Source organism: Pelecanus crispus, chromosome 3 (genome assembly GCF_030463565.1).
Source record: "Pelecanus crispus isolate bPelCri1 chromosome 3, bPelCri1.pri, whole genome shotgun sequence".
NCBI classification, from domain to species: Eukaryota; Metazoa; Chordata; class Aves; order Pelecaniformes; family Pelecanidae; genus Pelecanus; species Pelecanus crispus.
Window position 1 is genome coordinate 90,025,053 of NC_134645.1, and position 72,089 is coordinate 90,097,141.

General features: G+C 39.1%; 1 protein-coding gene across 7 annotated transcripts; it reads left to right on the forward strand.

Moving 5' to 3' along the window:
* The first annotated feature begins 5,630 nt into the window (after positions 1-5,630).
* MAP3K7 (mitogen-activated protein kinase kinase kinase 7) lies at positions 5,631-55,043 on the forward strand. 7 transcript variants are annotated; one of them, XM_075707329.1, is made up of 19 exons: positions 5,631-5,720; positions 18,081-18,191; positions 19,815-19,880; positions 20,800-20,845; positions 21,507-21,645; positions 22,792-22,916; positions 26,803-26,931; positions 28,654-28,784; positions 29,193-29,274; positions 30,469-30,620; positions 31,263-31,422; positions 34,013-34,093; positions 40,475-40,542; positions 46,161-46,269; positions 46,651-46,695; positions 48,209-48,295; positions 49,118-49,179; positions 49,727-49,842; positions 51,922-55,043. In XM_075707329.1, the coding sequence occupies exons 1-19, from the start codon at positions 5,631-5,633 to the stop codon at positions 52,100-52,102; spliced, it is 1,980 nt and encodes a 659-aa protein (XP_075563444.1). In that variant the 3' UTR covers positions 52,103-55,043. The 7 variants fall into 7 exon arrangements, with proteins under 7 accessions (XP_075563444.1, XP_075563445.1, XP_075563446.1 ...); XM_075707330.1 differs by lacking the exon at positions 46,651-46,695; XM_075707331.1 differs by lacking the exons at positions 46,651-46,695; positions 48,209-48,295.
* Positions 55,044-72,089: the final 17,046 nt, after the last annotated feature.

Here is a 72,089-nt window from a genome sequence, read left to right on the forward strand (position 1 = left end):
TGTCTAAGCTTGTGTCACCAGAATCACTGTCACTCTCCTAATTCTCTTAGCAGCGTCATTAAAGCAATTATTAACAAGGTTGCTCTCAAAATTCAATCTTAAAAAAAAAAAAAAATCTATTAGTAACTTCATTCCAATACTTCCCTTTTGATAGTCCCCATTGTCTTCTGACTACTCCCCTACTCCCCTTACCCACTTTCAGTTCTTTTAATGATTCTTATCATGTCCAGCTTAATTAATAATTTCCCACAAGGCAATATATCAAATACAATCAAGATAGAACAGTTCTATCTATTCCCTTTGCCTAAAAATATCACAGAATTTATCAAAAATGATCTTTTGTTAATCTGAGATAATCTACCTTTGATTAAAAAGATGTGACATTTCATTCCATTTACCTCCATGCTCTTTATTATTCTCTCCTTCACATTTTATTTTAAAGCCTACTGAGAGCAGACCAACACATGCTTAGATGCCTGGCTCAGTTTTCGCACCTCTCTAAAATACCTATGCTACTTTATAGTTACCTGGTAACATTTTTGCCTTTCTCTAACACATCTTCTACAAGAAATTTCATGTACCATGTCTTTCAGACATCTCAGTTGAAGATTGGCCAGTCTATTGCCATCTGTCTCTCCTTCTTCTGCGTGCCAAATTTTTTAGTATCTTTTTCCCACTACCCACTTAGTCAGCCAACCTCAGCTGCTGATAGCTGCAACACGGGAAACGCATTAGTTTGGTTTCAGGACTGCATCTAGATAATCTCTCACCTTTACTTTGCCCTTACTGCACGGTTGCTGCATTACACCTCTTTCCTAGCTCTCTTGGTCGTTTAGGCTGCTGGAAAAATTTGAGAGATCTAACACGCCTCAGATCAGGAGGCAAAATAAGGTTCAGAAACAACTGTGCCCATTGAGTTCCTGTAACATTCATACAAAAGAACTTCTTAGCAAAGCAGCTCATGCATTTATTTTGCAAGAGTTTTTTTTTTTTTTAATACAGGCATTTCATTACAAATGATAAGGCACAACACAACTGAAGGAATTCATAGCTTTTTAGAAGACTTTACATAGTGTGGGGAAGTCTTCCCAGAAAGGGAAAGAAGTAATAAGAAGACATGAAGCATGCTGGGGCTGCTATCTCAGTGTATTTGGCAGAAGACACCCTTGTGCTGCTTTGCAAGAGTTTGCTAACCACTAATGCAAGACAGAATTGGTGAAATCATTGAGATTCATAGTGAAATCTGACACAAAAAATGTTGCAACCTGCTCTTGGGAAATCTTAACACAAAAGCTGAAGTGCTACACGAGAAGAATGGAATCGGCAACAACTCTGCCATGCTGAGCAACAGAAATCTCTCGGTATCATCATGGTGATTTGTCCTCATGAGATATTTTCACTGTACCTGCACTGGAACAAGAAATGGGCTCCTCCATGGTCCCTCCCGGCTGGGACCTGAAGTTGTACAGCACATCTGTTTCATAGTGTGCTCCATACTACTGGTCACCAGGGACCTGCGCTGACCTCACACTTGCAAGGCAATGCGCAAGACAGTTCATCCACCAGTGCTTGTCACCCAGTCATCCCTCTCCTTTTAATTCCTGCAGGTTTCCTATGAATAGTGTGCATCCAGACACCTTCCAACACACAGGTGGGATGAGGCTGATGACTCGCAATCAGTTCTACTGCTGGTGTCAAGGTCTTTAATCACACAGGGTTCCCATGAACTGAAATGGCAGAACTTCATATTTGCAAGACAATATTTAACAAGAAATTGTCAGAATTTAACAAGAAACCTGAGCTATTCCTGTGCTTAAAGCTAGAAGGGAACCTTTCTTGTTGTATGCCACTTGTTGAGACCATCCAACACCCTCCACTACTGCCTTCTAGTATCATTCTTCCATTGCTTAAAATGAGGTATTTTAACCAACTGAAAATGGAGTAATTTTAAGGGAGCTGGACAGAGGGTAACCAGGAAAATGTATCTGTGCCTTTGTCTGTATTCATGAAAATGTGCCCAAATTCTAAGCTGTAAGATTCTGTATATGTTGGATAAATTTTAGCTAAGATATGCAGATATTAGGGCTAAGTCTCGGGTCTGTTAAGCTGGCCATGTAGACTTACTTTATATTTTGCATAAGACCTACTGCCTCATCTTCTGAAAAAATACAGCTCTTAAACCTGCTCTACGACAGGAGCTACAAACAGCTCCACAGCAGTTATCTCAGGTTTGAGCATTTGTGCGCGCACTGACCATGGTATCCTGGGACTTCGAACAATCTTTAAGTGCTCACCTTCCCAGCAGTGTAACCTCTTTCCGATGTCAGAGACAAGCAACTGAGACCCAGAATGTGGGCTTCCCAGGTTCTAGGTTTTTCTTCTAAACACAAAAGCAGCTTTTCTCTGAGACAAACACAGCCTGTGGAGAATGCAGCTTTTCTTTTCCTTCACCCTTCAAATGTGTTTGTTGAATAAATATTTAAAATATTCTATTTTGAGGGTGTAAAAGTTACACCCAGTCCCTAACACAGCTAATTAAGACTGTGTCAGTCAGAAAACAAAAAGAAGTAACATCAAAATTACCGCATCCTTAAAACCCCACCTGATCTTAACAGTGACATTTTGATAACGATGATGACTTTGCCTTCACAAAGAGAGAGCTCATTATTTTTGAGATACATATTTCTACATCAATTTCTGAAAGGAAATGAACCTTACAAGCAACTATAATTGGAATGCTCTCCTCTGCACTCCTAATTCTCATCAACAAAAAAAATTAAGGTAACAGAAAAATCTCACCACTAAAACATAAAAGACTGCAACTGTCACTTGCCTGATATATATATCCTCAAGAGAGGTCTGTGAAACATAACAAAAAGCCAAATATTCAGTTACTTTTACTAGAGATCACCAATTGCCACCTAAAGTACCACCTCCCATCTGGCCATCTTTCCAAAAAGCACTGATGTAGTTCACCTTCCCCAATGCATAATATACGTGTCCAAAAAAATAAAAGTTTTAAGTTCAGAATTCTGCCTGAAACCTCACTCAAGATTGCAGCTAGGTATCAAGACCAGCAGTGATAAATTTTCACACATCCTTTTTTTTCATTCACTCCTGTTCCTTGGCTTCAGTTGACTTTCTGTGTTGGCTGCCTTGAATCCCAGTCTTAAAAGTGTTTAGAGAACTGAAGCAATTCATCAAGCACTATGAATTCATCTGAGGAGTCTAGTTTTGATCTGATCTGCGGTTTCTCAATACCTCAGAAATCCATATTCTTCATCTTCCAAAAAACAATTTATTGCACACTCAGCAGCTGAGACAGTAGCAGCTGCTTATACAAAAGTGATACGCTTTCCTTCAAGAAGTCGTCAGGTCCACGTACAAATGTGGTACTTTGTTGACTCCATGTCATGGTATGATCAAGATGTGTACTAACAGTGGCTTTCGTGAAAACAAAACTCAAATACACCTCTGAGTATAAGCAGGTGCTAGATCCCAATCATCCAGAGACTACGCATCTGGAAAGCACCAGGGTCAGTATGAACATCCAAACCTATATACAAGCTCTGAGAAACTAGGGGCTCTGAATAATCCCATTGCTGGATGAGGCAGGTATTAGCCAGATTTTGTGGTACCAGGAAATTGCCCGTGTCTAACAGAAGCTTCTTTAGATCCTTCTAGACCAGATCACATCAGAAAATCAAAACCCAACAGGAATTCAATGCATTCAGGATATGAGTCGGCTCCCCACGCACACACAGATTGCTTGTGCGATGTAATTGCGCCAACCCAACCTGTTCCGGAGACCAGTTTCATCTTGCACGCAACACAGTCTACCGGTATACACGCTATGACTGCTCATCTGGGATTTGTGGATTGCTAGGCATGTGGAAATCCTCGACAAATTACTAAAGCTGACAGAAAAGGGCAAGAGGGGAGCAAACAACCCAAAATGACAGTCTGTCCTTGATCTTCTCTTTCCTAGCTAATTGCTTAAGCACTTTTCTCAGGCTAGCTCTGTAAACCAGCTCTATCTCCCATTTACAAGACTTCACTGTAAGGTACAGACATTGACTAGCATTTTAGTGGAGGAAGATCTAGGAAAGCTTACTAGATCTACTAAAATTACATACTATCAGTAGTATTGTACAATAAGAGAACTTTTTAGATATAGCCCTGAGGCTAAACATATTGAAACGAAGCACAGCTGTTTCAGTGAAACACAGCAGCTGTATCCACTCATCCTGGCACTGATTTCACACCGTGGGTCATCCTGGCCTCAGCCTGGGAGGTTTACCACCAAAACCCTGATGCATCGCTCCAGCCGAAAGTCGAAGCCGGTGCTGTCGGAAGAGCGGGCCGAGATTCTCGTTAGCTGGGGACTGGAGAGGGAGCGGTTAAGGTATACATTAATTCCCCAGCCCTATTCCCTTATCGCTATGTGTTTACATCATTCACTTAATTACCCTCCGCTCCCCAGCGACCCTCCTACACACGCTTCCCCCTGAGAAATTGCTGCTCAAGAGCGCAGGCCACCCAACGCTGCGCTGCGCTGCGCTTCTGCCTTCAGAGACGAGGCGTCCCAAGACACCCACAGGGCCACCTCTTCCCCCGGGGAGACACACGCGTTATGCAGCAGGAAAAGGCACATTCGGCGCCCGAGGCGCGCTGCCCCGCACTCGCACGGCGCGAACGCGCGGCTGCCTGGGCCCCGCCGCGGCCCTCGGGCCCCGCCCGCCTCCCGCAGAGCAGCGGCGCCGGGCGGCCGCGGGGCGCCGGGGTGCGCCGCGCCTGGCAGCTGCCTGCAGCCCGGGAAGGCCCGGCGGCCCCTTCAGCCCCGGCCGAGGCCCGCCGCGGCCCCGCTCCTGCGGCGGCTCCCACCCCACCCCAGCCGGCGCCAGCGGGGGCGGCAGGAAGAGGAAGCGGGGCCGGGGCTGCTCCCCCTGGCGGAGGCGGGCGGCGGGGCGGGGCGCGGCGGGGGCGGGGTCGCCGCTGCCGCCGCCAGGCCGTGGCCCCGCCGCCGCCGCCGCCGCCTGAGTAGCAGCCGCTGCCGGCGCGTTTCCCCTGCCCGCCCCCTCCCTCGGCGCTCTCTCCCCCGCCTCCGCGGCCGGGGCAGCAGGAAGCGGCTCTGATGTCAGCGGCGGCGGCCGCGGCGCGGCTCTGAGCGGCTCCCCCACCCCCGCCGCGGCCCCCTCGCCCCGCTGCTGCTGCCGCCGCCGGGGCTGGCGGAGGCGGCCAGCTTCGGCCTCGGGGCCGCCCCCTTCTCTCCGCCGGGGACGCGCGGCCGAGGCGGCTCCCAGGCTCCTCAGAGGCCGCGGCCTAGGGCAGCCGGCGCGGCGCTCCGCGGGGGTGCGGGAGGGCGCGGGATGCGGAGCGGCGCCGCCGCCGCCGCCGGCGGGGCCTCCGCCCGCCGCCACTGAGGCCCGCGGCCGCCGCGGATGCGGCCTCGCCCCGCGCGGCGGCCCAGGCGGCGCCTCGGCCAGGCCCTCCCCGAGCTGCGCCCGCGCGGAGGGCGGGAGCCGCCGCCGCGCCCCGCGTAGCCCCGGCCCAGGCCCGCGGCTGCCCGGCGCCGAGCCCTCCGCCCCCGGCCTGCCCCGGCCTCTCCGCCCCCAGGTGAACGAGGAGGGATGTCCGCTGCCGCCTCCGCTGAAATGATTGAAACCCCCCCGGTCCTCAACTTCGAAGAAATCGACTACAAAGAGATCGAGGTGGAAGAGGTGAGCGAGGGCCCCGCCGCCGGGCGGCCTCCCCACACGCCCCCCCACCCCCCCGCTCCCCCGGGCGCGGCCAGCTGGCGGCCGGAGGGGCCAGCCCGGCCCCCGCCGCGGCGCCGGGCCCCGGGAGTGCCTTCCCCGGCGCCGTCCCCCGCTGGCGGAAAAGGCCGCGGAGGCTTCCTGGGTGCGGGGCTGCCGGGGCGCGCACACACCCCCCCACACACCCCCACCCCCACCCCCGCCCCGGTGCCGATTCCTTCTCTGGATGCTGCAGGGGTTGGCACCAGGGGACAAAGGCGCTGTGGCTGGGAGCAGAGGTGCCACTTTGCTTGTAGCAAGCCCTGCTGCTGGGTGCTGTGCTGTGGGGCTTTGTTGAAGCGGGACAGATTTATTCAGGACTTCAATTTTAAAGTTTCGCCGCCCATTTTGCCGCCCGCTTTAGTACGGGTGGCAAACACAGTTGTCAAACGCTGTCACAAGAGGGGACTGTTAATTTTGATATTTCTTTCGGATCTCTATTTCTGTGTGCTCCTGCTTTCTCCTTCTGCCACCTAACTGAACCGTTGTGTATATAATCATCATACCAGTGTTAATTGTTTGCTAAATTTACAGCTCTCTCAGCTGTAAGGACATACAGATTTTTCTTGTTATTTTTTCTTAACATAGGCTAGTGATTCACACTCATGGATCTGTAACATTTCATTTGTGACCTGTGCATGTTACCCAGGAAGTGACATTCAGTTATCGTGTAACAGTTGGAAGCAAGTACTTCTTCTTCTTCTGTAGAAAGTTTCATAGTAAAACTATTGCCTTAAATTCTTTGAGGCTGGAATGGGATGGATGAGGTACAGAATTCCGTCTGTACCTTTCATCTGTCTGGATTTCCTGTGAAAGTAGGACGGGTGTGATCTAGGATAGCTTACATGCTTTACTAAAGGGCTCAGTAGTATGTATATACCACAACGTTGTTTAACTCTCACAATCACACGAAAATATTGCTGCTGTTGGATTTTTTCTTCCTCCTCTGCTAACATCTCTACGGGAATGAAGTTGCTTCCTGCAGATCCGTACTGAACTTGATGAGACCAGCTTGGACCTAACAGACACCCAAGACTGCTGAAACAGTCTTTGTGCTTTTATTCATAGATTAACATCTTTCTCTTTCAGTAATAATTACCCTCTTTTTCTTAAAAAAATTCTGTGGAAGTTAATTTAGTTTTGTGTAGTAGCTTTTATAGATAAGACAACCAGCATCTCACATTTTTAAAGTGGTTTGCTGGATACTGGTTCGTTTATAATTATTTTGCCAGGTTCGCGTGGCCTGGGAGAGTTCACAGAACAGAAAATACGGAATATTTTCACAGAACACCAAGGCACGTTCTGCTGTAATCAAGTAGTGTTGTGGTAACTTTGGCTTTCACCATAGCAGACACTGGAAATTTATCAGAAGATATCTTCTGAAACATTGCCTTTTCCCCTTTGTATGAATGTGGCAATCATGAAGATTTTTGATTCTGTAAGTCTAATCGTTCCTCTGCCCTTTATGTATTTAACTGTTCTAAAGTGAGAAAATTTTATTGTGTTTGGGAACTGGAAGTATTTTTGTACTTGATAATATGTTGACGTTTTTGCAATACTTACTAATGGACAGGGAGCAAATCACATGCTTTGGGAGAAATGGCTTTTCTCACCCAAAGAAGAAAATAAAGTTGATAGGAATTTATCCATCATAAAAAGGTGTCCTGTGATGGCTCACAGAAGTGAGTAGCACATCTAACATGTTACACACAGCACTTTGAATGAATAAAAAGCTATAAAAATCTTTAATCCTCATTACACCCTTGGGAAAGCTGTTAGCAAGGATTATATTGCTGTTTTACGTGTAGGAAATGTGGAGCTGAGTAGTGTGTAATTGGTGTAACTAGAATTTATCATCCTAAGGTTTAGTGTTCGGAGCTTGTTTGTATCCTACATACCTGTCTAGCACCTGCTGAGACAGGACTATATGCATGTAAATGTATGTAGAGACGATGCCTAAGGAGTAATTTGTTCTTTATTTAATGTGATTGTTGCATTATCCTCAAAGTATTATCTCTGTTGTAGATGACAAAACTCATGTGATGTAAGCAGGGGAGCTCTGATAAAGCGTTCTCTCAGTGAGAAAATCTGATGACAGCTGGTGTAGCATTTTGAGTTATGCTCGGTGTACCTGTCCTACCAGAAATTCTTATAGGCAATGGGGTTACCATAGTGCTGAACACAGTCTAAACATAGAGGAAGAAATAAGATCTACTTTACAATAAAACAGGTGGATTAGAGACTATGCTTAGAGCTTGCTTTTCTTAACTGTGGGTGTTGACCTCTTACTCATGATGCAGTTTCAGCGCAAATAGTGAACTTCGCAGTCATAACAAAACATACATCCTTATTGAGGGCTATCTGTGCTCTCACTTCAGGCTCAGAAGTTTTCAAGGATGTTTAAATGGCTGTAAGGACTCAAAATGGTCAGATTTCAATATGCTTGGGAAACTTCACATGTTTCAGAATGGAGTGTCAACAGATCTACACTGGGAACTCAAATGAATGCTTGTATAATCATAGCTTTGCTGTTGTATTACCAAGGCTGTCTTGTCAGCAGATAGCAGTCCCACTCTGCCACTGGTTTATTAATAGATATTGAAGTTCTGGAATACTTGCAGGCCCTGAGTCCTTGCTAATAAATATGAGATCTATAAGTGCATTTTCATTAAGTTTTGGCTGAACTCTACTGGATAATACCAAGAATATACCATATTTTGGTTTAGCTACCATGCACATGACTAACTGTACTATAGTGTTACTTCCCACCAGTCAAATGTGTCTCCAACTTCAAGCTGCTTTTTCATTATTTAAAGTGCTTAGATTGAAGTAAAATATAGAGATAATTATTATGAATGCGTTGGAGTCAAATCGAAATTGATGTGACACAGTTGGGAGCATCTTCAAAACTAGAAGGGGAAAAAACAATGTAAAATTTGGGTTCAACAGAAATGTTCCCTACTTCACCATGCAAATTTTTGACTGTGAGGATGTCATCTCTTTTCAGGTATTAGATAGACAAATCATTAGAAACTGAATAAATAAAACTACAGAATTTATCTGAAAACGTACTATAACTGAAATCAAGTTAACAGTAAAAAGCCTAATAGCCCTATTTCAAAATTGCATATTTAAATCTAGCCTAAATACTGCTGTCCTTTCTTCCCAGAGGAGCTTTCAACATCTAAGCAATGAAGAGACTTTGGGTTTGAATTGTTTTGGCAACCTGCTCCCTGCCACTCTTTCCTGAAAATCCCACAGCCCTTCCTCTGTCATGTAACTCGATAACAGTCCCATACATGACCAAAACGCAGACCTCTTCATCACATGATGTGTGTATGCCTTGGATTGCGCAGCCAAAAGATGCGTGTCTGGTCATGTATGCTGTGGCCCTGCCCAGTCACTGTCTGATGTAGCCAGATTGAAAACCTTTGCCATATTTGCGTAGTTGCAAGTTACTTTTGAACAGTCTGAAAGTGTAAATAATTTGAAAACTGTTGTTTAGTGCTCTGCTGGTATACTGTAGTATACACTGACGTGTATTTTCAACAATTTATTTCAGCAACAGTAGTTAATTCTAAGGGGGTTTAGGGTAATGTTTTCTTTAGGATGAACAGGTAAGCTTTCTAAATATTTATTTTAGAAGACCTACTTAAGGTGCCAGCAACTAAGGAGATGCAATTTATGGCATGTTCACCTACCTTAGACATTTTTGAAGCAGTTGAATAATTTCACTGCCTGAGAAGTGTGCTGGGAACTGATGGAGCAGAGCAGTTCAGAGATGAGAGAATGAGGAATACAGTGAGACAACTGGTTTTTGCTCCCCTTTATAGTAGTTAACTTTTAAAAAGTTAATGAGATGCAGTGACCGATTATGGCCGTTACACTACAAGGTAAAGCGGATTTGTGTAAGCTGCTGCTTATCATGGAGTTGTTACTACCTCCATTATTTTTACATCCTGGGGGGACTGTGTCCAGTTGTAGAATACCAATCTGCAAAATTGGAAGAAGTTTGGATGAGAATGACAGGTGTGACTTGAGATCTGAACAATATTCTTGGATATCTGACATGAGTACGAAAGGATGAGTCTTCTCAAGAGTCAAGGGTGGTAGTTAGGAATCTGTCTGAAGTCAGTTGCATCTACAATTTCTCAGCCTTTTTCAGAAAGTAAGTCTTCAAGGTGCAAAGTTGGGCATCCAGAAGCAAAGGCAAAAAAATCAGTACGTGGTGAAAATGTACACCAGAATTTTCTGCAATTTTACTCTAAATACATTTCTGATTTAATTCAAATCACTATCTAAATTTTCTTTAGTTATACCAGTGGAAGATTCTCTTCATTCATCTGCATAAGAAAATAGCTGAAGTGTCAGCTGGAGTGTGAATTTATAGCAGAAGTTACGCAACACTAATTTCATGCGGATGAAATTTACTGTGCAGTGTTAGAAGATGGCCAATAAGCTGGTTAAACTGTTAATGTAAGACTTTACAGTTATTTGTATACATGCAGATTTATTCAATGAATCACTTCGCGTCCTGTAAAATAAACTTGTATTTTACTCTCATAAAGAATGTGTGGGAAAGAAACCTCACAGGCTCTTCTATTCCAGTAATGAAAGCAAGATGCATATTTATGAGATAATAATAAAGTGCCATGTCTAATGCAGCAGCTAAGGTCACAACTGAGTGACAGTGTAACTGCTATCAGAAATTGGGGGGGCAGGGGAGGAGGCCTTTCCCTAACAAAAAAACTAAAACAACAGAACAAGCTTCACATGTCCCTTATTTATCCCACCCAGTAGATTCTAGCAGTATTTTACTGACTGCAGAATGCCTATTTGTTTTTCAAAGACCAGTAACTTCAGACCGTGCCAGCCCTGCAAGCCCATGTTGGAGTCCTTCACCCTGAGTGCCTCATTACCCAGCATTTTGTGTCTAAAACTAGAATCTCCTGTCTGGGCTGCTGTAACAACAAATTGGTTCATACTAGAACATCGGACAATTGTTTTGTTAATGTTTTTAAATTACTGGTAATTAAAATGAGTTCAGTTCTTGAGACAGATGTGCAAAAGGATATCAGTGTGTAAAAAGCTATCAGTATGTAAAAAGCTGGGAAGTATAACCTGATAAACTGCTATCTTTGCTTGAGATGCACGTATTTCTTAGAATGAATGAGCTATCGAAATGCAGAGAGGGTTGGTTGTGTTTTAGAGCAAAGGAAGAATTTCTGGAAACACTCATAATTTTAGAAACACATGTGATGGTACTTTGATTCTCCATAAACATGTTCTGAAGAAGTTGAAAAGAGAATGATTTCTTAAAACAGGACTAAATTGGGATAGCCGAGTCACTAAATAATAACTGTAGAGTGTTGTGGAGCTCTAACAGATGATGCCCTAAATATGGACCAACTGTATTAGTTTGTGGCAAGCAGAAGTTACGTATATTTATTAAGAATGTAAGTTGATTTTTAATAACTGATTTTTTTTTTAATTAAGAAATTTTTTTTTTGTAAGGTGTTTTGCATAACTTTAAAGTTGAAACTTGGAAACTAAATCTAAACTAAATTACTTAGTTCACCTAAAATTGGTGGGATTGCTTATGGATTTTTTTTTCAGGGAGGGAAGCGGTTTGGGGGTTTGGGTTTATTTCATTGCTGTAGGAATCCCAGAAGGGGAGAGCAGCATTTAGAATTGGGTTGAGCACTAGTACAAATAAACTTAACAAGTCAAAGAATGTAGCTGTAAGAATTGGCAGTTCTGAACTCCTTCCTAAAAGTGCTGCCAGGGTATTGGCCACAGTCATTTGTGGCATGGGGCCGATTTGCTTCAACCTGCTTAATAAAGCGTAGAGCACACACAGGAACCAAAGTTGGAATTTGAGGCTGGTTGAATGAATGCTAGAAAATGTAGGCATATATTTTTAGGGGCTGTAGACTGTTCATGGCTTCTTTTGGCACTTCTTTTTTTTTTTTTTTTTTTTTTTAATCTGTATGCTTTCTATGTGTCATACGGACAGATGTGTGAAAAACTGAAAATATTAGTATGCTTTATTGGTACTGCTGGAACTCTGGTAGATAGAAAGAATAGAAGCAACTAAGTTTAAAAATGTGTTTCTGTTTTTACAACGCACTGTAGAACATCTTCCCCCCCACCACCCCCATTTCACATTGTGTCTGAAGCTTGAAAGATCCAAACATTCAGTTTACATAAACCTTTCATTTACAAATATACCAGTAACCAAAGGGACATAGATATTAGGAAGAAATACTTCACTATGAGAGTGGTGAGGCACTGGCATAGGCTGCCCAGAGAAGCTGTGGATGTTCCCTGGAAGTGTTCAAGGCCAGGTTGGATGGGGCTTTGAGCAACCTGGTCTAGTGGAAGGTGTCCCTGCCCATGGCAGGGGGGTTGGAACTAGGTGACCTTTAAGGTCCCTTCCAACCCAAACCATTCTGTGATTAAAGATAATTCAGAGACTGCTGTCTGTTTGGAAGCATGGGTTTTGTTGGTTTTTTTTAACTGTTTGTCTTGCTTCCCAAAATTGTAAACAAACATGTCATGTAGATACTGCAAATTATGAAGACAATTCTCCAAAGAACACTACATCGGCTAACCAGGGAGCTATTATATTTTATTGCTGTCTTATACATCCAGCAAGGTTTTTTTTGAAAGAAAAGCGCTAGGTATCCAGCATGCAGAGCTAACTAACATGGAAACTTCCTGGGTAGAGCTGAAAACTTTGTAGCTTTATATTTTTTAGTGGCTAGGAAACGTGTGCAGATAATGCAAAGTTGAAATTAATTCTTCCAAAGTTTTGACATTTGATAGGGGAACAGGGTGCATCTGAATAAACAGAGATTCTTTTTTCCGTGTTTTACTTCGGGGGGTGGGGGGAAGGAATTATTGGTCACATCCCTTAGGACAAAATACATCCTTGGGGGCTTGACATATCTGTAATCTCTATTTCCTACATGATTTCTAGTCTACATACTTACCAGTCAATATAGTCTACATACTTACAAGTCAGTATCATGTATCTTTGTTTATGTACAGCATTTGATACTGTTTGTACACAGAGGCAGAGGTAATGTTTGTTCCAGGGATCTTGTATGGTTCATATTCTTTAAATAAGACTCCAAATACATTATCTGGAAAACATGCAAACGGCACTCTCTTTCGCCGTGTCACTTTGTCGCACAGTAAACCATAACTTTTTACTGGTATGAATTTTATAGGGAGAGGAATAAATTTGTATAAACTTTTCAATCTTTAGAGCTCTTTAAGCATTTCTGCCAATTCAAAATGTCTGTGTCATGTACTAGCCAAGTGTTTCTTAACAAACTTAATTCTATTCTGTGGAAAAGTAGAAGCACTGGTGTTCTATTTCTAAACATGTCATCTGCCCTATATTTTCCTTTTTTCTCATAGAAGATATTTAGAGGGATAAAATCTTTTACCAAAAGAATGTGTTTATTTTTAGATCATTTTCCAAACATACACAGTGCTACAGATCAACTTCTGTTTATTGATTTGTTGTGTCAATAATTCCATTAACTGTGCTTCATATAATTCAGAATATGCACTACTGCCCAAACATATGGTGTGGCACCAACAGCAGGAGACAAGAAGGAATGAGCGTGAAGAAACTAAAGTTCAGGCAGCGCCTCCCTCCTGTGCTATTAAGTTACTTAGTTCCAGCACACAGTGTTGAAGGAAACTAAGTAGTGTTTAAACTGTTCTGACAAATTCTAAGACTTACTCCTTTAAAGAATAAGTTCAGTGAAAACTTAAAGGAGGAAAATGAAACGTAAGTGGAATCCACCGCAAGCTCGATTCTGTTGATTATAAAGGATGTTTTTACAGTGACTAAGATACTTTTTCCAGATTAAGTAGGAAAGACATACTGGGCTTTCACATATGGTAAACTTCAAGTTTGTATCAGATCCGTCATTGCTTCTGACGGTTGCTCCTCTCGTATGCTGTCCAGCAGGCTGAGCTGCTTTAATGGAGGATCGGCTCTTCTCTGTTTTCCCTGTATCCTAGGTAAATATTCAGTGCATTCGTGTCCTCTTCTCAAGTTCAACCCTCTGCCTAGGCAGGCACCAAGTCACTGATAAATTGTTATGAAACCTTGACTGCATAGTCATTTATCAAACTTTTCACCAACCATGGAATTTATAGATCTGATGGTCTCTCACAGCTATTACATAATTAAGATTTAGATTGCCTGGTAAACTCTTCTTGTTGGTGCCTGACACTGATTTTTTTAAGTTTTATTTTTTTCAGTCATCAGCAGGACTTCATAAAGTACATCTGAATCTTGGAATTTATTCCACTTTTCAACTAGAGCCCAAGTACTGTAACATTCATGGCACAATGTGAAACATCACATTGGATGGTACACTCGTTTATCTTAGTTTCTTCATTGAATAGAAATGTTATTTAAAAATATGGCAAAACTGAAAAATAATGGTTTCTCTAGTATGTGAACTGGAAATACATGTACCAGTTCTTGGTATTAAACTTGCAAATAGTCATGGATTTATCTTCAGTGAACAGTATGCAATGGTATTGGCTTATGAGCTTAATTTGACCATGTGGAATCAAATGCAAGAGATACTTGGGCTTTCTTTTTTTTGTTATACATGTAATTTTATTTTTATGTGCATGTGGAAAAGAATTATATTTAATATATAAAAATATATGTAGTATATATTACATAGTCATAATATTAAAATTATAATAAATATCATATATTTGTATATATGGACATATACAAGTCTTTTCAGCAAGGAAAGATACGACTAACCAAAAAAAGTAAGCCTGATCCATCACAAACTGTTGTGATTCAGACTAAGTAAAAAAAAAAAAAAAAGTCACATTGCTTCATTAAATTTTATCAGATGTATCTGAGACCAATCTTTTAACTGATTTATATGTACTGTTTCCAAATAGCAATTTCTTTTCTGTGTCACTGAATTAAATGTAAGAGAGCCATAGTCAAAAACCATTAAAGAGTGTGAGAAAAGGTACAGTGAGAAAAGGAGTCTCACTCAGCCTTGGACCATAAGGTCAAATTGTATCTGGCTAGGAGAAATCATGATATGCACACCTCCTTTTCCTTAAATGGAGGGAAGTTTTTCCCAGTTACTTGACCAGTTTGGATTCCTGCATATCGTAGGGGAGCAGCAGACCTTGAATTGCTGCTGCCAGTGCAGTTCATCCTTCCCAAGTTGTTCTGTGGCATCCGTCTCGTGTTAACTGACTGTCTTTAGTAGCTCTCAGGTGTGAGCAGGCTGCTTCTGAGTTACACGTGCTTGCACAGTGGATGATTTCCATGTGCTCAGTAAATTGGCACTTCTGTGAAATGCAGGCTTATGGGCACGCACACAGACTGTTGGTCTGGTCATGTGCTGTGCAAGGTGGGTACAGGGGTTGTAATGGACAACTCTCTTGTGGCAGTAGAAGGCGGCGGGCGGCCTGCCAATCCCAAGAACTCAGCCAATTTTATTCAAAGCATGGTCTGAGAGAGAAGAGGAAATGCCAAGGGAGACTATTTGGGACTTTTAGGTCTTCAGGTGACTCACTGTTTCCAATTTGTTTATAGGTACTATTTTCGTAGGCTGCTTGACAATCATTTGTATGGGTTGGTGTTTCCAATATCGGTTGTGGACTGCAAGAAAATAGTTGGTGTGTGTTATAGCAAGAGAAGAGTCAAGGCCCTGTACTGTAGCTGGGGGAGGAGGTTACAATCAACAGGTCCCTATTTACATGGGGCAGAATGCGGCATGTTCTGTGGATCTGCTGTGGATATCTTGTGGTAGACTCAAGTCTGTGAACCACTGTTGTGGAGGGTAAGAAGCCAGGAGATCCTGGAAGGCTAAGTGCGTGCTGTAATGTAAAAGAAAAGAATACTTCTTTCTGTGAATTAAGGAAAACAAAAGACGAAAATGCCATTGATCACCATTCCTGGGCAGCCGTCTCTCATATCCATATGTGACCTTACAAAAATATTGAGCATACTTCCTCTTTTCTCATGTATCTTAATACAAAATCTTGATTATTTTTTTAATTTATATTTTTCTTCTCTTCCGATTGGGCCCTTAATTGCCGACTTTTTCATATTCAGCATGAAAGTTTAGCAGGTCTTGAGCTATGCACCTGCAGCCTTATCTACCCTGTTTTCAGGGGAAATTGGCTTCACTATTTATTTATTTATTTATTTATTTATTAGGAAAGCACATAGGGAAAATGTAACCCAAGCACGGTTTACATACATGATAGTCAGTTTGCTTTGACGTGGAGCCTTTATAGGTACAGTCTGGTGCTTGTACATTCCTGGCTACCAAGTTGCCTTCTCTGGATCAGCACTCTTAATTTACATTCAAGATTATTACTATATTGGGGGGCATCTCAAAAAAGGGGTAAAATTATTAAATGTTATTTCCTCAAAGGATGAGCATTCAGGCAGCAAGCAGTTTGCATTGTTTCAGCAATGAGAATGTGTGGTTATTCACTGATCTTCTGCAAATCACACTTTTCTTTTAAGCAACCACCCTGGTAAGGAGTGAATTCACTAGGGAACCTGTAAGAATCAGTGCACTGTTTATAAAGTGGATGCAATATTATGTTTGAACATTTTGTGGGTCCTTTATTTATGCTGAATGTTCCTCCCCCTCCACAATCTTCTCCCTTTTTTATTAGATAAAGTCATAAATAACTATGACTTTCTAGTGAAGAGCTTTGTAATTTTGGAAAGTGTGTTTTTCCATCCAAAATAATATTCATGTGTGTGTATTTAAGGAAGACAGTAAAATTAAATTTTGCTGTAATAAACTGCTATGGTAATGACTTTTGTAAATACTTCCACTCCACCCTCTCCCTGCTCCCCTTCCTTTCCCGTCTTTTCTTGTTCACCTCCCAAAAGTGTGTTTATTTCATTAGAAGTGTCTGTTTTGTTCCTTGGGATACATAAGATGTTACTTGAAATCAAGGGCTAGGAACACAAGCACAGAATGCTGTTAAAACCAACGGTGAGGAAAGGCGGCTAGGGCCAAATGCAGAATCCGAGACCAGCCCACCTAAGCCCCGTGTCCATTTCTTCCCCGCCCATCCTTCTCATCTGCCCTGCCTTGCATTTTTTGGGAGTCAGAGGAGCTCTTATCCCTTAGCTTCTTCTGTGCCTTTGTGTGCCTTCCATTTCCTCCTCCTCATCTCTCCACCTTTCTTTTGGGTATATGTGCAACAACTTGCTTGTCTGTGTTTTCCTGTAGCAGCTAGAGTCACTGTTTTGGCAACACTCTAGTTTCAACTTTAGGTCGCATATGCATGTTTTGTTGTTATTTCTGTATGTTGCCATTTTTCCCCTGAAGAACACAATTAAAGAAGTGAGTTTCAGTTTACTGTAGTTTATAACTCACCAGTAACTGAAAGTGACCTCACAGAAAAAGGACACTTCTCTCTATCCTGTTTTCATTTTTGTGTTTGGTTTCAAAGAACTACTCCAAATAGTGGTGGTGTTAGAGTTTCTTCACAGAAAACATTAAAGGATTCTTGAATAATACAGTATGCAGAAGCTGCTACTACTGCTTCTGTGAAGTTACAGTGAAGAGTTATGACGCTTGTCTGGTTTTGTGTATTTTTAGGCAATGTTGATTCCAAATGAGCTAGAAAGCAGACATCAACAAAAACAGAGAAAGCATAGTTTATACAGGCACTGTGCTTATTTGGAGGACTCTTGGGAGAATTTACTGTTCTTACACTGTTGAGGCATCTGTGAGAAAATGGAAGGATAATTTTGAGCACATTGAACACCTCATCCAGACTTCAGCATAGTCCTGTGCAATTGTTTGCATATGCATTTAAATTTCAGAATTTTGAATTCCTAGCAAGCTATTACTAGCAAGCATAAAACAAATACGTCAGATATAATTTCAGTGGTCAAATCTATAAAAATAAATTTGCCATCATTCCCCTAATTTTCTTCTGAACAGATCTTGTTTGAAATAATTAAGATCATGTTTTTCTGAAATAATGTTACTTCATGTTAATAACAAAATGTTTTGTATGTGTGTTTTCCTATTTCTTCTGTAAATGATCTCTGGAGGAAACTTAGCTAAGCTCCAGTTATGCTTTAACAGCTTAATATTAAATTGCTGATGCAAAACACGATTCTGTGTGTCTTCGGTTTTCTAAGGTAAATTTCTTTTCTGTTTGTGAAGTCCTGCGCAGCAAATGAAACCATTTCAAGTTTTAATGCAAGTGTTTCATACTGTCTCGTTCTAGGTTGTTGGAAGAGGAGCCTTTGGTGTGGTCTGCAAGGCAAAATGGCGAGCGAAAGATGTAGCCATTAAACAAATAGAAAGTGAATCTGAAAGAAAAGCCTTCATTGTAGAGGTACAGTAAGTTTGCTGGGAAACATGGGTGGGGTTTGGTAGAGCTTTTCTTAAACTCACGGGTGTATTTAGTGTACTAAAAGCTATGTCTGTATTACAAGGTAAATGCAGCCTGGGGTACCCAGTACAGGCCCGAACCCCTGTGTCCTGCAGAACAGGACACCTGTCAGAGCACATTGCAGCTTCTTTAGTTGGCTTCCCATAAAAACTGGAAGGCAAGGGGGGAGAGAGGAGGGCACACAGGTTGGGGAAACACCAGTTCCTGGATTCTGTCCCAGTGTAGAGTCAGGGTACAGCTGAAATACCCACCAAAATCGTGGGGCTGATTAATACTTCCAGGGGCTACAGCATAGGTTCTTCATACAATCAGGTCCATACTTGAAACTGTTTCTTAGTTTTTTCAGCAGTTCTAATAATTTTGTTATTTTTTTTCTTACATGTAAGGTTTTTAATACATGTAACTCATTTAAGGGCAATCGCTCTTTCTATTCAATGTCTACTTCTTCAGAAAGATCTGGAGTAGTTAGATATACCGATAAACTTCCCAAGGTACATAACATTTTCTAGAATCAAAAGTTAGCCATGTAATTTAAATGAGATATATTGTGACATGCTGCTTAGTATTTAGTCAGTAAGAATCTAGGATGTTCAAGATACACAAAATATGTTAAAAATAAATCTCTTAATTTTGGAACTACAAATGTAACACACCAAAGGGTTAAAGGAAGCATATTTGTAATAAGCCTCTCTGTGTAAATATTTATATGTTGTTCATTACCATGGAAAGTTTTTAATGGTATTAATCTGAGTCTGATTTCATCCTGAGTAGATCTGATCAGTCTCTTAGCATTTTTGTGTTCAAAAGAGATCTGAGAAAATAAGCCCAGAAATACTTCAGTAATTACTGGGATTCAGGAAACCCTACACAGTGCAAGCATCAGTTGTGATACTGCATTCTGGTTTTTTAGAACTTCTGAAGTGTACAGGAAAAAATAACATTAGCTCCCTAGACGATGAACAGCATTAGCTGCCCCAGAAGTCTGTGTAAAGGGAGAAAAATTCCTTTTTCCTTCTCTTCTACTACCTACTGGTAAGGAAAAATTCAGTGAAAAATAGTCTGATCATCAATTAGTGAAAGCAGCAGTAGGTTCTTGGAACTATGTCACATTAATATTAAACTGGCTGGCTTATTTTATAGGGTTGTGTGTTTTGTTTTTTTAAGAACAGTCATTTTCTGTATTGTGAATAAAGCCACTATGTTTCAGATTGTTTATGAAGTCAATCAGGATTCCAAAGCTGGAGGCCCCAGGAACAGCACTGAACCTATAGAGGTCATAGTTGCACAGTGTTTATGACTTGAGTGATTTTACTACATCATAAAAAAATACTTTCTTTAATTTCTTTAAAATTTCTTTTAAATACACTTCCAGTTAGACATAAACCTAATTGCATAAATTAAAATGCAAACAGGGATATCAGTCTTGTAATTCCTAAAATCACCATCTGGGGTTATGCAGATATCTAAAACTGCAATTGCCATTGTGGTGTATGAATTATAGATGTGAAAATAAAGCATTAGCCTCTTTTTCCTGTGGTTTGAAATGAAATGTGATTTGTATTGCAGCTTCGACAACTGTCACGAGTAAACCATCCCAATATTGTCAAGTTATATGGAGCCTGTCTAAACCCAGTAAGTTACAGCTTTGTCAGTATGACAAAAGGTGACTAGCTTAACATATGCAAGCATCAATGCACAAAATGTGTATTTTATATACAAAAATGTATATTTTATATATATTTTGTATGTTTTAGCCATAATAAGGAAATATACAGATATGTAGGTTGGTTGATATTTTCAGGTTTTTGTTTTTTCTTTCCCCTACTATGAGAAATAAATTCTTTCAAGAAAACTCCAAATGCTGTTTCTAAACACAGATTATACTTCAGTTTGTCAGAATGGCATCTGGTGTATTACATATGTAGCATCATTCATATCTACAGTCCTATTAATTGCAAATCAGCAATACGAAAAAGAAAATAAATTAGCAACACATGATTTATAGCTTGTAAATCAGTATCTGTTCTCATATATGCAGTTTCCAGGATTTGCTTGCTTTCTGCCACAGCTACAAACAGCCCCACAAATTCTTAAAGTGGAAAAGCAAGTACTGTGACAGGACAGATATATCCTTAGCGAATTCTAGTATGGGCTATTTAATTGGTTAAAGTAAGGCTGCATCTATTTTTCCTTAGTACTAGTCAAATTATTTTGACATGGTATTTAAAATTTTTTGTAAGCCACTAAAAAAATAGTAAAGGCAAATGACTTGCAGTTTGAAGACAGCATTTGCGTTTCAAGACTGGGGTGGGAGCTCATTCTCTTCTTTCCTAACTTAGAGTGGGAACTAAGTATAAAACTGATTTCTGTTTCTTATACGTAAATATGTACCATTCAAATTGACTCTACCTCACAGATAAATTTTCCATTAGCTTAGGTATGGAGACTTTGCAGTTCCTCTCAAAGAACTTTCCTTTCAGTTTACAAAAGCTGTTTTCCGCCCCTACATTTAAAACATCCTTATTTTTTGTCCCCTCCCCCCCCCCCAAAGGTGTGTCTTGTTATGGAGTATGCTGAAGGAGGTTCTCTGTACAATGGTGAGTATCATTTCAACATAGTATCTTGGAGCTGAAGTGCTAGTGTTAGGGCAAACATGATCGAAAATATAATGTAGTTGCATACATATCCTTGGAGATACTCAGAAGCCACCTGGACACAATCCTGGGCAACTGGCTCTAGGTGGCCTGATTGACCCTGCTTGGTGGACCTTCACAGGTCCTTTCCAACCCCAACCATTCTGTGGTTCTTTGAAATTCATAAAATAATTTTAAGGAGAAAGGAGTGTGCTTTTAAAAACCACTTTTCAGTCCACTGGTTTGTTTCTTGATATCAGTTTGTTATATTTTATACAAGTAATTTAATGTTTTCCAGTGGAACATTGAAAAGATTCTTCCTTAACTTGTAAATTCCTTGAGCATTTGTTTAACACAGACTTTACCAGGGATAGCTGAGAACAAGGAACACCTTTCATATTGAATTTTAATATAAAAAATTGTGAAAAACATAATAAAAAAATGGAAAATATTTTGACATTTCCATTGTTTTAACAGTCTGCAGAAGGATATTTTCAGTTGCAGTGATGAGGCATTGACAATTACTTAGATTCCATAGAGCTTTCTGACTGGTATGTTGTTAACTCTGTTGTATCTGTTGTAATATGCAATAAAGTTCTTTTTAGTTTGTGCCTTTGTTTTGCAGTGCTGCATGGTGCTGAACCTCTGCCTCATTATACTGCTGCACATGCCATGAGTTGGTGTTTACAGTGTTCCCAAGGAGTGGCATATCTCCACAGTATGAAACCAAAGGCTCTAATCCACAGAGACCTGAAACCACCAAAGTAGGTTTATGGCTTATATTTCGTATTTTCTTATAATTTGAATTTAAGATCTTTTTGTAATAATTTCATTGCATTTGAAAGAAATACCTTTAATTGATGCTAACTTTATTGGATGTACTGTATTCTAAATGAAAGCTGTGCATTTGAAACTACAGTTACAGAATGATGGTGCATGGTACAGGAAATGAGCTGTACTTAGTTACTTTCCGTTAAGCAGGAAAAACATCCTGCTCCTGCCCTGGATCGTGGAAGAGGATTTTGATAGGGATAGGGCTTCTAATCAGAGGCATTTAAAATGGCCCAGTTTTACAATGGGTTGTGGTGTTCAGTAAGAGAATGTTAGGTGGCGGGGTTGTTTGGCTGCTTGGTTTTAACATTGTATTTCATCTGATATATTGCAGCTCTTTCCCCACATGGCCATCCTCCTCTATCCACTCCTTCTGCCCGTTCCACTACCCCTGCCAGAATCTCCCATCACTTTCCACGGAAACAAAAATGAATAGTTTTCTTCCCAGTCAGTTTGTTGATCTGACTCATTTTACAGCTTCAGATCTGGCTCCACAGATTAGGTGGAAACAGAGATTTGGGGATCAGCAGCATCACCCCCTTCTGGTGGTAGCCTGCAATTATTACCAGATAAAGTCATAACGTGAAGCCACATTTTAAATCTTGAATTCTTTCTTGTATCCCCAGTTTTGATTTAGAGAGTTGTTAACATGTAACTTCGAGTGCTTTCATTTAAATAAATAGCTATATTGAACGATAAAGACTCCCATTAATATCAGTCGTCTTTTGGTAAAATTGTTACAGCACTTGTTGGTTTTCAGCCTCTAGCATCTTGAGAGACTAATTTTGTCAATATATGCTTAGTGGTTCACTATGGCTAAATATATTTATTTAAAATCTAGCATGTAGAAATACAAATAAATTACAATATATATTTGATTATTTAAAAATATTTCATATGTTCAGATAGGCACAAGTGACCTTACTTATTTGTCAAATTATAAAACTAAAGGATTGAGAAGCAAAGCCTTAGATATTCAACTATATTAGAATGATAGTTGTTGGGATAAAAAAAATCAGTGGTTTATTACCAGACTATTTCATCCTACAATTTTAATTTGTTTTTTTGTTCTTTGACAGTTTGCTCTTGGTAGCTGGGGGGACAGTTCTAAAAATCTGTGATTTTGGTACAGCCTGTGATATTCAAACACATATGACCAACAATAAGGGAAGTGCTGCTTGGATGGCACCTGAAGTTTTTGAAGGTAACAATAATTTACAGTGTCAATATTATGTGTTCTTTCTAGGGATGCAACTGTGAATGAATTTGGTATAGGAAAAAGAGCGTCATGTAATCTTATTTTATTTCAGTCAGTGTACTGAAGTTTGAGGTAACAGCTGAAAGAGGCTTGGCAGAAGTCTAACGTTTATTTAAAAATCTGTATGATTGTGTATTGCCAAATAATTACGCAAAGTTTCAAAGAGCAGCACTGAATTGACTCGATCATGTTAGTATTACATGAAGATGTGGAACTTACTTGTCATTGCTGAGATTTACATAAGAAGTACCTTTAGAAAGCTGCTGTTTCTTATTTTATAAGCAAGTAAAACACAGCCAGAGGACCATTTCCCCAGGATTGCGCTGTTTCTGAGACTCTTAACACATTTCAAACTCTTCTGACATTTAAATACACTGTCAGTACTTTCATTCCCTATTCTGATCAGCTTTTATCTTTAGAATTTCCCTGTTAGTGCCTCTAAATTGAACATAATTGCCTTCATTTTCAGTCCCCCACTTTCTTGTAATTCCATCTTCATCTGCTTTTTGTGTAATCTAGAGATTTGTTGTAATTCCTCTTTCTTACATACCAAGAAACTTGTTATTAACAATTCATTTAGTTAAGTAGGAGAACAGGCTGTTTCTTGGAGTGTAGCTGGGGAAGACTGATGACACTTGATAGGTATAAATGCTACATGATTATCAGAGAAATAATCCAGTCAATATTAGATTGCAAATTAAACACCTTTTAGGCAGTCAGTACCTTAAATTATCATTGCAATTAGCAGAATGGTCTGGAGAAGTCATCTTCCTGCTTTAGGAAGCAAGTGTCCTGGTTTTGATATATTTGGCAAGTGCCTATGTGCAGCAGTGGTTTGGCAGATTCTGGATCCAAGTGGCCTCTTTTCTTATTCCAGAGAGAAGCAGCAAGTTATATATGTCCATATATGCTTTTAGGAGGTGTTTCCTCCCAAACACCACCTTTGCAGCTTTTGTTTTTAAGGTACCTATTTCTCCCGCATATTGCTTAGAGGACCCAACCAAGGGTGATCTGTTTCATTCTGGTGCCTAAAAATTTTCCATTATGTCACTTTATACTGACGCACCTACTCTATTTCTTTAACTAGGAATTTCTTTAGCTAGGAATGCTTCTTTTCTTAACATTTGTTTACTATTACATGAAATTGTATAAATAATTTTGTATAGATAATTTTTTCTTTTATAAATAATCAGTTGGACAATCCATGTTTAAAGTAGATATTCTTGAGTGAAAAATCTTAATCTAAACCAAATTTTGAAATAAGTATATTGTAGTAGGGATTTACAGTGCATATCCTAATTCCTCTGGTGTATGAATTCAGCGAGGCAGAACAAAGAAATCTTGTATTGCAGATTTATTTTTGGACAGCAGCAAAAGCCTTCAGTTTATAGTTGGTTTTATGTTGGTTTTTATCTGAAAGCACCTACTGATGATGACATAAATCTTTATACAAGTACCAAGGAAAGAAAGGAATCTAGTAGCTTCAATGATGCAGCATGTCAAAAGTTACTCTTGAAACAGTCGTTAAACTACTAAAATTACCATGTCAAATCTCAAAATTGTTAAAAATTTGTTTGCTTATGCTACTGCATCAGAATTCAACAATAGAATAAATGCTAATATTATTTTAGTACTGTTCTCTAGTACTAATGTTTTCAGATGAGAACAATAAAGGCACAAGAAGTATCTGTTGTAGATGGCAGAGTGCTCATTGAAGTAATTGCCCTAATATTAAGATTTTCCCCCCATTTCAAATATTAGGGCACCTAAAGCCTTGTACAGATCAAACAATCTAAATGAAAACAATATCACTTAGATGAGGATAAAGTGAAAGAGAGCAAGTGCTCTAATCTCAGAACTCCCTTTAGAAGAAAATACTTCAAAATTGCTTTGGGATAATTGGTAAATTGAGGAGTGATTGTGTCCATCTATTACCCTACCTTGGTCTGTTACATAATGAAACAATACAGAATACTCTCTCACTTCTTTTGGACTCTGTCTTCAGAATTAGTCCAAGACTTCTCAGCCACAAAATAGAATTTCCTCACTCAAACAGGAGATTAACACTACTTCCCTGTCACAGGCTGTGTTTCACAGAAGTGCTGTGGCTGAATAGACAAGAGGGACTGTTTTGTTTCCTTTAGCAATCTGCCATTGTCAACAGATATCTTTTTTCCCAGCACCTTTGAAAAAAAAGCTGACTGATAAAGCTGACCTTGCTATTCCCCCTTCAGCAACTTTTGAACTTGTTAGCCACATTCAGCTGCTTTGATACAGGTGTAAAGACTTTAGGAGATGCCACTTTCTTAAAGAGTTTTGTAAAATCGGTAGCTGGGAGAAGTCCAAATTAGTGCCTTCACTTCGAGAGGACTCGTGGTTCATGCTGCAGCCTGTCTCTCCTGTCTGCTTTGCAAACTGGCTGGTCTGCAAGAACAGGCCTGAGAACATGCTGCTGTCCTTGCACAGTTTGTCAGAGGTACGGGGGCAGAGGAAGATGGCTCACAGGTAGAGTGGAGCCCGTTGCGATTGCATGCTATATGATGGGTATCCACGTGAAACTAGGCTTCTTTAATTCCACTCTTTATGAAATGATTTGTCTCGATGCTTTCTTATTGCATACTAACAAAAAGATCTCTTGGCCCCTCAATGCCAGTTTTGATCCTTGTTTTGAAGGCGGTTGAGCAAATCTCCATCATTTTATTCACTCATTTGTTATCATGTCATTAGCCATTCACATTTCTTTTTAGTATTTGCATGAGTTGTGGTTACAGAGCATACATTCTTTCTTTGCAGTCTCTGAACATTTTTATTCATTATTCTCTATCACCTACATGTCTTCTGCACTTCTAAACAGGAGTCTTAGAAATACTGAACTTAAGGTCAAAGAACTTAAGTCATGACATGACAAAAAGAGTAAGAATAATAAACAGGGAGGAAATAAGATGATGAGGAATTGAGGCATTGAGGAATCTGCTGATTTCAGCCTGGAGAAGAGAAGGCTGCGGGGAGACCTTATTGCAGCCTTTCAGTACCTAAAGGGGGCCTATAGAAAGGATGGGAACAATCTTTTTAGCAAGGCCTGTTGTGACAGGACAAGGAATAATGGATTTAAACTAAAGAAGAATAGATTTAGACTGGATATAAGGAAGAAATTTTTTACAATGAGGATGGTGAAGCACTGGAACAGGTTGCCTGGACAGGTAGGGAGGCCCCATCCCTAGAAACATTCAAGGTCAGGTTGGATGGGGCTCTGAGCAACCTGATCTGGTTAAAGCTGTCTCTGCTCACTGCAGGGGGGGTGGGCTAAATGATCTCTAAAGGTCCCTTCCAACCCAAAGCATTCTATGATTCTATGATTTGTTCATATGGTAACTTTCTAATTCTGCTAAAGACCTGTAGTTAATATATTAAGAGCAGTGGATATGACAGATGTTATTGGCTGGCATATTGTGACTGACATGGAAGAAGTGAGTTGAAGAAGAATATTTAGAGGAAGCAAGCATAGTCAGTTAAATCCTGAATGCAAGAGATCTTTGAAACTTAATAAATTGTGTTTTATATTATATAAGAAAACTGACACATTTTATCATTTCAGGATGACTCCAACTGAAAAGGATTGATTTCCAGAGAGAGGCATTCTTAACGATCCTACTGTCAAATGATTTCAGACTTAAGTTAGTGTGAATCAGACAGCTTTAGAAAACTGCTTTTTCTCAGCAAAACAAATGTGAAGTGAAAGGAAGCATATAGAGCTGTTTATCAGCTCAAACTGTACTTCTTTTTAATGTGTTATATAGAAGAGAGACAAATTATATTGATGGCTTTCTTCCAGGTAGTAACTACAGTGAAAAATGTGATGTTTTCAGTTGGGGTATTATTCTCTGGGAGGTAATCACCCGTAGGAAACCTTTTGATGAGATTGGTGGTCCAGCTTTCCGCATAATGTGGGCAGTTCACAACGGTGAGTTGAAAATACTGTAGTGCATTTGAAGTTGTGTATTTGACCTATAAATTTGCTAAACACTCTTAATCGTGCAGCTTTGTTACTTTGTTTTTCATCTTTTGTTTTGTTTTGTTTTGTTTGTTCTGCTGTTTGAATTGTTTTACCTTTATATCTAGGTACCTGCAGTTACGGAGCAGGACTCTACTGTGCTAGGTGCTACACAGAACAGATTCTCAGGAGCTTAGAATATAAACAGGAGACAATGGTTGGATTCAAATGGGCAAAAGAAAGCAGTGGTACAACATTGGTCAGAATAATAGACTGTAGTATCTTCATGCTAGTGGTGTAACTTTAACAGTGTGTTTTTAGGTACCCTGGCAAAGCAGAATTTTAAGAACAACAAAGTAATGATAGTGAAGTAGTTCAGTGAATGTCTGCAAAGAGCTTCTGCCATTTGTGAAAGGCAACATCAAAGAAAGCACGAACTTGTTTGGGAGATGTAATTAACAAGCAATGAAGGCCAGTGCTCTGCCTGAGTGTCATTGCTTCAGTACTAAATGATAGAAGCTTAAGGTGAGCACAGGCATCCTATTTGATGAAGAAGAGAAAGGGGCAGACAGTGATAGGATGGATGAGCATTGTAGTCATAATAATGCACAAAGGTGTTTGCAAATGGCATTTTTGAATGAAGAAAGAGATTCTCCATTTCAGTTTTTCAAGGACACGAGTCGTTGAGATTACGAGTGACGAATGCCTTGCATAAAAGCGTTAACTGTAGAAGTAAGTGTAAATGTAATAGTCATAAATCAGAAAGCCTTGGTAAAGTGTGGGAGTATCCTTTAGGGGAAGACAAATTCCCTATCTGTCCTTACTTTTGCTTTAAAAACTTCTCTCTCTTTTTTCTTTTTCTCTCTCTCCTCCACACCCCCCCTCTTCTTTTCCTTCTTAGGAAGGAAGTGTTAGTGCACTTCATCTCACTTGAAACCACTGTGGCACTTTTACTTCATGTATTACTTGTTACAGTTAATACATTTTTAAATACTTGCTGCTTTATATGCAAAATGTCACTACATCTCATGTATTAAACACAACTGGACGTCCACTAATTGTACTCATTGTTGAAACAGTAAAAAGAGTAGAAACTTGAACCAAAAAACAGCTGAATAGTTATACAATAGTTGAAGTAAAATATGTAATTAAAAATGCGTATAGGCCGTGAAAAATTCACACAAAATTGGTACTTCCAGTGCTTAATAATTTTTCAGGAAATTCTTAAGAGCAAAATCAGCCCTCAAAAATACTTTTTTCCCTTTTTTTTTGTCTTTTTTTTTCTTTATTTTAAATTCTCTTGTGAGTACAGCATTAGGAACCAAAGACTGTTACTACTACTTGCTTCCTAGTTTGGTCTAGAGCTTTATTCTTCAGAAAGTGATTATTAGGCATTGTAATATGTTGTATTTGGTCAGTCAGTGAATTTATTCAAACCACTACTGAAGAAAAAGTTCCATTTTCTTTCTACTTGTTTGTACGTAATTGTAACTTGTATGTAGTGCAAAGGAACTTTGTCAGTTTTTTTGTTTGTAAGAGTGAAAATTAAGTACATGCCAGTTCTTTCAGACTACAATTAACTACACCTTTTCCTGTATTTATTTAGCAAAATACCACAGAGAGATCAGTCACTGTCAGTCATCTTATAGTCTGTTTAACAAATTAAGGTTTTTTTTCTCATTTCAATGATAGGTACTCGGCCACCACTGATCAAAAACTTACCTAAACCAATCGAGAGTTTAATGACCCGCTGTTGGTCCAAGGATCCCTCACAACGACCATCCATGGAGGAAATTGTTAAAATAATGACACACTTGATGCGGGTATAAAAATTTATTTTAGTATCTTAATCATTTCTTAACCTGTTCAGCCAGGAAATTGAATTATAAAAGGTATGCCTTTTATCACACTCTAAAGGTGGGCTTGCATGTTTTCTTCTCTCTCTTTTTGATAAAAATTGTCAAATTATTACAGTAAAGAAGGGAAATCATTCCTCTCCTTATGGGAGAGGTATACTAACTCATAACAGATTTGGGGAAATCAATAAAAATAGTCATAGACGTATTTTAACGTATTACTAAAAAGAATTGCATTTATTTCTTGTCTAAATAAAGTATTATAAACATAATATATAATTTATATTTAGAAGTTATTTTATGAGGTACTATTCAAATAATTTTAAAACAATTGTTAATTTACTTTGTTATCAAATCATTGTTCTTTTTTCACAGTACTTTCCAGGAGCTGATGAACCACTGCAGTATCCATGCCAGTATTCAGATGAAGGCCAAAGCAACTCTGCCACTAGTACAGGTACACTTGTAAAAATAAAAGAACAGCAACATGAAATGATGCAGATGGATTATAAAGTACATTCTCGTATTGATTTTTGTACTCAAATCGGGAAAGGTAACCTTTCCAAAATCTTAAGCATTGGCAGCAATCTATTTTTTTTGTTAAGACCTCATACCGCATCATACTTAGTGTTCTCAGCCAAATGGTTTTGCTGAAGTGTACCTTCAGTGGAGAACAAGCATATAATAAAAGCTGTCTCCGAATGTTGAGGTTTAAGGTCATCTCCTTTTTTCCCCATGAAGGTTGTTAGCAATTGACACTCTTTCACTCATATGTAATGTTTAGGAGTTGGCATTTTTAAATTTTTTACTATTCTTGAAAGCTGCACCTGCTTTCAGTTACAATCTCCACAATTTAAACTTGCAGTTGTTTTATGTTAAGATGTAGTAAATACAGTAATTTAAATTAAGTGCAAGGAAATCACTAGAAAAGTGAATGGAACAAAATGAGGGATAGGCTTTCATGTTATCTTGCCCTCAGAGAAATCCTTTTAATAATAGAAAACAAAGATCATTCGGTCTTCTCATTTTTTTTTAGAATACAGTTTTCCCACTTCAGTTGTTTTTCTGCTTGGATGTCTTCACATTCCACTGCTTGGTTGGTTTGTTTTCTATCGCCAAACAAATTGCTGTTATTTTGGATAAAGTTTCCTTGGCTACTTTGCAACTTGGTGACCTGTATATTACAAAATCTTTTCAGCTGTAGCATTGTACTGGCTTTACTAGCTGTTCTCCACCCCTCAGCACATGATTTTAAGATATGATTTATCACTTTAAACTGTGAATATGTATTGTCTGTTATTTCTCGGGTATTTGTGCTGCTCTGTGGTTAATGATGGACTTTGTCATTAATTGTGAATTAGCTTGCTGGTGGTGTTGTTAATATAACATCTACTCCAGCAATTTCAGAGCAAGCTAAAGACTGACTTCAGAATGTCATCACAGTACTTAGTTGTGTATTCTCACTTTTTCCCTCCTTTTACTTTTTACATTAATGGATCTGTTGCAATCTTGCAGTTCACCTTTTAATAAAAGTTTTCAAAAGTGTTGCTTTAAATCAAAGTTAGGCTTCTGGGAATGCTCAAGTGAAGAGATGGGCTTCGGTATTTTTAATGGAAATTCTGAAATGTTTTTCCTTGCTATTGATATCTAGGTTCATTCATGGACATCACTTCTACAAATACAAGTAACAAGAGTGATGCTAACGTGGAACCAAGTGACTTCCAAGGAGCTTCTACCAATGACACTATTAAACGTTTAGAGTCAAAATTAGCACAGCAAATGAAAAATACAGCCAAGCAGCCGGTAAGCCAGTGCATGCAATTTTGAATCATAATAATGAAATGGACAAAGCTGGACAAAAGGGTTGTAACTGCTACAAAACATTAGTGTCTTCTTCCAAAAATAGTACAAAGTTGGAGACAGTTAGTTATAGGAAAAGAACATGAAAGGGGATGGGAAAATATTGAGTGATTCCAAAAAGGTAAACTGGAAGGCTCTAATAAGATCTCCAATGAAATAAAAAATACAGTTCATTTTATTTAAAGGGATTCATTAGGTTAAAAAAAATTATATATTTGAAAACTGCTGCCTTAGTTTAGACCCAAAATATTAGTATAACATGAAAGGATTAAACATTGATGTGAATTTTGAAAATACTACGTTTTATTTCAAGTAGGATGAAAAAATACGAAGACTCTCTTGTGACAATATTGGCCTAGTTCTACTCAATTTTTATCTGCCTAAAGTTAGGTTCTTTTGAAAGTTGCAGGTTTCTTGTATGCCAGTAATAGCTAAATTATTACCATTTGTTGAATTACAAGTTTTAAATCTTGTCACTTTTAAAATGCACATTATAAAAATATATTTTAACCTACATACTGTGCATATTATGGAGGGGCTTCTGCAGAATGTTTTCTCTTTTTAAAAATGTGACTGTTGAAACAGGGTGATCCTGGCCGTTTGAGTTTACCCCCATCTCGTGGGAGCAGTGTGGAGAGCTTGTCAGACGTTCGTGCACGACCACAGTCAGCCCTTGTTTCGGGAGAAGCCAAAAGGATGAGTGCTGACATGTCTGAAATAGAAGCAAGAATAGCTTCCATCACAGGTAAAATGAAAGGATGTTTGGGGCATAGACTTAAGGAATTGGAAGGAAGGAAAGGAGGAAGAAAGATGTAAAACATGCATAGTCTTACGGAAGGTTAATACCATTAGCTGTATGAAAATGCTTCCAACTTTTCATGTAGATTTTGTTGTCCTTTATTAATTGCAGGGGAAAATGGCTTCATTCACAGTTGTACACTCAACAAGGTTGAGCACTTTAATTGGGTACTTTTAAGGTTGCGGAAGAGATTACTTTTGTTGCATTAGACTTCAACCTTTTTAAAAAATCATTATGAGACTTCTAAATATCAGTCCTATTCCAAATGCACAATTTTCTCCTTTGCATCTGAAACAATGTTATTCCATCTGTGCTATCATAATTATTTTAGAAATAACATTTCCTTCAAGGTTATTCTATACCATTTTGAAATTAAGAGGTGGGTTCAAAGTTCAGCATGGTCCCAAATAAGTTTTAAAATCCACTTTGGCAGATTTCAGAAAGAGAAACATAGTTAGATTTTATTCATCAGATTAACAAAACATCGGTATCTTTTGTTTAAAAAAAAAAAAAAGGTCCTGGTGTTTTGCCAGGTTTGCTTCAGGTAGCTATAAACAGTTGTGACTAAACATGGAATCCTTGAGTGAATTGGAATTTGTGTGTAAGTATAAATACATAGTTTTATGGTGACAGCAATCTTTATTCTTCCCAGAAGAGTGAATTAATAAAAATGCGTATACTTGGCAAACACTTTCTTGTCTCTTTTCTTCATCAAAGATACTGTTTGTTAATCTATGCAAACGTCAGGTGTTAAGTTTCATATGTGAAACATTTTGTTATGGTATATAACCACAGAGTTAAATAATCAGACAAAATTACTTTGGTTAGTCCAAGGATATTTAGCTGTTCTAGTATTTTTCTACCAATCTGAAAATTAGGGTAATATAGTAGCTGTAATTAATAAGGAAATACACGTCATATTCTGGCTTTCTTGTGCACCATGACTATTTCATTTTTGTTCTTCACTGTATTATGATTACTCCAGGATCTTGTTTTACTAAATACTGAAGTTACTTATGAAATAATATTTATCTTGCCCTAAACACTTTTTACTTTTATGTTTTTATTTTAAAGCCTTATTCCAAGATTTGTCTTTTGTATTGTCAGTCTTTGACTGGATGATTGTGTAGCACATCTTACCCTGAATATCTGTAAAGGTTTCCTAACACAGAAGGCAGCTGTGTACTTACCTGATAATAACAACATGCTGGTTTTATTTTAAAAATATGTCAGGACTCACTTTGGTCACTGACACTCTAAAGTCAATGTAAGTTTTTGGCATTAGTGGAGATAACCTGGCCCTCCTTTGTGTGAGTTTTTAATTTTCCTGGTTTGTCTTCCTTCAGTACGTTGCTCTGAATAGTAGTTGTTATTTCAGAATATTCTAAGATTTTTTTGTTGTTGTTATGACGGTAGGGTTTCTTTTTCTTGAAACAAAAGTATACATTGGGCATACTAGTTGTTTTTTTTAAGAAATAACTTTATGTAGTAGTGGACTACTAGAAATGAGATCAAATCCATCTGACTGTAACTTTTTCAAAAAGAGCTGAAACAGCTCTGTATTGGTTTTGCTTTTGTTTTTTAATCTTGTTAAGTGTGTGACAGAAATAATATGCTGTGAACCCAAAAAAAAATTGTGTGGCTGGGTGAGAATTGGGCTGTTCTTAAGAGTAAATCAGGCCGAGAATTATTTAATCTTCTTGTTCCATCTATCACTAGATTAAGTGTAAGAGTAAATCACATAAGGCACATCACCATTACTTAGTAAGTTTGAGATGGATATGCTGCAATGTTCTACCTTTGGGAGATGTATTCAGACTTTTCTCTAAATCGGAACTATTTATCTTAAACCACACAAGTAGTAAAATAAAAAAATGTATGATTAGATTTTATTCCAAAATATATAATGTTTCTTGAACATCATTCAAAAAAGAAAAGGTTGGTAGTGATATCCATTTTGCAAAACAAAAAACCTTCACTAGTAGGACAAAAGAATGGAAGGCAGGAATGATTGTGAAATGTAATAAGAGTAAGCATTTTTTTCAGAGACAAATGGGATTTCCTTTCAAAGGAGGTGATCTAAAGAAACAGATGTACCCAACTATTAATCTTGTTTATAAAATAGTTTGTAACCAACACTAAAGAGAAAATGTTATATAAGTTCAGGCAATCAAGAATTTATTCTGAATATACAGGTGATCTAAAATAATTTAATTTTGTTCTCCGTTTGGATAATTACATTTGGTTTTCCCCTCCTTGTTGCCATGCTGCTTTCTGTGTTTGACTTTTGTGTTGCTAACTATAACTAATTACACGGTGTTGTAATGACGGCTAGTTCTGCATTTTTTGCTTTTTAACAGTTGCTTTACTATGTGTAAGCATGAGTGGAAGGCAATGCAGTTTATTCTGCATGACACATTTTTGCATGAACTGTAGTTTAACCAAGTTTATGAAAAATGCAATATTAGGAATTTAATAATTTTGCTATTGCCATTTTAGTGTTTTGCATGTGTATTGTATATGTGTATTTTTTCAGCCTATTCCAAGCCTAAACGAGGCCATCGTAAAACTGCTTCATTTGGCAACATTCTGGATGTCCCTGAGATCATCATACCAGGTATCGCAGACCAGGTGAACGGGTCAATTGATTAAGATGCCGGAATAATGATCAGACTGCTAAAAATACTTCTTGCTCCAGTTGCTCTAGGACAGAACTAGAAACTATCCCAATAGTTTTTTCATAATTTCTCTGTAAAGAGGAGCATGATATTTTAGTACAAACTTACTTTTATCGGTAAAGGATTTGATCTTCTAGTTCGAATTTGCTTCTGTTGATAAAGGATTTTTTTCCTTTATGATTTGATGTTAAGAGTCGTCTTATAGAGCAAAACTACATATGCAGTCTCTTATTACAGTACCTCATTTGGTGAAAATGGACTTAAGTTGAAAAATTCTTGTCTAGGTAATTATCTTGCCCTGATCTTTGCTGTGTTTGAGCACCCATTTTTAATCTAATCAAATATTAGAAGAACAAAAAACTTGAATACATTACGTACAGATCTTCAAATCCATGTGATACTTGTGATTTTAAAAAAAAAAAATAATGCTTAATCTGTGTAATTCTTATATTTGACTACACTTTCCTAGAGCTAAAAATGCGTCTGCATGAGGTATTTCTGTTGTGTTTAAGTTAATGCAAACTAAAACTATTAGGAGAGGCTTCTGACAGGAAGAAAATCAGTATAATCAGGCACCATAGCTGGTAATTTCAGTTGGAACTTTAATGAGTAATTGTCATCTATCCCAAGCCTACATTTAGTTAGCAGCATATCGTTTTCCTTTCCCATTCCTTTTTTTGCAAAGTGTATTGATTTCTTTCATTTCATACTTCTCAAAGCCTAAAAATAACTATAAGCAATCCCAAACTGTGATAGGTATACCATTAGTGGTATGCAAGTTGCTTCAAAATGATTTGTCAGAGGCAGGAGATGCAATTAATAGTATCTACTGCTAATCTAGATAAAAACTGTGGACCCCCTACCTTAAATTTGTGTCATCTGAGGAAGTTTCCTTGTAAATCTTGGAATTGTTTGGTATTTTAAAGTTGAATGGAAAAGATAATTTTGTACAAAAGTTTCTTTCAAATAACTTTATTGAAGTTTACATATAAAAATACAGAATGTCAAAAAGTAGATTCCAAAGAGCAATAGCACTAGCCATGAAAAGAAAACCTGTTTGACATTGAGGCTGTCAAATCGGTAAGAAAGTCTATGAATGTAGCTTTGCACTGTGATTCTTCAAATGGTCCTGGCCTGCCATGACATAAGTGAAATCCGGAGAGAGCAAGGCAGGAGAAAGTTAAGAGATCTGTCAAGTTTTGCAGGGTCAACACATGACGATAGCCTGGTAAATAAGCTCTAGAAGCTGAGCGGCTCTTGTCTGTGCACATTGTCTGCATGTAACAGCACTGCGGCTTCCAAGAAACCTTGAAACTTTTAGAGACTAATTAAAAAGTCGGTGAAATAAAACACCATGTTGTTTCCACAAAATAGATTGTACCAATCTATTGGTTTTACTTATTTAGGCAGAGGAAGTCAATCAGATATTCTTTACGTGGACTATTTTAATTGAACTTGACAGGATGTGAATTCCAAGGTGAATTTGGAATAGATACAAGAGAAAGAGCAACCTGTAGAAATGAAAGAAAGTATACGGTTGGAGCAAGCATATTAATGAATTTTCTCAAAATTTACTCTTAAGGTATATGTCTTAAATAAGCTATAATGAAATTCACTGTTAATGCTTTATCAGAAGCAACTATTCATAAAGAGGAGGATTAGAGTATCGCATAGGGTGAATTTTGTTGTGACTGGGGAAAAAAAATAGAAATCAGGTAAAATCCAGGGTCATGCACTGTGGCTCATACACTAGCAACACTTTCTTTTAATAAGATGACATAGAACCATAGCAGATGCATGCAGATTAATCCCAGGTAGTATAAGCCACTAATATAATGCAGTTGTGAAAAACTGTGAAATCTTAGGGTTCATTTCCAGGAAAGATAAGGAAGCACTAACACTATTTACAGGTTCTTGCTGAGGTTTAATCAGGAATCCAACATGCTGTTCTGGGCAATGCAAAAGAAGCATGTGTGCTCTGAAATAATAGCAAGAGCTACTAGGATGGTATGGAGAGTATAAAGAAGAATCTGAAAGCATGGCTTTTCTAGCCCCAAAATGAAAGCTGAGAAATTAATAATTATTTTCTATAGATTAATCTGCAGCTGAAGACTAGGAAGAGAGAACTGCTTAAGCTAAAAGACAGTATTGGCACTACAGAAAAAAGATGTAAATTGTCTGCAAATAAGTCTGGGCTGTATATTAAAAGTTTTCTGGTTGTCAGAACAGCGTTCCTGTAAGAATCCCGAGGCCAGAAAAAAAGATTAATCGTTACGTGACAGGGATGTGATTATCTGCCCAGTAAACTAATTATATTTATCTGTATACTTAAAGCAGTTATTCAGAAGTACCTTGCTCAGTTATTCTTTTAAAGACAATATAACATGGCCTATTTTTCACCTCTCTCCTTTCCTTAATTTCTCAGCACAAAGCTTTCAGTCCTGGCCTCTTTAACACGCTTTTCCCCTTCTAGTTATACTTCCAAGACCCCCAAAACAGCATCTGCATCTCAGTCCCACCCCGTTAACGTTCCTTAGCACTTCTGTCACATACCCAGCTCCTCCGAACGTCCCTGGGCATGTCCATCAGGTGGGCGAGCAGCCCGTCTCCATCCTCGGGGCAGTGTGAGTGCTGACCCTGCCCATGCTGCTGCCTGAAGTTTCTGCTGAGCACATGGTAAAGCAGCTGCTTCCCAGAGAGGGGAGGCACCACGCAGGCATGTTACCGTGAGTCAGCTGCTTTGGGGCAGGGCTATTTTAGCAGTATGAGCACTACATCTGCTATCATTGGGGTTTTTCGTAACGTGTTGCCTCAGCTGCTTTTCATCCATAAACTGATTACGTTACTGAGGTCATAAAATACAAATTTTTATCAGTTGAAGGTAAAATGTTGGCAGAAGTGGAATTTTTTAAATATATATTTGCTCTTCTTTCTAAATAGGTTTAAATAAGGGTGAATAGAACTTTTTCACTTAAGATGCTATCTTGTGTTACTAGCTTAAAAAACTTGGAAACTGAAAAATGGATCAATTAATTCCTTTTTTGTGTAACAACTTGGCAAATGAGTTTTCAGTGGCAGTATCCTGCAACCAGATAGCCACGTGAAGTATCAATATTTTTTTTTTCAATTTATAGTTTATATAATATATAGTATAGATAATAAGCACCAACATTTTATTTTTACATATATATTAAAAACAAAAGCCCTAGTAAATACAAAAGGCTTCAGCAGCTATATATTTAAAGAAACAAAAAAATCTAAATATAGTTTGTAATAGGATGATCAAGAAAAATAATCAGAACACTTTTTCAATACAAACCAGTCAAGCAGCATCTAGCAGATATACCTTCCAAGTACAGACTTTTCTTCACTGGCAACATTAGTCATCTCATGCATATAGCGTGCATGCGTTTGGCTTTGTAATTTTGTCATCTGAAACTGTGCCACAGCATTAAGATTTTTATAGCATTGACACTGCATAAGTGATTACTCAGGATAGACACATTTTGTTGAGTGTCTTTAGAAAGTGGATAGGAATTATAGATGCTTTAGGTCTGTAATTTTTCCATCTACTTTTAAAACCAGTATAAGCCAGAAATCCCACCCTTGTCTCCCCAGATCACTTCATTCTTCTGGCATTCAGATCAATGTTTTAACTTCTTTAAAATGTCTTCTAGCACTGTTACATTCACTCATCATCCTGCACTGCGAGAGGCATTTGGGTCTTGTAGGTGTGTAAGGAAGAGAGAGTACTGTGCGCAAATAAGAAAGTGTAAAAGGAGACGCAAGTATCTGCTAAAGGGCAGGGAGAAGAGGTCATAGCTGGTCTGGATATTTTGGGGGGTGGTGGTGATCAAAAGCCTTAATAAGTTGTAGAATTTGTTTTTGCTGGGGTATGTGGGGCAGCGTATGATGGAAGTTTCCTGTTCCTTTTGAATTTCATTTTAGAAAATAAACAACAGTATGTGAAATGGGGTTTTTTTGAGGCCAGAAAGTATGTTTGTGATGTTTGATTTTTAATCTTAAAATCCTGTAAACTGCTGAAATCCTGACATAGTGCATCAAGCTACTGTATATTGACTTAATATAAAGTCCTGTGCATTTACAAATCTCTTAGTTTTTATAATGAGAAAAAGTTAGTTTTAAATGGACGTAGAGATAAGAACAAGATCAAAACTGTGAGAGGAAAGCATAGAGAAGTAGCAGTGATCATTTCAAACAAAGATTATATGTTGTATATTATATTTTTCAATTGAAATTTGTCTTGAATCTGGAGCAATAAGTATTTGTTGATTTGTAGTCTGTTTCTGCTTTGTCTAAGCTATTTGCCAGATGTCTGCAGTAGTTATACTAATTAAAATGGCATTGCCTAGTAGAGCTTGCTCTTCCCTCATGCTACTAACTTGAAGAAATTTCATTTAAAGGTGTTCCTTTATTACAACACGGTAGTTTTGGCCCCTCTTTCTCTCCCCAAGGCATTTTATTTTCTTTATTCCACCCCACCCTGATTATTTTAACATTTTGGCAGCCATGTTCTAATATTTCAGCAACACATGTGCTGGGTTCTTTAAATTCACAAATGTTGCTAATCTGAAATGAGAATTTCAGATATTTTTGCAAGCCTATTTCAGCTGAGCTAATTTTATAACAGTGTTGTTGAATGAAACGTGCACATAATTTTGTATCGGTCGTGGGTGGATCGCCCATATCTTGAATAATGAGATGAGCTGTGGCAGCCAAATGAAGCATCTACAGCACAGAATTCTATGAAATGTATAATGTTGTTTGTTAAATGATTAGGTAGTGAAAAAGTTCATTGCAAATGAACAAGTTCAGAAATTTTCACATAGATTTGTCATTCACACAATGTCTTAAAGTATTAAACATAATACAGCCGTTGTTGCTTAGGTAAGTATATACTTCCCCTGAATTTCAGAAGCAAAAGATCAAGACCACGCAAAAGTTGCAATTCAAATTCATTTGTAGTCAGAGCAAAGAATATATTCACGTTCTAGAATTCTTGATTTTCTTATATGCTTGTTTCTCATGGTACTTTCTATAAATTTTAGACTATAAAATGTCATGACAAATTGATAAAGTGACACTGAGAATTTTGTATTGCTGTTTTGTGTTAATGTGTTCCTACATGTAGTAGTTCTATATTTAAAAATCTAAAGTATGATACCATTAAATGTATTGATTAATATTAAATAGTCTTCACATTTTTGTAATAACTGTTGCAAATCAAAACACCTGTCAAGATAGGCTGTGGAGTCATATGGAACTGATGCTGATTAAGAAGTATCTAAAAGGTTAAAAACGTGATGCCTGTCGCAGGGCTTTGAGTGAGCTGGGTTGGCTGTCGTGCGCAGGGTCGCTGGGCGAGGGGCTGCCGCAGCTGCGGGACATGTTTCAGATGCTCCCCTCCAGTAGAAAAGTTACGTAATGCAGAGCTAAGAGCAAGAATTTTGAGCATTGTCAGCTGTTACTCAGGGCATTTTGGTGTTTCCTTTTGGACAGCTGACCTGCTCTCAAGAGACAATATAAACAATCGCCGTAATAAAAATCAAAGTAGCCAGGGAGATTCCGTTGCATAATCTCCTTTTCTTTTTAAGGAGACTTTGTTTCCTGGAAATGCCTTTGATTGCGTGTCAGTGTTAAAATTTAAACCTTTTTATGTTGCTGTCACTAGTGGATAATTGCTAACAGGTGGAAGGAGAAGAGGAAAAGATTACAGCATTGTGCTCAGTAGGTCGATGGTGAGATGTGATTTAGCTGAACAGTCCCCTTTTCACACTTCTCAGAGCATGAGAATAGGACATAGTTTCATTCATCTGAAGGAGACAAAGATCAGAAGGAAGCACTTTCGCTTCTTAATTTTCATGAGGGGGAGCGGCACGCGGACAGAAGTCCTTGCTGTGTTCCTTGAGCACGCCAAAGAGCAACAGGTTAAAGCTGGCAGCCTGTTATCTTCGCGGTCTAGCTTTTAGAAATCCCCATAACGTAACGCACTTGAAATAGATGTCGTCATCAGCTCCTGCCCCGAGTACTAAGCCTGACCAAATACATGTGACAGAAGATGGTGGAGTAGAGTGCAGCAGCTATTCATGTGGTAGGAGTGGTTATTGTATTAGGGTATACTTTTTGTTGACAGGCCAGCATGTTTTGAGTTAAAATTCTGCAGCTGTCTCTCTCTCCCCCTCTCTCACTTTCTCTCTGTGGATTTGTACAAATTCCAAGCTCCTCTGCAACAGTCGCACCCTTCTTATTTTGTTCTGAATAGATTTCACTGGTTTGTTTTTGTTTTGCTTTTTTCCCAGCAGGAAACGGACAGCAGAGGCGCAGATCCATTCAAGATCTTAGTGTTGCTGGAACAGAGTCCAGTCAGGTAATGTCTTTCTCCTCTCTTCTTTATCTTTCAGTAAAGTCCACACCGAATCTGTACAGGGAAACTGCTCTGGAAATCTTCACCTTTGATGCTTTCGTAGAAATGATGTGGAAGCTTGGCAGACTGTAGTGTCATTTGTATTGCATTTAAATGAGATTCCATGAGCGTAATCTATGAATGAGCTCTAGATGAGAGGTGTTTTCTGTATAGCTCATGCAGCATTTATCATTTTTATTTACACATAGCTTTTGTGTACCACTTAATTTGGCTGAGGGCAGATGTTACGCAGAAAAGCCTTTTCATCTCTCCATATGTAGAAAACAACTGTAATTACTACTTATGATTGTCTGAAGCACTTATACATACATTATACTCACTAAAAGCATGTGCATCAGTATTATAAATGTATTTATTATCAGTCTCTGAACCCTAAATAGGAACTTACAGTCATATCTCTCCATTCCTTGTCAAAGGCTTACAGGAGGGTGCTGTCACAAAGTTTGGTTTAAAAGAAAGGCTATCTCAATAAGATATTTTATAATAACGTAGCTTCTTATCTGGTATCATGCATGCCATGGTAACAGACACGGTGGTATGCTACATAAAACTGAAATTAAACTAAAACCAAATTAAACTAAGAACGTGTTAAATGCGAAAAGTACAGCTACTGCTTCATTCAGATGTATTTATTTTGTGGTTTTAATTGCTTTGTTGTCTGTTTCAGTAATTCACGGAGGCTATTTGGTCGTTAGTGTGAATTGGCAATTTTGAGATCCCTACTATTATTTGTATATGGGAAACTGGAGCTTAGCATATTCATGAGGTTAATCAGGTTTCCATATTAAACAACCTACTGCAGTAATCTAAAATAGGTGGTAATTTTGGGGGTGTGTAGTTATCGGGGAGATGAACATTTGATCCTTCTTTAGTTCTTTGGAGTGTGATAGCCACAGAAACTTCATCAATCCCCCAGGTATTATCAGTAGAATTTACTATGTACATCTATCAGAAAATAACAAATGAGTCTTAAATGCATTTTAATATCTTCAGAGAAGACAAGTTTGTTATAAAGAAATGAACCTGCAAAATTGAGCAAAGAAATAGATTAGTCTCTTCAGTTAATTGTAGAACTAAAATTATGCAACACTTGGGAAAAAAATTGACAGTACATCAGTTATACCAAATTGCACTGATTGATGTATGAATATATTTAATTATAGCTTTTTATTTGAAATTTTTCATTCTCTTCATTGTAATGGTTAATATTTAAAAATACAGAATTTCAGCATTTACTTCATATCTTAATATTTGTTATAATAATCTTTCTTTGAAAGCTGTTCTACTGCTTGTATGAATGTTCTAGCTAAATTGCCCTTGTGACTAGGAGGATACAGAAAAGTTTTTTTGTTTACCTCACCAATTTCTCATGAGGGTCTATAGAAGTACCAGAATCACATTTTACTTTCTTGCTTCTGATAGTGTACATATTGGAAATCTAAGTAGAAGAATTACAGTTATCTGCTTCTGTCTTGCCATTTGGGGAAACGTTATGACAAAATCTGGAAAACATAATATTTTAACAGGCATGAAAAATGCACTTTGGAATAAGTTCTTGCGCTGTCCATATAAACAAATAATGAATTTTCATCCCTTTTTTGGTGTGAGAAGAGATAGAAAAGTCTGCTGAAACTAATGCTAACTTTTGACATGCATATGTTTGTATATTTTTGAAAAAATAAATTGGAAAACAGTGAAGAAAGCAAGCACGATGTAACCGTGGCAAAAGACTTAAGATTACGCTTTATGGGTTTCTATAACTCTGGACTTCACTGCCTTTAATTTTTATTAAAAATCTGAACTGCAATCCATATAAGCAATCTGCTAACCAAAGCAGAAAACACATCTGTGACTGGCGTAGCTCTGGTCACTTTATCGTATCTCCCCATATGTACCATACCATATATAGGTTATCCTTTCTAATGTGAAAATCCCCTTCCCCCTCCCCCCCTTCATTGCAAACATCCTTCTTCCCCGCATTCCATTCTCCTTTACACCCACCCTGCGGCGCAGCCTTCTTCACCGAGTCACCATGGCACTGCGTGCCTCCACTCCCGCACCCAGCCCTTGTAAGCCCCCATCCCGCTCAAAATTGAAGGATTGCCACGGGGCCGCTTTTCTGTTTTTTTTAACTATTTGACTGACACGCTAAAGCTGAACACAAATCTTTTTATTAAACATGTTTTTCCTGAAAATTGCTGCTGTGTCAATAGAAAATGATTCTGTTACAACGATTTTTTTAATCAGGAAGGATTTTCCAATTGAGAATGGAATTTTTGTTAAGGTGGAGGAAAACCCTGGACTTGATAATAATAAATATACCAAAGTTTGGGGTGCTTACCTGAAAGGGTAGACCAAGACTCTTGTCCCCCTGCTTAACTGCTGGTCTGTTTTAATCTGACCTCTTGTAGCTTTTATGGTTGTATGTACGTTTTATTTCTGTGTACTGTTAAAATAATTTTTTGTGTGATTTGTATGGATGAGGATTACTATTTTTATGTTGTTGAGACAGTTAAGGCATTTTCTGGTATTGCTCTTACCGATGTTATCAACAGCAGACAGTAACAGTGCTTCGCAGATGATTTTACTACTCAACTGACCCTTTTACATCAACGGTTTAGATAGGAAAATATGCTAAGCCAAAGGTTTTCCGTCATTGGAGCAGCTGTTGGAGTGGTTTGGTGTTGAGAACATGTGTTTAAGAACGATTTTTCACAGATTTCTCTAGTGCTTTGTGACCTTAGACTGGACCTTACTCCAAGTGACATGTGCAGCACTGATGCAACCCTCTCTGTACAGTCAAATGCTACATTTCCATTTGTTTCCATCCATATACTGTGATGCTTTACTCATTTTTCCATGTAATTTTTTTTTTGTTTGTTTCTTCTGCCTTTCTGTTTCCCTGTACCGTGCATTTTAAAACATTGCATTGTGCCGTCTGTCCGGCACTACTGCTCTTACACCTTTGTAACACAGAAACAGATGGTGCAGACAACTGCAGCCATAAAAACTTTCAGGGGCTTGAAGGGACACAGCAAACCTGCTAGTTACACTGGACAGAGTCTTTACAGAATTTGGTATTTTATACAGATACTGAGAAACATATTTGGCATAATCACTCAAGAACCACAGGTTGTGATCAGTTGCCTAGTAAGTTACCCATGTCCTTGCCTGTGTATCTTTTATTGCGTTGGTTGTTTTGGTATGTCATCCTTCACAGTGCTATCATAATATCAAACCTACCTCTTCTAAACTTTTTTTTTCTTTCTTTTTTTTTTTAATAACTTGCTGGGCCTTCATAACTCTTACAGTTTACTTTGAAATGGAAAAAAAATTAGTATACTAAAGAAGACCATGTAGGGTATGAAACAGTTGAGAAGCAAGGTCAGAATGTACATGCCCACATGCATGCAAGCTAAGTGTGATAATTTGGGGGATCTGATATTATACAGATGAATCATTCTGTCTGTGAGATTGTGAAATTGGTCACAGATACAGTTTTTTTCCTCCCCTTTCACAGTGTGATAAAATCCACAGATGAGGAGATGGGGCTAGTAACGATAATTTCTTTAAATTGGGTTGTCCATTTAAATTAAACTTGAGGGAGCGTTACTCCTCAGAGCACGCCAGCTTTTCAAGACTGCCAGTCTTCGAGAAGTGGAAGCTAATAATGCCATGTGGGTTTGGCCACCTGGCAAAGATGATTTCAGAGTAACCTGGTAACATGTCTGTTGAGCGTACTGAGATACCTGGAGGAAGCAAGGATGAAAGAATACCCATGAAAGGGTAGCAGAAACTGGTTGCTGAAGAACAGCTGCTGGCTTACCTGTCAGAGGGGCTGGCGTCCAGGAGGCCTAAAGCATCTCGCTGAACACAACGTTCGAATGCTGTAATCTAACGGGTTTTCAGTTTTGGGAACGTCCCTTGGACTTTGCAATGCTTTTTAGATATGCTTCAAATAAGAATCCTTTGTTTCTATCTCTAGTAATTTTGTCTAACTAATGTTTTCAAGTTTTCTGATGATGGATCAAAACAATCTGGTACAGCAGGCAATCTAGTACAGTGTTGAGAAGTTACTGTAACTAGAGTACTTATCAGGTGCCTTTTGCTATCAATTGTAGATACTCAACAAATGTCTTTTTGCCTAAAGGACTTACACGCTCTTAAAAGTGCTTGCTCTGCCTTCTGACCTTTCACATCAGCAGAGCGTGTTTATGGTTCATATCTGAGGAGCCTGACAGTAAGCAGTAAGGTTGGCAACTTAAACCTTGCTTGATGTCCACAAAGACTCTAACAGAAAAACTTTTTCAAAGTATGTGATGCCGTCATCCATCAGATTATTTCTACAATAGTTTCTGTTTCTGGTTACTAACATAAAATACTAGATGGTTAATAAAAATTACAGGTGAAACATAATGCAGTTGAAATAATGGGTATTTCAGTGTTTAGAATCTTGTTACTCTTTGGATTGTTGCTTGACTGAAATCCTGGCTTTGAAAAATTAAATTAAGATAGGATATTTGGAAATTAGAGTCATAAAGAAATACAGTTTCCAGGTAATGCATATTTGAGTGCTTCTTTTGAAAAATAGGGACATTTAATTAATCATTTCATGACAAATACATCATACTGAAAATAGTTGTATTTTAATAGCATCTTTTCTTTTTACTTCATTTTTTTTCTGCAAAAGTCTCTGGGGTTTATAGTCTTCAGTCCTTTACTGTGTTAATTTTATGTTGGTGGGCGGTATATGAAATACAAGAATATATATTGTAAATAATAATTCTGAAAAAGAAGGTCAGTAGAACAATGAAGGCTGTATTATGTTTTTGCGCTTTGGTAACCAAAAGGATTGGAGGAGTCAAGCTGTATATAAAGGAACTTCCTATGGAATTTTGGTTTAGTTCTTGATTTGCTTTGTGAGAGAGAATGTACTCATTTTCTAATTGCTTTGCTTTAATTGATTGATCCTTTTTGATGAAACACTTTTCTCATCGTTTCTGAAGATGAGTCACATAACCTCTGAGTTAACGTAAGAACCATAAGAAGACTGTAGATTAATACAGACTGCACAGTCAAGTACAGTTACTAAGCTGCATTCCTTTAGTTGAATGTAGTTCCATTCGTTGATTAAATATGGAAGCAAACTTTATCTCTTCCTTACGTTATGGAGCTGCTAGATTTCACTGAATAGTGGTGTGAAAATAAATAGACATAGTGTTGCACCTTATATAGAGACCTTGAACACATTGTTCAGCACTGCTTTTTATTGTGCTGAATAGCCAAATTATATATATTTTTTTTTATTATTTTTTTTTTATACACAAAGATGGGAGTAGAAATGGGGATGAAATTATCCCTGCAATGCATGTAAAGTTTATCAAACTATCTGGAGACCTTTCAGGGTAAACTCTTGGGGAGGAGGGTATTTGGGAAGATTATAGGTTCAGTTTTCATCACATTTATTTTTCTTTTTAATAATGTTTTTTAAAATGAACCCTTCAAAAAATCTTCTGTTAACTTTTCTTGTCATTTTATTTTGTTTTCTTTTATCATTTCAGGAGAGTAGAAACAGCAGTAGATCATCTAGTCCTAGTGTGAGAATGATCACTACCTCGGGACCAACCTCTGAAAAGCCAACTCGTAATCCATGGACACCTGATGATGCAGGTAATCCTTTGTTCATTAGTTAACTTTTTGCCTCTAAAAAATAAAGAATATTTATTTGATTAGGGTGTGGGGTGTGTGCCTAGACATTAACAAAATTAAGCAGTGAAAGTCACAGTCCATTTTAGTTCTGCTTAAATTAAATCTACATTACTGCTTTTTTTTGCACACTGGCTTTAAGAGCTTTTTTTTTATAGATTATATTAAGGTACATAAACTTGAAAGCATTTTGCATGTAAGAAAGGACTGTACATATGCAGTGATAGCAGTGTTTAATGCAGATCTTTTAGCACTAGTTTTTGACTGTAATGTGGTTTTGGGGAACTAGAGGAATAGACGTCTTAGAGCATTTTAGTCTTGTGCATTTGTATTATGAATGCACAGTTAAAGCTTTCATTGCTCTGACTTCTGGAATGAAATGCTATGTAGGTGAGTATCAGCTGGAATACATAAATTCTCTTTTTTATCTGTGTTGTAATTTTGCTTATGCTGAATGTACATGTGCACATGATCTTACTGTTTTTAAATGAACTAACATAATTGTCTGCAGAAGTGTTGTAAATACTTCTACTGTAGCATCACTGTTCTTTTGTTATGAAATAAGATTAAGAGTGAACATAATTTAATAGTAGAATTAAATTTTAAAAGTCATAATGCACTCCATTATGAAAAAAAAACAGTACTGGACTGCATGAAAACAATGGATCCCCACAAATTCCTTTTTAGAATATAAACAAGAATTACATTTTTGTTACCAAAATGTACATGTTGAATCTTAAACTTAGTCTCAAGCTGGTACCTCTTAGTGCCTCAAATTCTGAAACATTTTTCTTGTGATCTGTTTCATCTTTGGCTGATCAGAAACTTTCATTCTTTTCCTGTAACCAGCTGCAAAACGGAAACTCACATGTGGACTGAGTCTTGCACAAGCACAGAGATATATATACACGCACACAGGGTGTGTGCGTATATATATATGCACACTTGTGTTTTACCAAATATAAGGTGATTCTGTATGTAAGATCCATACTTTTCCTTTTTTTCCCTCCCCTGTTTTAGTAGGAGGAGGGCGACATACTCTTGTATTTTGCTTCTGTGCTTTCTTCTTTCTGTCCGTTGTCACTTTGCCTGATGACACTCTGTGCCTTGTCACTCATAACTTCCCAAAGCCCTTGCCCACTGCCACAGCCCACCCACCCTGTGCCCTCTTTTGTGTCGCATGGGTCCCGAGTTTGCTTTAGGCAGTGAGCACTTACAGGAATTACTGCCTCACATGGAAGCAAGCTCTTACCCAATCAGTAGTTCACTGGAACCTGAAAGCTGCTGATCCTATGGCCAGTGCAAAGGCAGTTTGTCCCAATCTTTTGCCTTTAATGCAGCACAGCACTAGAGCTAAGTGTCAGGTCCATTTTCTGGCCCACAGAAATCCCTCACCTTATACTCAGGTAAATACAAAACATACCACATGTATATTTTTTTCTTGTTAGGTTTATGCAGTCCATGAACAAAGAATTGTTTGAATTTCTAAAGAGAGAAATAATTTTAGTTTTCTGTAAAAGAGGGTATGTTTTTAAGTTAATGAGGCAAAATGATAAAATGAGGATGCAGCCGAATCTGGTCAATCACAGGAAAAGATGCAGTTCTTTGACTCAGTGCTGAAATGCTCAGGAATGTAATTTGAAGTATTTTGCATGTATTGATGTATTTGAAACATTGCAATAATTCCTTTGCTGTAGCCGTATGCCATATATGGCAATAGTCTAATGTAGGGAAGGACTTTTTATATTGTTCTCATTTAAGATACTGTGGTGATTAAGTCTCTGGTTTTAGGGTTGTTTTCTTTTCCTTTTTTTTTTTTTTACCACCTTCCAGTTTCCTTACAAGCATACACTTAACCACTCTTTCTCCATTCCCACCCTCTTATTTCTGTTTCCTTTTGAAGCTGCTCTTGGAGATAGCATAGTCTTTGAGGGCAACACCTTAGTTTCTCTACCACGACTACTCTGTGGCAGGTGCTTTTGGGGTATGGGTAAGCAGCCCCTTTTTTTTCCCACCTACCCTCCTCCATATAATCCTCTAGTAGCAATAATGCAGCTATAAAATCAGTAGTTTCTCCATGTGTCTTTACTCCTTTGTCTCTTAAAGCTTAACAGTAACCTTGTGATCCCCAGATTGTGGGCTACCAAATGATAGGATCTGTAAGAATTCAGAAACATGTTAAATCTGGAATGAAAGTACTAGAGAAATCGAGAGTAACTTCAGTGTAAGACAGAGCAGCCGGGCCCAGGAGATAGTTTGGTTATTGGGTTCCTTGCTACAAAGTATCTCTACAGAGCAGAGAAGATGCCCTAGAGCATGTTGTGAGGAAGATACTTAAAGACCTCACTGGGAGCAGGTTTCAAAACTGAGCAGGAGGTTGTGCTTATTTTATTTTGGCAGAGCTGGTTTGCACAGCTTCTAATTTTAAAATCATTAGATGCATGGGCTGGCTGGCTGATCCTTCATAAACAAGAATGAAATGGCATTTTTTTTTATAAATAGAGAATGTGATTGCAAACTGTACCAAACAACTATTTTTTAAATCTGTTTGCTGTTACATGGCTTCTAGAAGCGTAGGATGGTAACCTTAATCTTTATTTCTTCTTGGTGTGATAGACCATGCTTTTGAAGTTCTTAACTTTATCAGAAAAACAAAATGATTCATCTGCCTTGGGATTGGAACGCTGCTATTTCCATTTGCCTTTGCGCATTCAGATTGTGTATTGTGAAATGATTTAAAATTCTTGGTTTTGACCTATAAGAATAGAATTAACTCTGAAAATACATTAAAATTTTCTTGGTATTGTTGCAGAGACCAATGGGTCAGATAACTCCATCCCAATGGCATATCTTACATTAGATCATCAGTTACAGGTAATAAAGAATCTACTAAAGCATATATTTATCTTGCATTTCATTCTAATGTGTGAATTCTGGGCTGCAAAATATAGTGCCGCATATTTACCTGTGTTTATATTCTGTCTAACTTTTGACTAAGGCTAAAAAAATATATTATGTAATCTGAGATTGCTTGACTCAGATTTGATCAAGCTATTAAAAACAAGCCCTGGGAAACACGATCCCTAAAACCAAATGTAAGCTGAGTTTGACTGTCAAAATAAGACATTATTTGCTTGAGCGTTACTGAATTAAATTATTGTATTCACTTTATTTGTGTGTGGGATTAAACACTACTTTGATTTTTGGGATAGAGAGAGTGTCGGATTAAGAACTGCAGATTTGAGGTTTGAGTCAACTTTGACATCAGTGCAGTAACATTTCCCAGGGCATGGTTTAACACTTATTTTTAAAAGCTTACTGGTTTTTAAAAGACGTTATAAATACACTGCAGAGACATTCTAACACACTATATACTAAGATATCAGTTCATTAGTTTTTAACATGTCTGATTTATTTTCAGCCTCTAGCACCATGCCCAAACTCCAAAGAATCTATGGCTGTGTTTGAACAGCACTGCAAAATGGCACAAGAATATATGAAAGTTCAGACAGAAATTGCATTGCTGTTGCAGAGGAAGTAAGTGAAATGTGTTTAACCTTTTCTGTTCTTCTGTATGTTTCTTTTACACAAAGTCTGTAACCTGTGACTATTACTTCTGGTTTTATGATGTAACATTTCATAGGGCATGATTATTTTCCCGCCTTAATCTCAGAAGTGCTAAGCTGCTCAGTACAGGAGAGATATTAGAGCAGATAATTGAAAGTTTTGATCAGTATCAAGACTCTTCTTCTGGACAAGTCGTACTTTGAAGTGTGTGGCACATCTGTGTATGTAACATACTAGTAATGTTTGTTTGTATCATCTCAAATGAAAGACCTGGGCTATTGATGAACCTTGGAATTTTATTTCCAATGCTGTCCAGTAAAAGACTTTCAATTGTAATTTGTAGATAATCACTTGGATAACGGATTATAGAATTTTGAGTAATATATCAGTGTTACTCATTTTGCAGTTAGTTTTTGTCTTATATCTGACTTTTGTCAGTGATTGCATTTACAACAGTATTATCAACACACATCTTGTGGTTTTTCTACCAGGGATTTAGGACCTAATACTTAAAAGCCATTATGTACCTTCTTATCCTTGTGCACTAGAAATAAACTCTTTCCTCTTACATTGTATACACATGTAAGTGAAGCAACTGCATATATTGTTGGGCAAGGGCCAAAGTTATTGCTCATTCAGAACTTCAGTTTGCAATACATTCTGTTGTGTTCTGCTTCTCATCATTTCTGTTCCCTGACACTGGGGAGCAGTTCTGAGAGTTCATACATAACTCCCATGCTAGACCAAGTAATCAGCTTGTTGCCCACCAGTGTCTGAGCTGCTGCAGGCAAGCAGTTGTTAATGAGGAGCTTCCCTTGGTGTTTGTGGAATAGCAATGAGAAAAATGTGTGTATAAACCTCTTGTACATTAAAAACAGCATACAGAACAGGGAAAAAAGCTGCTATAAGATTGATCTCCTATTATCTATTCACTTTTGGCTTAGCATCATGAGAACAATTTTTTTTTCAAGTGCAACTAGAATTTTTATACTTCATGAGGAGATACTGAAGCTAGCGTGAAGATCTGAATTTTTGGTTTTATTTCTGTTGTCCCTGAGGGTCAATAAATCATATAAGAATGTGTTTCTGTTTCAAAACTGTTAATTCTGTACCTTTATATTCCTACTTTATCTTTTTTTCTAGGAGGTCTGCATACACATTTCTTCCAAACTGTTTTTTCTTAGTGAGAACATAATTGGTATTAAAACAAAAAATATTGTTGTGATTGATGAATTTAATGCTGGTTAAGGTAGTTATTAGTTCAACCCTTATAGAATGATTAAGTTCTCTTTAACTGTAATTACGAACCATATGGCAACAATTAATTAACATGAACTTTCTCCTCTACTATTTTGTTGCTAAAATATTGCTGGCAGCTTGCCTTCTTGTCACCTCACAAACAAATAGTAAACCAAACTGCTACATCAGTTTTGCAGGATAATTCATAGCAAGTTTATCAGTGTGTTTGTTCCTCTAAAATTGTTGCTAAAAAACATATTGAACGCGTATGGCATAAATTAAGTGAAATGACAGTTACAAAAATAATTTGTTTGATTCTGCTTTTCCACTGCTTTAAGAAGCTCAAGTCCAAATAGAAAACAGCAGTTCACTAAAAAGTTACCAAAATTATTGCAACTTTGTCTTTTAAGTTGCCTTTTGAGTTTTTAAATCTACATATAGTTAAGCAAAATTAGAGTTGAATATATTTATGAAATTCTGTGTGGATCCTTAGATGTTTTACTGTGACCTGTAGAACTATGTCTGAAAGACATTATGTAAAGGACAATTTTAAACATTGAGCGTATGGCTTTCAGCTATTTTAATGTTCAAATGTGGATTTGATTTGGAAGAGAATTTTTCCCCAGACTGCAGTAAAGAATAAGATTTTTTTTTTGCCAACATGGTTTTTTTTTTTTTTTTTTTCCACAAAATATCGCTAGCTATGCATTCAGACTGATAATCAGGTACTGATTTGAAACATATGAAGTCATCTACACACAAATAGAAATAGATTATAAATGACAATTACTTTTTTTTTTTCAATTTTAGACAAGAACTAATAGCAGAACTGGACCAGGATGAAAAAGACCAGCAAAACACATCCCGTCTGGTACAAGAACATAAAAAGCTGTTAGATGAGAACAAAAGTCTCTCAACTTACTATCAGCAATGCAAAAAACAATTAGAGGTCATCCGAAATCAGCAACAGAAGCGGCCAGGCACATCATGATTTCCTGGGACCTTTCAAATGAAAAATATGCACAGAAAAGACTGATATTTTTTTTATTGTTATTATTATCCCTTATTATGACAACTCATGAGTGTTAGCTTCTTGGTGTGATCTGTATTTGTCTGCTACACTTAACATCATTTAATTTTCTTTTTCCTTTGGTGGACATCCAGTTCAACAGGTTAATCAAATAAGGTGAGAAAACAATGACTTGAATTAACCAACAGCCCTCAGTTTAAAGCAAGAACAGTGGCTGTATGCATGATCCTTGTGTGAAGGCTAGCATAACAAGTGTTAAAGTGGCTGCTAAATTGTAAGATCTTGTTTTTAGTTTTTGGTGTTACCTCGATAAGAGCAAAACAAAAACTTTCCTGTTTAAGAATGGTTCTGTTCCAGTGTCTCATCTCAAACTATTAATATGATGATTATTTTCAGGACTTAAACATGCACCAAGCCGCAGAGGTGATGTTGGCTGACCAGAGTAATTCATGATGCATTAGTGATGCCTTTTACCTGTAGACATAGTGTATTTTTCCCACATGCAAAATGGTAGGCAAACTGATGCCAGCATCCTTGGTTCAGTGCTTGATAGCCCTGCATTTTGACTAATATATTTCTTGTAATCTTGCATTCATAAAACATTTGAAGTAAAAGGCTGTATTTTCTTTACTTTCTTGGGGGAATGACATGCAGTTTCATTTAGTTACTGGGAAAAAGTTCTGAAGGTGATTCACTGGGCAAAGTTGGTCCCTTGTATAAAAGAGAGAGAAAGAATCAAAAATGTGTGAAAGTGTGTTTTAAACCTTTAAAGCTTTTGTCCCTGTAGCATCTTTGGAAGGAAATGCAGAAAAATTAATACAAAGCTTTAAATACTTGCTCCTTTTATACCACTTCTTGGATTTTTTTTTTTTTTTCTTACAACTTACTTGCTGAAAAGCATTTACCATAAATGTAAATAAGTTTGTTTTAGATAGGGAGAGAGGGGTTTGGGGAAATGAATTTATTTTAAATAGCAAATTATGAAATGGAGTTGAGTATGCAAATAGCGGAAGCTATTAAGAAAATGAGGGAAATGGCTTGGATCTCCATCAGGAATCTCAGTTATTCCACTCATTTGAACATAGCTCAAAGGAAGTCCATCACAGAATGCCTGCTGCCTTTGTGACTGAAGAATTGCGTTTAATGAATTCAAGCAGAATATGTAATGATCAGTGTCATTATTTACCATTATTACATGGGAGAAAATAACTACTTGTTTACATTGCAGATTGATTATTTGGATTATGAATTAACTTTTAACTGGTACAAAAATGAGGTGCTTCTAAATATAATGAGAAATTATTCCATACATAAGCTCCTGGTGTACTCAGTTGTGGGCAGGGTTTTAATAACACTCTTTTGCAAAAGGAAAATACAAAATTAAAGTTTAGGTGCTGAGCCCCCAGAATATAAGAGAAGTAATCTGAAATTTGACTTACACTTATTTCAGATGAATAATTATTCATAAAGGCCCATGAGCAGAACTTGAAAAAACACTAAGGGTAAAAATCTCACAGTATTTTCTCTTCCCCTTCCTGCCTACCTGATAAAAAACATCAATACTGTTGTGCTTATCTGTGAACAACAAAGATGACGAACAGTTTACTGAACAGTTTCATCCTGTCTTGAAAACAAATCTATTGTTGGCAAACCTTTGGGAGTTAGAAATCCTTCCCTCATTTTATTTAAATAAAGGAAGGGTTATCATTCCCAAAACCTTAGTAGATAATTTGATTAGTTAGCTGAAACTGATATTGGGATCAACTTAAGGGCACACATATTTATAGCAAAATGTAATTGGCAGAGAAAATAACTGTAGTATTAGGAATAGCACAAGTTATCCGAAGCATTGCTGTTCACATACATCTGTCCATCTACCAAAATGGACACAGTCGGTGATCAGCAGCTTGCTTAACATGTGCTGAAGCATGAAGTAGAGCAGCGTAAATACTAGTGCTCAACTTCAGATGCATGGTTGATAATTACATACACAAAATCATTTCCCAGGATAGTTTTTACAGTTTGCCTTGTCGTAAAACAGATACGTTTAAGGTAAATCAGTATTGTATATGAAAAGTAACTTTATGGCAAAGTTTGAAAAATGAAAGTGAATGCAGTGCTAACGATACATAATACAAAAGTCTGTTCTAACAGTTGCTTATGACTTTTCAGGGTTTACATTAAAAAGGATCTCAGATTGTAAAATAAGTACTGTGCTACCATGCACTGTTGAACTCAGCTCCATTCAATAGTCAGGTTATATTGCTCTTGCAATTTTCAAATGGAATTTGGAGTTTGACCTTTTGCCTTCAAATTGTCAAATTTAAAAAGATTTTGCCCAGATTTTTCAGTGAAGTGTTCTGTGTGGCAAAGTCTGTGTATAATTACAAAAAAAAAATTATAAGGGTAGAATATAGTGGTTCGGGCTAAGAGTTTAACAGGTTAACTTTGTGACCTTTATTATTTTCATAAGGCTCTTGTTTTAAAGTTGTTTACAAATGTACTTTTATTTTTCTGTTGAACTATCTGGAGTGTTCAGGAATTTTTTCATGTACTCTTTTGTCCAGTTAAAGCTGTTCCTCTACTAATGGAGGTGAAACATCTAGTTTTGTCTGGGCACTGCCTTCTCAGAAAAAGTAACAGGCTCTGCTTTTTGTTACAGTATGTGTTCTGTAAGATATCATGTAATTGAAAGTATGCTTCTGTACACTGTGCAGTTCTGCCAAAAATGCTTTTTTTAGGCTTTTTGGGTTTTTTTTCTGAGGAGAAGTTAAAGATTGTAACTCAAAGCTTGTACATAAAATGGTGAATGATTTCATATGATTCAAGAATGAGCAGTGTGGCTTTCTGCTACAGGGTTTTATTGCATTGTCAGGAATCTAATTAATAAAAGCTGAGAGACTTCCACAAACATGTAGTAATGCCCCAACACTTGCCAGGGCATCCTTGATCTCTGATGGAATCCCACACAGGGTGGGGGATAATCATCGTGCAGTTGTTCCCACCGCCGAAAGAAAATTCTTCTGCTATTAGCTCTTCCCTTCCTGTGTGCCGAAGTAGGGTGTAGAATGAATAGTCCTACTCATAACTGAGTATCAGGATATTTTAAGAATGCCACATCTTGCATACGGATGTTCCGCAAAAAGATAAGCACTCATCTTTCATTGTTCAGTTAGGACAAATTCCATTCGCTGGAACTTCTCTATTTCATTTGTAATGGATTTTACTGCTTGAGAGTTTCTGTTGCCGTACCACAGACAGAGATGACCCCTTAACTGTCGTCTTGCCTGCGAAGAACACAAAATCGTGCTTCAGATCTGTTCTGAGCGGCTTTGAGCACCTCGGCCATTTCAGGTGCCCTGCTCAAACCTGCAGGAAAGTTTGAAAGGATAAGGGCAAAAAAAGGTGCGGCACACTCATCTCCTCAAAATACAGATTTCCCTGTGGTGAACTGGTCGAAGAGGAGGATCTTAAGAAAGTGAACCTGTGTACGAGTATGTGCACACGGATACACACTGTTATGTACTTATGTGTATAGGTGTAGAGAGCTGCGTATGTCAAATCAGAATTGATAGATGTCTTTACTTACAAAGTCTGAGCTTTCCGTAGTTAGCTTTTTTTTACTTTAATAATGTCACTAGGTGAGTGGTGCTCCAGGCCTGTGAGGATCAAGTTGTATAGAGACAGATAAATACGGGTGTGTGTATGTCAGAGTGCATCAGTTATTTTCTGTGCCTGTGTAACCCTTTTCTACTTCTTGCAGGGACGGTTCAGATCTCCCACCGCGCTTGGACAGATCTGCTACAAATGTTTTGACTTTCAACCTGCATCCAGACTCTGGTCACGGAGGGGTGCTTAATGAAAGAGCAAAGCTGAATTTAGACCAAATACTTCAAATTTTTAGTTATTAATAAAATACTGTCTTAAAATACTTACAGAGCACTGCTACTCCTAGGGGTTTAACCTAAACAAGCATTAATGAAAAAAAGGTTTTTATTCATAGCTGCATGCTTTACACTAAGTAGCTAAAAATTTGAGATACTCTGAAAGATAAAATAGGCTTGCGTTCACCTAATTACACATGCTTTCCCCTTCTAACTTGGATAAAGCCAGCTGAGCTACTCTTAGGCTTGGGAACCGTTGCCTTTTACGGAGGGAAAGAGAGGAGCAGATCGTTACATTATAAGAAGTTAAAAGCATATCCAGCCTTGTGAAGCAAAAGGCACTGGGGGAGGCAGACCTGGAAGCGGGTGGAGTGGAGCCACTGCCTCCTTGGTGGGAAACCATGGCTCTTCACCAGTGCTGGGGGAGATGGGGAGTGACGCGGTGCACCCCGACTGCGGCTCCTGGGCAGCGCACGGATTGCAGCTGCGAGTTTCGGCTTCCCTCGGACCTCTTCCTGCCCTTGAGCAGTGGGTGCTCCCTGCGTAAATACGAATCCGCTAACACTGACATGCGGACTGGTGGAAATGCAATGGTCTTCCCTTCTCTCGGCCACGCTTTTTCCCCTCCCACTGGCGTTGAACTGGAGAGGCTGTGGAGCAGCTGCACGTAGGCTGCTCTCCTGTGGTATTTAGGCAGAGGACTGAGGAGTGACTTGCATTCATATAACCTATAGGCTCAGCACATGGGATGGGACACGGTTTTAGCTTATAGCAGAAAATGAGGAAAAAGTCCCTAGTTGTAGGAGACTTGAGGATTGTGTGATGAGGTGGATATGCCGAAGAGCTCTGTCTGGGTCTGTTCCTCTCCTTCATGAGGAGCAGCAAGGTGGACTTCACCTGTTGGGCTGCCTTTGAGCAATGTGCAAAGCCACCATGACTGTCCCGGTAGCTCCTGTGGTATGAAAAGAGGGGTGGCCAAAAAGCTGCTTAAGGGAAAGAGGAGAGCTATTTACACTGAGCCTTTTATGCAGCGTTGCTGGTGTCAATTCAATACATGTTGAAGACTACTCAGACTCCCTTCCAAAAACAGGCAAAGTTACAAAGATTAGGCTAAGAGAGGGAATAAATCGTCCTGTCATCTGAGGATGTCTGTGTTTGCCAAGCAGCCACTGCAGAAGTGTTCCTGTGACCATCTTTGTTCTCCAAGGCCCCAGGAGAGCCTGCCTGTGCCCGTCACCAGAGGACTCCTTGAACAGCTGTCTCCAAAAAGTTAAACCTGGTACGTGGAAATCAGACTCTTATTAAAGTTTCTTACATCATCATTAGCAACATGGCTAGGGCATAGCTGGGAATTGTTTGTGAGGTAGGAGGTGAAGCTAATTTAGCTCATCCTCTGAGGGCTGTCTGGGGTCTGCGGGGCTGCTTCTGTCAGTAAAGTGCTCGGGTAGGACCTCAGAGGCAGAGACAGCGCATGGAGCCATTTTGGTCGGTGCAGCTGTGCTTCACATCAGAGCACAGTGCCATGGCTGAATGTTCGCAGGCCTGCGAGGTGAGGGCTGTGCTTCTGGTTTTCATTAGAGGTCTTTAGCTACCACTCCTGGTGTCCTTGAGTGCTGGCAGACACCCAAGCTGTAGCAAAGTGTGATGTTTAGGGTGATGTTCTTATGCTCATCAAAAACGCTAGGTACCAAGGGGTGGCTGAGGAGGGATTTGTTTTGTTTGTTTTGGGTAAAAAAAAAAAAACAAACCACAAACAAACAAACAAAAAAAAACAACGAGGGTGAGGGTCATTGAACACAGTGTCCCACATCTCTGGATCTGGGAAACACACCTGTAGCCTTGGCACAAGCCCTCCTCTGAGTGCACTATCAAAGGAACCACGTAGTGAAACAAGTGGTGTGATGGAGGCTTTCATGGTTGCTTTCCTGAGTGCTCTGACTTCTCAGACCTGAAAGGAAAAAGAGGAGAAAACCTTACCAGCAGCTGGGGATGTGAACGTGGCTGGCTTTTTGTTTATTTTGCATCTTATGGCATGCCCGCCCCCCAAAAGTGCTATAGGTCAAACTGAGTTTTCAGTCTCAGCTGCTTTAATTCTGTGGTTTTAGGACCATGTAACCTGCACCTCCTGGGCAAACCTCAGCATTCGCTGGCTTTGAGCAGGTACAGCTGAAAGAGCTATTCCTTTCCAAGAGCAGAAGGAGCAAGTGTACTCATGTGAGAGCTACCAGCAGCGGCGACTTCTTTTCTCCAAGTCAGTGACTTGAGCAAGGTGGAGGGGTGGATGAATTTGCCCCTCCACAAAGCATAACTTTTTATCAAACTATTTCTGGAGCAGGACCACAGGCTAAGAACTTGATCTCCTGTTAATATAATCCTATTGGGATTATAGGATGAATCATGAAAGGTGCAAAAAGGGATGAACACTAAGAATCTAACTTGTGTTTAATTGTCTGAGAGCTTAGATTTTGGGGTTTTTTTTTCCTTCCCTGGTGCCCAGTCTCAGAGCTAGAAGAGGAGCTAGCTGACATAAACAACTGCACACAGCTTTTCTGTATTCTATTCAGCTCCTACCAATTTAGTCTCTGCCAATGAGGCTCATGTACGGCAATTAGACAGTTGCTAAAGAAAGTCATAAAATCTAATTACAAAGAAGATGGCTTTGGAGAAGTTTCTCATAATTACTTATTCCCATCCCCCCCAAAGAAAACATATTAGAATCAATTAAAAGGTAATCTATAAATTAATATTTAAGAAGTCTGAGGTTTAGATCACTTGTCAAAACAAAAGAGCTGTCCATGCTGGCAGTGGAATACAAAATTATCTCTAGTAGCCCTCTGTCAGCCGGTGCTGCCAGGTCCCAAGAGCCCTTTTTGCTTGCAGGATGAATGAGCTGAATGTTTTAAAAAGTGCTTAAAAGAAGTTTAAAAGTGCTGACTGATTATGTTCTGGTTCAGTGTCCCTCCTGCTGTGTAATGGGCAAGTGTGCAGTAGCTCTAAAATATGCCTTAAATACAGAAGCATTCAGGCGAGGCATTTATTCATCTGTATTCAAGCCACCACAGCAGCGCTCTACATTGTGAAGATTTTTGCAAGATCATCACAACAGATTTCTCAAATCTCAATGCTATCAACTCCGTTGTCTGCCCTGCGGTCCAGCCTGAGCGTGTCAAGAGAAGAACAGTGGCTGTCTCCACAAGCCAGTCAAAAATTTAATGCAACATCAATGTTACTGCAGTCGGCTGCATAAAAATATTGCTGTACAGTATGGCAACGAATCGCAGGCTATGCTGTTCTCTTATTAACTTGGCATAAATACAAATCCGTTAAGAATCAGATGATGAACACTAAGCACTTTGAGCTCTCCTGAGCCTTTATGATCCAGTGTCTGGTATTTATTTGGACTAACGTTCCCCACAGTATCTGCTCAGACCTAATGGTTGCTGTGTGAGTGATGATAATGCACTAATGCCAGCTCCCCTTTCTTTCAGGCACAGCAGAGTTCAAAAATTTTCAGTGTGATTATAAGTAAGCCGTGACTCTGGGGATCTTTTTTGTTTTGTTCTGAAGAGACGAGGAAAATAAAACTACAGGGTTTTCTTTATTTTCAAGAGCTCAGTGTGCTTGTCAGGGTTGGAAAGCCTACTCCAGTGTATATAGGACAGCTGTGAATGGAAGAAGTCCCTGTTGCTGTGAGGTTGAAGATAGGCAGCCTTCTCTCTTAACAAGGATCAGCGTTGTAGAGGGATGATGTTGTCTCTACTCAGTATATGGCTGTTCTTCCCATGCTCACCATTTTCTCAGAGCTCAGCCTCAGAGCAGGTAACTGGAGGGGTGGTAGAAGATTCACAAAGACGCTTTCTCCCACTTGCTTTACAGGCAAGGGAGAGATGTGTTCCTCCACAGTAATTCAAGCCATGAGCTTGAATTTAGGCTCCTGAAGTGGATGATGCAAAACATACATCTCTGCCTTGCGAGTCAGCATCTGCATAGACTACATAGGTGGATCTGGGAGAGAATACTCTCAGATGCCTGAAGTTTAGCATTTGCGAACACCCCAAGGACTCCCCATTTGTCAGCATCTTCCAGTGAGGAAAACTGGAGATGATACCTACTCCCATTTTGACCCATCTGTTGTGTTTGTGCTGCTGAACATGTTCCGGACCTTAAAATCATTTAATAGCCAAATATATAATTGACCTGCAGTTTTCACAGTAAGAGTGCATAGCATAACTTGCCCTGTTATTTGCACCAAGGCTAATGTTTGACATACAATAGCCTGGTTTATCTAATTATCCCTAGAACCAGTAGTAACAAGAGCAGCACAGGCCATGAGTACCCTTGGTGTGTCTGGAGGCAGGCTGCAGGAGGACCTGTGATACAAGAAGTCTTGTACCCACCACAACTCTTCGCCTCAAAGAGCAGCAGGGGTGTTAAGTTGTGGCAGTGGTTTTGCGAGGTGAATGCCTATAATCTAGGCTAATGTCAATTTGCTCTGTGTTTTCCACCCAGCAGACGAATTAATGGCGTGAGTCATTGTCAACTTCTACTAAATAAACCAGTGACCTAGAGATGAAAGTCTCTGTATCAAAATTGTTTTCATTAATTGCACTGTGGGGCAAGGATACATTTAATTTCAAGGACAGGAATATTAACCTCAATTCCTTTCCTTAATTGAGTGTGGAGAAACAAGAGGCATAAGCAAGGGAAGCGGAGAACAAGGACATGGGTCATTAGCACTGTCATCTGGTCTCACAGGCAGCAGTGTCTTGTAAAAAACGACATTGCAGCAACCAGGAGGCAAAAGCTCATTTGGCAATGTACAGTGCATAGGTAATAAGCAAATTTACAGCAGTGGTTGGATTTTCCCCAGTATTTAGATGCACAAGTCTCAGCACAGACTTATAATGACAAACCAGTAACTGGAGCCCATCATCTAACAATTCACAGGGCAAAACCACCAGTGAATGCTGCAGAGCCGTCTCCACGGGTGATGCTGGCCCCATGGGAAGCCTTTAAGGGAAAAAGACGTGGTCATTAGGCCTGCTTTTATTACTGATATATAACACTTGCAGAGTATTTATCACCTGAAGGCTTCAAATCACTTCCCAAAAAGCATGATTACAGGGAATTAGAGGCCCAAGGGAGTGTAGCTGACCTTCCAGAAGATCCATACCTAATTTGGGAATAAGATTCAAGTTTCCTGCCTGTCCATCCAGTAATTTATGTAGTGGGCTCCAGTGATTCTGTCCCTGATTAAACATCAGTTAAGCAGCACAATTCAGGATAAGATTCCTGGATCTAGCTTGGCTAGAGTACATCCTTTTAGTCAGCAAGGATTGGGTACTTTTTCTTTTTTTTTTTTTTAACTGCTATTTGCAGCTAAGTTGATTAGACTGATAGAAGTGGAAGTAAACCAATTACAAACCAGTTCAGCTGTTGTTGCGAAAGTGGGATAGCAATGAATGAACGGGTACATCTTTTGGATACACATAACAGGGTGATGAAATTACATCTTAATATGAGATAATATGTCTCCTACGTATAAAAGGCTTTATTAAAGGACCATGGGTTTGGGCTTGCTACAAACTAGCTGACTCTGCTTAATCTTGCTCGGGGTCATAACTATTAATGAAATAAAAAAATCCAAAAGACAACTTTCTGGTAATGCTCTAAAGAACTTTATAATTCAGTGAGACAGTAAAATATTCTAAACCAAACATTGTTACTTTTTAACAATTCTGTAAAAGCATTTAAAAATTATGGTATTGTCATGGTTTAGCCCCAGCCAGCAACTCAGTACCACGCAGCCGCTCGCTCACTCCCCCTACCCCGATGGCATGGGGGAGAGAATCGGAGGAGTAAGAGTGAGAAACACTCCTGGGTTGAGATAAGAACAGTTTAATAATTGAAATAAAGTAAAATAGTAATGCTAATAGTAACAGTATAATAATGATAATAATAATAATGATACACGAAGCAAGTGATGCACAATGCAATTGCTCACCACCCGCCGACCGATACCCAGACAGTTCCCGAGCAGCGATCGCTGCTCCCCGGCCACCCCCCCCCAGTTTATACACCGAGCATGATGTCATATGGTATGGAATAGCCCTTTGGTCAGTTTGGATCAACTATTCTGGCTGTGCCCCCTCCCAGTTTCTTGTGCGCCTGGCAGAGCATGGGAAGCTGAAAAAGTCCTTGACTAGCATAAGCAGTACTCAGCAACAACTAAAAACATCAGCATGTTATCAACATTCTTCTCCTACTAAATCCAAAACACAGCACTATGCCTGCTGCTAGGAAGAAAATTAACTCTATCCCAGCCGAAACCAGGACAGGTATCATTTTTTGTTGAAATAAGATGTTGACAGAGATCTATTTATGTTATACTCTTCAAGATCTTGCTTACAAGTGACTATGCTTAATTACATTAAAATGCTGTGCAGTTAGGAAAGAAAGTGCCTAAAGCTGTATCTCCACATGCAATGCTCATAAGAAAGAATTTCTCGCCAAGCTCAAATTCTTTCTTTTCTACTATTTAGAACACATGAAATGCAAGATCGTCTGCCTTTTACAAATCCAGCAGTGACTGCAAAGCCGTAAATAAAAATGCATTAATTCTTTGTGACACCAGTCAAAGAGCAAACAAAAATTAAATAAATTCATGTTTCACTTATATCTGGAGAAAACCTTTAAGGCTCTACAAAATAATAAATTTTGCTAGTCTCTTGACTTAGCTCAGTTACTCTTGGCTTCCTGAAGGCTCTTCATTTTGAGACTGTGGCCTACTTGGCTTGAGAAACCAGGCGAAACTCTCTTTAAAAAAATAAAAAATTAATGCCAGAGCTTCTTGCAATGATCCAGAAAATACAGCTGAATTCAGGAGGGTACAGCCAAAACCCAGTGCGCTACAGAATGGCATTTTTTTCTGTGTTTGCTCTCAGTGTACCATTGATGTGTTAGTGAAGATCTGATCTCTCTTGCTGGGAGAGTTGCCTTTTTGAGTTTTGTAGAAATTTCTGTACCTGCTTAGCTTGGGGTGCTGTTACCCTCCCTGGGGACTCTCACCCAGCCCCAGCCAGGGAGCCAGCCAAAGCCGATGCCTGTCCAGTGGAGAGGGCTCAAGATCTGTGCCACTAATACCTTAAATTATGATTGAAATGATCAGTTGATTTTTTTGATCAATGGCTTCTTCATGCCCAGCTCAGGTTTCTTTTTCCCTATATTCTTCATCACTGAAGTTTAGGCAAGTACAGAGGTCTTACTCAGTCACCCTCTACTTGTAATCTCTGTTGTAAGACTAGACATGGGCACAGATGAGTTTTAAACTACCTAATTATTGACCTTCTTTGCCAACATATAGAAATAAATGTATAGAAATAAATACATGATAGACACAAATTAGCCTCTAAATTCAAGTGAAAAAGAAAAATGTGTTATTTCTCTTTTTATTATGTGGACTAGCAGACAAAAGGAGTATGTTTTCACTGTGTAAGTGATAATAAATACATGTAGTTTTTCTGTAAAATTGCTCAGTGTCAGCTTTGCAGTGGTCAAGACACTGCATTTTTGCTGATCTGCAAGAAATCACAATAAATTTGAAGTTGATTAAATAACACTGAGACTGCCAGCAGAGGCTAAATCACGTCATGCTATAACCTGGGTTTCCTGGAGATAAGAGAGACTTCTGCTGAAGGAGGGCTGAGCAGCAGGAGAAAGCTTTTTTTTGAGCTCTGTTGCTCACAGAGCCCTTCAAACCATGACGCTCTGCTCCATAACTGCAATGAGACCCTGAATAAAGACCTGGCAACAGAAAAATGGTGCCAAATAGCCCTCATAATCTCTTTTGTGCAAGGCAATTTTTCCCTTACATTAACATGTCAGAGCACTGAGGACTTCATACATACTAAGACTTTTTGTTTTGCAATTTCCCACAGAGCAGTGAATTTTGTACTACTGAAAGCCGTGATTATGCAAAAATATGGCTTTTTTTTTTTTTTTTTCTTTTCTTCCCCTCCTTGCCCCTGGAGGAATATCACCGCTTTTGAAGAAGCGGCTCTGCTCTGCAGAGAGAACTCGGCAGGCCTAGTAACTTAAAAATTTGATTGCCAATGAGCGAGTCTTCAGTTGTGCACGCATTTCATTTCGCCACAGTGGCCTGGGAAGGTTCCTGAGCTAATTAAAATACACTGAGTAGTCAGCTGGTGGTCCTGAAAACTGCTTTACAGCTTGGAAATGGGAATTGCAATGGTTTCCTCCTTCTGGTCCGGAATTGTTGGCAAAGAACATCACGTGGAGCCTGTTCAATGCACAAAGCCTCTCTAATAGGTGCAAAAATGGTTTTGTGTGTGAAATCAGACATTGTTAATAATTTAAGAGCAGAGAAAATGCGCACTTGGGTAGAGGCTGTGGTTTGCAGCTACTACAAAGAGCTTACTTAAAACCCACGCTGACCTTGATGACAGCTGGGCAGGCTTGGACATAAGAAAGAAGTTGGATTATAGCAGTTAACAAGAAGTAATCTTAGAAGTATCTGAAATTAGCCTTGATGTTACTTTTGCTTTAGGATTTTCCACATTTGAAAAAAAAAAAAAAACAACATGGTACCTCAGTCCTACAAATTAATTACTAGACTTAAGCGGCCAAAGGATTCTTGCAGTATCTGCAGCTGCCTCCAAAGGGCAGAAGGACAAGAAGTGCAGGGCTTTCCTGCTCCGGGTGGTGACTGCCATGGGTAAGGCTGGGTGTAAGCCTCATACCCATAGTGACTTTTTGTCTTTAACCATGAAAGGATTCAAAAAGCGCTTTCTGGAGTCCAACTTCTGCTTCAGCAGTGGGCTGTACCCTTTTCAAGACAGAAGCGTAACATTTGCACTACTCGTACCCTCCTACCTGGCATAAAAGATGCAGACAAATCACTCAGAGATGAAGCATTTCTGCGTTTAACTGCATGCTGCCTCTGACTGTATATTTTTTGCAGTAGTGCAACCTTTCTGAACTTACTGGTGATTTACCTGAGCATGACAGAAAGGAAAACAAGGTGCATTTTTGCATTTCCTTCTGCCAAATTAGCGTAGTCTCACAGTCACCTACGGAAACTGGAGGGGTGGAAAAGTGAATTTTCCTTTTCTCATTGCAATTTAAAGAAAGTATATGGAAACTATTTTGGTGGATCTGCAGTCTGTATCTTATTTAAAATTAAAATTATCCATTGAGTAGATTTCCACTTACTCTAGCAGAGCTCTGGTTATTTACATCAGTTAAGAATCAGCTCATCATTTCCTTTAAAGCTACTTATATCATTCTGTGGTTATGAGCACTCTACACAGCATTTAAGCTGCATTTTTAAAGAAAAGAAACCCTCAACAAGCTTTCTGATGCAAATACAAGGTTGAAATGATATTTCATAGTGAAAACATGGTTAATTTTCCTCTTCCAGAGATTTTATGAGGTTCAGCACTATTTTAGATATTATAATCCGTTTAATAAAATGGAAATGTTTCATCCTATTGGTCTCTGTGTCAATATTTATACTTTATATTATGTTTTACAAAAAAAATCATTATCACAAACCATTTTATTTAAACTTAGCATGTTAAACATGGCTTTCCTAAAGCTCTGATGTACTATCATTTATTTAATAAGCATGAAGTTTACAACTTAGCTAAAGGTTATCATCTATAATAGATATATCTGCTTGTGTTTTCCCGAAAGCCATGCATTTTGACCTTTTTGCTATGCAAAAGAGTAAACTGTTTTTGTGTCTGTACAAACTATGATGAGACTGTGGTTTTCCTCTTTATTTTGCACTGCTTGCTTTACATGATCTTGAATAAAAAAAAATGTTAAGTTGCAGCAGGTTTACACCGGAAAATAAACACAAACACTGCTGTACTCTCTTGAACACTCTCATTACAATATGATGTAAAACTTGGTATTAAAAACAAGTTTGGGTGCTGTCAGAAGACAGTCCTGAGGACAATGCTCCTTTCAGGACCTATTCAATTTTTCTTGCAAATGAGACCATTTCTAGTGAGATAACACTTTTTCAAAAGAGCCAGATGACTTCGGTGTCTGAGCTGCACACTCAGAAAGGAGTTTGGCACCTCAAAACCTAGGTTTCCACTGAAGTCAATGGGACTTAGTTTCATAAAAATCCAAGTTGCTTTTGAAGATGGGTGCTGGTTGGCCAAATCATTTTGATATGGCATCACAGTCCTGTAAAACATCTGCTCTTTTGGTATGTGTCAGCAAGGCCAAGGACATCTTATTTTCACTCCTCCTATAGTCACTGGCATCCCTGAAATTGAAGCCCTTGGGCTTGGGGTGACACACACCACAGAACTTTGCCACTTAACCTTCCAGATACAAAAGTGGGCATTGCTGAAGAGTCGTCTGGTCCAACAATCCCGCAGCCAGGCACTGGGGAATGGGCCCAAGTCTCCATCAGTGGCTGAAGGGATCAGTCTTCCAAGTGCATACATTTAGTCATATTAAATGGGACATAGGCTCTTAAATCATTGGGTATATGTAACATTTTTAGCCTGGTCCTACCAGAATTACAATTTCAAAGACAGCCAGAGGGGTTTTGTGTTTGCAATGAAACCCCAGAGCTGCTGCATTCTAGTATTTGGGGGTATTTTTGCATCCCCTGTTTTCCATCAGATGAGGAGGAACCTCTCCATTGGGAAGGAAATCTTCTGGACTGCTTCTCAGTGCTGTGGTACCTTGGAGTTAGGTTTTGGATGTGGTCATCTGAGATGTTGTTTCTCTGGCTTACTCCTAAAAGAAGACGTAGCTGAGGCTTTGTGGGATAACTCTCTTTGTTCCTTCCATAAACCTGTCCTGAAGCAGGTAGGGAACATTAAACGATCCCTTATTTTAAAAGAAAGAATGTTCAAACCAGAATGTCTGGAAGCACCTTAACTCTAGACAACTGGAAATCATTTTCTAAAACCTCTTATTCAGTAAGAATCATTTAATTCTTTGAAATGTAAGCCGTTTTCAAGTCATTTTCTACAACAAATGGGACCAGCTCAATCTGTTCTTCACATTCTAGTAATTTAAAAGGACATAACTGAATTTTATTTTAATGGTAATTGCAAACTCATGCAGAAAATGTAAATGCATACTTCCCGATTAGCTTGCAGCATAAACCATGGCTTCTATTAATGTATTCCAATTTGTAATTCTTTGCACAGTAAGAGATTTGAAAGCTGTGATTAAAATTAATTAGGTTAAGTAAAGTTTATCCCCCCTGAGCACTGCTATTTGAAGAAAGAAATAGTAAAACACTAGCTACCTCTGTCACCGCAGGAGGCTAAAGCATCACAAGGAATAGCAGCATTGCTTTTTCAGAGGAGTTGCATGCTGCTTTTTTGGTGTACCTTAAGCACCATGTATTCTTTTCTACAAGCTAATTGGGAGCTGTTAAGTTACTCTTTGCCTCTTGTAAATGCTCTGGAGCTACAACATCTGTGAGAGCATCTGACGAACCAATCTTTGTAATACAGGGGATGATGTTAATTTGCAAGTGCCATCATCGCTACCCAGCTAGGTGTTACGCTGCTGCCCCACCGCTGTGGGGAATGAGTCTCCCAGGTTCAAGAGGCAACAGCAATGTTGTCCCGAGGGAGTTCCTGGAGTTTCTGACCCTTCTTTTCTGCTGCAGTAAAACCCATGATAGTTTTGCTTGTTAGTTTATCTAGTGGTTGTTGGTTGGTTTTTGGCTACTGAGTATTTTAAACTATTTTCTTTTTCCCCAAAGAGGCAATATTTGGATAAAAAGGACTGTAAGCATTGGGAACATTAAACTTGTTGGAATGGAAGAAAAGACAGTCATGCTCTGACCTCCTCTCTCTGGTCCTGAGCCCAGGACAACTGGCTGGGAACACCGCGCGATTTGCCTGTGTGCTGCATTTTAGATTCTCACTCCAGAGGTGGCAGCCAGTACCCCAAAATCTGGTCTTTTGCCATCCTCTGTTCCTTCAAAGCAACTAATTGACTAATTGAGCAATTCTTCATCAGGCGAAGGCTTTTGCAATCAGCATCTGTCACAGCCAAACTCTTGTAGTAGTTACTGGTAGCTCGATACAATAACCAGGTTTGTGCTAGAAGCAGGAAGGTATTTTCGGAGACTGATGCCATTTGTTGAAGCAAGATGAAGCCTTCATGCCTCTCTGATGAAGACAGGCTGTGCCCACTAGGGGAAGGTAAGGGCACTGTGCCAAATAGTTCTTGAAAATATTTTGCCCTGCCGGTGAGCGCTCCCTCTGCCTTGTCTTCCAGACGGATCTCACCATAAGCTGCACCCAGCAGGGCCCTCCCGACTCCCGTGAGCCATGTTCCCATGTCCAAAGCTCCTCTGTGCTTGCATGGTTACCAGGATGCACCTCAGAAATTCAGTCCGAAGGGAGAGTGAGGAATGATAGGAGATGTAGTCCGGGCAGGGAGAACGACGCATCCTTGCAGAGAGCGAAGCATGACGGGCTTAGCCCACAGCACTCGCCAGACACCCCAGCAGATAGCAGAGGGGCACACTGATACAGGGATGGCCTCCAAGTTAAACCACTTCAAAACTGAATGAAACTTTTAGAGCAGAGGAACTAAAAAAATCTACAACTGAAATCTAAAGCACACTCTAGGTTAGCAGTGAAATCTGAAAGGAATTTTTCACACTACTATCTCTGACACTGCCGTGGCATCTTATTAGGAAAGAAACAGAAATTAATTTCACTGTTGTTACCCTTGCTCTAGTCCAATATTAACAAGCACAGCAATACATGAGTTGCAGTGCCTGTCTCACCCAAACAGCTGCACTCTCTCACCTCATATTTCATTGCCTGAAGTTGGGCGCTGCGCGGAAAGCTCAATCCCGGTGGAAACATGAGGCCGAGCTGCTGTGCGTGGCAGAGGAAACCACCACAGGCTGGCACCCAAGGCTAAACTGCTTTTTTCTATTTCTTTGGCATGAGAGTTGAAAAAGAAGAAATGGGAAATCCCATTAACATGAAAACGTTTTACACTTCCTCTCTGACCGTAACTTCTGAACAAGAATTTCTTACTGTCTGTGGTATTTCTGGATTAGAAGGAAAGACCAGAAAATACACAGTCATATGATCCTTTAGTGATGCAGCTGCCTGAGCCAGTAAAAGTGCTTCCATTGGGTGGTAAACAAAAGGGGTTGAAAAAAGGAGACTCTGCAGTACTGTGCAAAGCCACAGGCTTTGCAAGGTGATTCATGGTTTCTCAGGCTCAAGAGGAAGCTCTGCAATCCCCGGGTCTATCACCCTTTTAACTCAGGCCAGGGAGTTACACCCAGTAATTTCTGTTGCAGGCCTGTAATTTACCTGAGCTACGGCTGTGTGCTTTAGCAAAATGGCAGGGAGAACGGAGGGAGTATCATTAAACTTGACACAGCAGTAAATCCTTACTGAGAAAACAGCACAAGGCCACAGAGCCCAGCGGACACGGTGCCGCTGAGCTGGGTGCAATGGGAGGGCTGCTGAGGCGGCAGCAGAAGACTGTGGCTGGCTGGGGTCTGCCGTGCCCGGTTTGAAGGGCACCCATCCCACCGGGCATTGGAAGTCTCGCTGCACCCTCCTGTCCTTGGGGCTGCTGTCACGGGACCAGAGCAGGTCTGAGTCTTGGATTCAATCAACAGCAAGGAAGAGACCCAGATAAACCAGAAGCCACTTAACTTGCGAGCTACAAAGATCACCTCGTATTTTTAAATCTCATGGTCAATCCCACTCCTTCCAGCCGTCCCTTTTCTGGCAGCATGTAGGTAACTGGGAGTGGGAGCAGCATGTGATGATGGGTAATGATGGGAAAAGGAGAAGCAGCACATTTACATGAGACTTCGGCAGCTATGAAACATTCATAGGAGTGCAAAAAGTGAAGGCCAGCATGGGACTTTGGCAAGTAACTCCTGAGCATTCATTCATCCATTGATACCCCATTTTAAGGAGCATGAGAATGGCCAGTGTGAGCCATAACAAAGGTCTCCCAGCCCTTCCAGTCTGTGCTTGATGGATGCTTAGAGAAACAGGGCACAGGTGCTGAGATTCTTCCTGCTAGCAAAGTGTCTTGGGCTTGGATGAGCAACTTGTGTTTCCCTTGAGCTGGAGGTTGCAACATAAATCATCATGTTTCATGAACCTTCATAGCTGCTGAAGTACAAAATGAAACCAACAGCTAAGCATCTTTGAAACTGAGATCTTCCTATACAACACTTATCCTAGAGGGCTCCCTTTTGCCAGGTACCTAAGGAAGACAGCATGTCATCAAGAATTAGGTAGAAAGAGCTTGTGAGATTAATAATTTTCCTATTCCTCCATAGTGCAATATTGTTTCAACAGTTATATCTCTTCAGAGGTTTGCCCAACCTACTTCAAATAAGCTTCCTCTCCTTCCCTACAGAGGTGACAACAATCTAGCAGACCACTCTGCAATCAATGTTTATCGTTAGGAGTCGTTAGGACAAGTTTGCTCTCTGAGTTTGGGACAACCAGCCCATTCTCCCCATAGCTCATTCAAGGGAGCTTGGCAAGAACTGATTTGGCTCCTGGAAAGTCATTTTGCTGACTACTGAAGTGGCAAACAGGCACTGTTGGAAGTGGCATGGAATTACCAGCAAAAGTACACAGAAAAGGCGAGAGGAGCTCTGCTTCACAGATTATGGTAGGAGATTGTTGTTGTAAGAGATGAGTTTCCAACTAAGAGGGCACGTTCATTCTCTCCCAGTGCAGAACTGGCGTTACAGAACTGGTTCACAAGTCATTGAGATGACCGCTAACCTGCCACCTTGTCTAGTCCTCTTACATGGGCTTTTGCTGTGAGCACTTTAAAATTAGTTTTTTGGGTTTTTGGGTGGTGGGGTTGATTTTTTTTTTTTTTTTTTTTTTTTTGCTTTATGTCTGAATGCCCTGTTTTGGGGAAAACACGATCCTCCAAATAATAGACCTGAAGAAAGGGCGTGATCAACTGCCATACAGTAGCAGTATAAACTCTCACTGACCTGCATGGTGGCATGGTCCCAAAGCAGTGGATTAGTGAGGTTACTCTGCACGTGGGACTTTGCATACGGAGAGGCTAATATGTTTCTGCTGGCCTGGCAAAAAGTCATAACAAATCTGCAATGCTGCTTCAAAGATCACCATAAACAATTCAGTGCTCTCGTTAGTGTCTACACCCTGCAAATGTTTAAACCACAAGAAACCACAAACCACAAGAAACCTGCGAACTGAATAAACAGCTGCTGCTCCAAACTCAAAATCAAATTTACAAGATTCTGCTAATAGACAGGCATTTGCATTGCAAAAGCAGATTTGGTATTACCAATATCTGTGTCACAATTAGACTATAGTTAAGCTTTTAGGTGTTTAAATGAATTCATGATAATATACTCAAGAAAATTATTGCTTCCATAAAAAAAAAAAAGTTCTAAAATGTCAAAAGATAAAGTGGTACAGGATGTGGATGTATTAACATCTCAGGTAAATGGGACTCATTAGCTATAATATTTCATACATTACAGTATAAGGTATGTGCATAAGAAAAAACTCCCTTGGGTTTTTGTAGTGTGTGAGCTCTCTAGGTCTTCCCCATGTTGTTGCCTGAATTGTTTTAACACAGCAATTCAGTATGTAAATCTAGCTGCCCTCACACTGAAGATAACACCACCCTTAGAGCTCTGGCCCTTGAATTTGCTTTTGCTACTACCTACAGGGTGAGCAGAGAGGAATAGCCACTGAGGGCACATCCAGACCGTCCCTGAGAGCGGCCGGTGGGGGATGCTTAGCGAGCCAGGTCAGAAGCAGAGCAGGTATGAGGTGATCCTCCTCTACCAGTCGCTCCTCTCACCTGGTAGTTACCTGGGGCTTGGGGATCTCTGAAGAAAGCATGAAGGGGCATGAAGGGGCATGAAGGGTCTGAAGCTCTTTGATGGGTCTTTCTGCTGCAAGTTTATCTCAGCGCTTCCCCAAATCTGTTACACCTTTCCAATAGGCACGGCAAGGAAGGGCAGGTCTCACGGGAGGTGCACAGTGAGCTGCTGGGGCTCA

Coding starts and splice junctions, on each gene's coding strand:
- MAP3K7 (XM_075707329.1), top strand. CDS start 5,631: ATGTCCGCTGCCGCCTCCGCTGAAATGATTGAAACCCCCCCGGTCCTC. Junction 20,846..21,506: donor AGGAGGTTCTCTGTACAATG/GTGAGTATCATT, acceptor TTTGTTTTGCAG/TGCTGCATGGTGCTGAACCT. Junction 48,296..49,117: donor CAGGTGCTTTTGGGGTATGG/GTAAGCAGCCCC, acceptor GTATTGTTGCAG/AGACCAATGGGTCAGATAAC.